A 71,437-nucleotide genomic window follows, 5' to 3' on the forward strand; every position below is an offset into this window, starting at 1 on the left:
TGATTTTGTCGGTCGAATTTTCAGGGTGTTACACGCAGCGACCGGATACGGTGCCTCCGTAGGTGGATCCGTTGCCCTGCCGCCGGATCTGGCCAGACGCGGGCGGCGTGGGTGCGCGCGGCCACGAGGGCACGGGCAGTGCGAACGGGCGTGGGAGCAGGCGGCGCTGCCGGGCACAGGTGCGGAGGCCAAGCGGCGCGCATGCTGGCACTCGGCGCGGAGGAGGACAACAACGACAGCTGCACGACGCGGGCTGCCCGCTGCAGAGAGGCCGGCGCGCCGGCATCGCAGACGGCGGCGACCGGCGGCGCGGCTGGTGTTGGATGACGGCGGTGCGGCTAGTGGCAGCCGCTGCGGGGGCCTGAGGGAGCAGCGGCAACACCCGTGGTGGTAGCGACGGTGGCTGAGGCAGAGGCCTCGGAGCTCGTCGCAGCGGTGGCATCAGCGGCTGGACGACGGCAGTAGCGGCTGCTGTGGCACGGTGGGAGGAGGCACGGTGGTGCGTTCAGCAGCAGCGGCTGCAGTGGCGGTGACCGCGGTCACCGAAGGCATGGCGGCCTCAGACGGCTAGATGAGGGCGTGGCAGACAGCTGCATCTGGCAACGCGACATCGTTTGGAGGAGGGGTCGGAGACCGGCTTGGCGCAGAGTGGCGCAGCCGATGGCAATAGAGGCCGGCTCGGCGCGAGTGGCGCGGGCAGCGGAGATGGAGGCCGGCTTGGCGCGAGAGGCACGGCCGATGGAGAGAGGCCGGATTGGCGTGAGAGGCGCGTCCGATGGAGGAGGCTGGCTTGGCGCGAGAGGCGCGGCCAGCGGTAGAGGAGGCGACCTCGGTGTGAGGAGGAGCTATCGATGGGTGTGGTGCGGTCTGCGGCGCACGAAGTCTGGCCGGCGGGGGACGCCGGTGCTGGGGTCCCACATGTCGGCAGATCTGGAGGGGTGGTGGAGCATCGGTGCGTCAGCTATGGATTCGCAAGTGGTGAGCGGCGAGTGAAAATCCAGCCCGGTCTTGGCGGGGCAATAACGATGGTTCATTCCCCCCTCCTGAGGGCGTTGTCGTGCTATCTCACCCCTCAAGGGCGGTTGCCGGGCGAAAGCCTAGTCTCAGCTCCTTTGAGCCCCGACGGACGGCGGCGGCAGTTTTTTCCGTCGCTTATCTTCTTGAAGACGTCGTTTTGGCATCCCTTAGGGGGGCGATCTCGTCTGAGTTCCTTTGTTGGTCTAGCGGCGGTTGGTCACGCTTAGCAGCGGTCGGTCCGATGCTAGCCTTCTCCCGGGTTGTGTGTTGGCGCTGTCGGTGCGTGGGTGGTGGTTTTTTTTTCCTTTTTCCTGGTTACGATCCTCCAGGGTTGTAATCTTGTAATTTTTTCCTGCTCTATCAATAGAACTTCGTACCGTCTCATGCGAATCGTTCAAAAAAAAAACTACCCTAATGAGTATAACGAGTAGCTGAGCTTGCTTGTTATCCACCGTAGCCTAATGAAAGCAAATTGTGATAAATAATTTAATTTTCGTAGTCCAAAAAAGAAAAACATAACTAACACGACTAGCTGTAGTAATAATCAGGAAACATAAAATAACAATTATTTAAGAAATTCCAGTTTACTCATATTGATAATAACTCCCGAAATAATATACATTATTATTGAGATTCCAAGAATATATCGTGATAGAATTAAAAAATAAATCAAAAGCCAGAAGCCGAGAAAACATCCTTCCCCAAACTCTCGCCAGTCACCAGTTGACTACTCACCATTTGCTTCACATACTCTTGAGCCAAACCCTAAACAAGCCGCTGGTGTGAACCTAAAAATATTGGGGTTTTTCTGTATTTACATGTTCATAGAATTAGGCTATTTGTAGAGCTGAAGATTTAAAAGAAGCTACAGATGACATGATGCAAATTTAGAATTATTCAACTTGAAAGTTTAAACATGGTGAACCACACGGATATTTTTTTTAATTAAAAAGCGAAAGTATTACTGCATAGAAATTGTACTGTTTCAGCACTGTTTGGAGTGTGGATTTGTTTTCCCTCCACGTGTATAGTGAATATTAAGTTCAAAATCTATCTGGTGGTACGTACATTATTCGTGGTGTTGTGCAAACTACATAAACTTTGTAAATTATTTTCTCCGTATTCAAGTGCATCTTTCTCAGTTTGCGACTGTTTGGTACTCCCTCCGTCCTATAAAGAGTGCATTTTTCAGTTTTTATACAACGTTTGACTCTTCGTTTTATTTTTAAAAAATATGTATAGTATTTTTATTGTTATAGAAAAAATACCCGTGCGTTTCAACGGGTGAAGATTATTTTAATCTTATTATTGTTATACGGTTTAGTTTACATAAAATTCACTCTAAGAACTCGCTTGGATATATATTTTTCCAAAAAATCACGAGCTGCAATTAGGAGTCCGATCATCTCAAATTAGCATGCGAGTTTTTTAAGAGATCTCTTATACAACTCCATCCGTATTTCCAAAAGTGAACAAACATAAAACCCGACTCAAGGATCTATATTTTCAAAAGCGAACGAACTTAAAAACCGAGTCATACACGGATGACTTATCAAAATACCGGCAAAAACATCTTCAATTTTTATAATAGTAGAGTAGATGAGAAAACTTGAATAGTACTTTATGCGTAACTATTTTTTTTTATAAATTTTTAAAACGGACAGTGAAACATTAGACACAGAAAAAAAATATTCTTTATAGGATGGAAGAATTAGTAGTTAGCACTTGACACTTCCTCGTTAGTACAAGAGTAGCCATTACTTGTGTTACTTCTCGCTGGTCTGTCGATTGTGGTGAGGTGGGAAGCGGCAAGGAATGGCAACAAGAGTGCCAAGGTAGACTTGAGCATGGTTTACAAAATTGTCCGATTACGCTCTGAATTTTGAAAACACAAATAATTGGGTTTTTCAAATAAGTGTAAACAAATTTTAAAGTAAACTTTTTAGTTGAGGGCAACATTTGTTTGGATTTCGTCGTTTTTTTATCAATGTTTTTCACGAAATCCGAAGATACATGTGAGCAGTTTTTATCTAGTATCGGGATTGTGAACCCTGGAGATTAGATTGATTTCAAAAGATTACCAAGATTTATTCAATCCAGATCCTCCTCACTTAGATTTATCAGCTAACTTGCTTCCAAAAGTTTTGCGTGGCATTTTTTAGCGACACTAATTCATTAGCTTTGCGCCGCCACCACCATAACTCCTAACATAATCGGCGGTAGGGTTTCCCTCTGTAAAAAAAAAACTTAATAGATTGTTTAGATTCATTTTCTTAGAATAAGTCCTATTCTATTTTAGATTGGACTTCTTGTAAGAAACGGAGCGAGCAGTGAACTATGCTTGCCCAAAGCAGAGAAACAACGAGGGATGATATAGCAAGCAGGAGAAACAGAAACCTGACAACAAGAGAGAGAGAGAGAGAGAGGGGGATGCAAAACCGCCCGTGTCCTCCGGTTGCCAAAGCCTCCCCAACAAAATCGACGTGCGCGCCTTAATTTCTACAGTCCACTACCACCAGCACCACGTACTGCACCACCGCGGCACCCAACTCAAGCAACACGTTAGCTGCGCTGCGCCAGTAGTAGAAGCAGCATCCACGCACGCACCGAACCTTCCGCTTCCATCCATCCATCCATCCATCGATCTCCCGTGGACTTGACCCCGCCCCCGCCCCCGCCCCGCGCGAACATTCTCCGTGCACTTTCCACGCGCGCGCTGCGAGGCCGAGGCCGAGGAGAGGTAAAACAGTAATAAATTGGCACCGAACCGCGGGGTAAAGACGTAAGAGTGGGAAAGCCGGTGGCCGGCCGGTAAGAAAAGTTCACGGCTCGCAACGCAAAAGCGAAGCCCAGGGAGAGAAAAAAAAAAGTGAAAGAGAGACATGGAAGTTGTCAGGGAAGGCAAGTAGCAGCAGCAGCAGCCAGCAGCAGGAGTGGTACAGATCAACCAAGCCCAGAGCCGCGTCGAGATCAGCGAGCGAGTTAGTGAGCTGTGAGCCGCCAGATCGGGCCATGAGGATCCGCAAGCGCACGCCGGTCAGGGCCGCCTCGCCGTCGCCGGGACCGTCGCCGCCGCCGCCGCCTCCGCCGGCGCAGCTGAAGGTGAGGAGGCTCTGTGCCCTCTGTCCCTTTGACACGTTCTGTTTCCGACCTCTTCTTGGCTTCTGCCTTCCTTCCCGTCGTCCCGGTGATCCTCCGCCGCTCACCTGCGACTCTCTGCAGGGGGGGAGACCACCGGTGGTCCATGCCGACGAGGAGGAGGAGGAGAAGAAGAAGAAGAAGAAGAAGCAGGGGAGCATGGTCGTCGGCGGGGACAGGGAGGAGGAGGAGGAAGAAGAAGACGACGACGACGACCTGGTCCTAGTCGCCTCCACGACCAGGTGCGCGCATCTCACGAAACCCACATCTCTGATCGGGTCAGTCCAGTCCAGCTCGCCCGGCTGAAAAATTTCCCACCCTTCCAGCGAGAGGGACGTCACCGGCGCCGCCGCCGCCGGCAGGTGCAGCCGGAACGACGGCAAGCGGTGGCGCTGCAAGAGCGCGGCGGTGCCGGGGTACGTGTTCTGCGACCGGCACATCGCGTGGTCCACACGCAAGCGCAAGCCCAGGAAGAGGAGCCACTCCAGCATCATGGACCCGCCGCCGCCAAAGGAAGATCCCGCCGCCGCGGCAAAGGCAGAGGACGACGGCGGCGGCGGCGGCGGCGTGGAGGAAGAGGAGTCCAAGAACCATGGCGCTAACCTCCGGTGCAACGACGACGACGACGACGAGGAGTTCCACTACTACGGCGGGTTACAGCACGGCGGCAGGAAGCGGGCGAAGAGCGGCGGCGGCGGCGGGCCGGCGTGAAAGCTCTGCTTCCCCGCCGGCGGCTACGTCATTGATTCTTCGCACCAGCGTTTGCATTGCGTTGCGTCGATCGATCGATCACACACTACGGTTTCAGAGTAGCAGAGCTCACTGTAGCTAACCCCAGACAAATTCAGAGGCAAAAAATGCCATGAAACATTTTGGTTGAAAAATCTTGGACCAGATGCACAAGTAGGAAAGATGGATTGAACCGAGGTAAAATGGCAAATAATTTTGGCCATATGCCCTGTTCCTTCCCGGGGTTCTTGCTTCCTGGCTGTGCTGCTTTTTTCTTTCCCCTTTTTTTTGGGCCATTTTTCTTGCACGACAGAACAACTTTTCTTCTCTAAACCCCAGATGTGTGTTGGTGTGTGTACTACTGAACTGTGTGCTAGAATGTGCATGGTAGTTGGGGGGGAGAATGTGAAGAGCTGCGTAGTGGTGGGATCTTTGCGACGTGAATGGTTGGGCGCCATCGTGGCGAAGAGTGGAGCCTGGAGGAGGTGCATCCATCATCCATCCACAATTCGACACCGGGGAAGTCCACGAGAAACATCATCTGCTTGCTACGATACAAATCCATGGCCTTAGACTGCTGGAAGTTCTGTTCCTGACAGACCCAAGAGGCCAAGAGAGAGCTAAAATCGTGGCGTTGTGTCGGTTTTGATGTCATTGCCAGTATACTGGTAGTGCTAAAATCTTGATAGTAAGTCTTAGGCACTACTTAATGGTTTTTCTAATTTCTTCTTCGGCAGATTCCATTTGATTTTACCAAAAGCAGAGTTTTACCGGGGCTTCAAAACCCGGCTACTATATACCATCGGTTCATCAACTTTCTTACCTTTCGGCATTGGACAGCCGTCAGCCCCCATACATCATCTTGTGATTTTGCAGAAACTTGTGTTTTTGGTAAAAGGAGTCACTCAGGGCCTAGTAACGTGGATTTGGCTCAGGTGCAGTCACAATAGTGACTGTACCTTAAGCAGTAGCACTAGCATCCTTGGATACAAGCTGGACGGCCTAGATCGCGTGGGGTACTGTTCACATTACTGTAGCACGAAATACTGTTCATAGCACTGTAGCACGAAATACTATTCACGTTACTGTAGCTATGAATCTAAACCGTTGATCACAAAAATGGACAGCCAAAATTACATGCAGTGTTAAGTTGCAGTCACAGATCCGAATCCTAGTAATGTACTATGTGTAACTGGCAACTTTTAGTCGCAACCAAAACCTTACCCTATCGCTATTTAAAATGGTAATAATTTGGTAAGGCAAAAATTTGGCATCGTCTCTTACGTGGATTTCTCTCTCTTTTGCTTTCAGTCCTCTCTTACCGTTGGTGAAGTTGTAAATAAACCCTACCAGCTTCAGTTTAAAAACGAAAACAACTTCATAATAAACAACCCTAAACTTTCCACAGATTGTATAGCAAACAGTTAGGGAGCGTATCCTGGTGGGTTTGAGGGAGGGCTTGAGCCCTCTATCCTGTTGAATCACCATTGAGAAAAGAAAAAAGGAGAGGGATATATAGAGGGAGGAAGGGTAGGTGGACTGTAGAAGAAAGGAGACCAGCACCCTCCATTTACTTTCTGGATCGCCCATGAAAACAGGGGAAACTATTTTAATCCCTCGAGGGGATATCCCCTCGTTGTTTACATATAACTTAAATGGATATAAAAAATTAAAAAAAATTGAGAAGATGTATTAATATGTGATATATTACTCCACAAAAATATAAGTTCAAATTTAATTTTTACATCTCGTAACAAATAAAACAAATTAAACTACAACTAGTTAACGTATATTTACAATCAAATTTGTTTTTTTCGTTGCAAGATATAGAAGTTGAATTTGAACTTATATGTTGTGAAGTGATATATCACAAGTTAATATATATTCTTAAATTTTTTCATAACCATTTGAGTTACATACAAATCCACTTCCATGAAAAGTTGAAAACAGTCAAACACCTGCGGTCTTAGTGGTTTGGAAGTTGCAGGCTTGCAGCGCATGGATCAGCTGGACTCACGCGGCCCAGCCAAAAGAAACCCTCACGACCGAGCCCCTCGTGGGCCGCGCCGCGCGCAACGGCACGGCACTAACACCGAGCGTGGTGGACGGCTTCGCGGGAGGCGGCGGCCGGGCCAATCTGAATCCACGTTGCGCGCGTTGTCGGCCGTCTCCCGTCTCCATCTCCGCGGCGCGCGGCTCGATCGATCGATCGATCGACACTACAGCCGCGTGCTCGTGGTCGTGACTCGCGAACGCGGCGGGAGACGAGCAAGCACGCACGCACCGGCACCGATCGAGGGAGTCGATCGCGATACGGTCGTGTCAACGCGCGGGCGATTTGATCGATCGCTGCGCCACGACACGCACCGCGGTTTTTTTGCCTGAATAAACCGCCGATTCGATTCGATTCGACCATGCAGGGACGGGCCGGCCCGGGCCATGTCGTGCACGCTCCTAGCTAGCTGCCGCGCTGCCTGCCTCCCCGATCCAGGTTTGACCTTGAGAGAAGCTCTCTAATTAAACTACTAGTAGTACTTCTTCATTCATCCAACCATGTAGATCAAATATTCCGTGTCCATGTGGGGCTCACGCTGGACTAAGTTGGTCACGTCTTAACGCTTACGCAGGGGGCGTAGTACTTTGCTTGAAATAGCGGTTTACATGCATATACCTGACCCGTTTTGGTTCGCCTCCAAAACGGGTGCCCGTACGACAGCATGGGCATCTAAACAATCGCCATGAAGAAACATGCCGTACTAATTAAGTACAGATGACTCAGCCTACGGACCCGTTTAAAGCACACAGATTTCGTAAGAATTTCACGAGAGGAGCGATTCAATTCTCGCAGAAAACGAGGGAAAATTCCTGCTGCATCTCAAGCGGAAACCTCAACGGGGTGACATAAGGCATTCGAACAACCAAAAAGGCTACAAAACACAGTGTGGATCGAACAGTTTGTATAACATGGCGAACTAAGCTAAGCTAAGCTAACCCTGAGCCTTAGCTAAGCATCATCATCATCATCTTCTTCTTCTAGCTTTCAATTCTTCTCCTCTAGCACTATGCTTTAATTTGCTCACATCAAGGATTTGAGCGACCGTGCCTTCACGGGCTTCCTCCACCTCTTCCGAGCCTGCTGGCTCTTATTCTTCCTAGCGTCACCGTTGATGCCGGCTCGGAGCCTGCCGATCCGCGCCGCGTCGTCGCTGCTCTCCTCGTCGCCGCCTGCTATCCCGGCGATGTCGTCGTCGTCGTCGTTGGAGCTGGAGAAATCATCCCGAGCTGCCACCGCAGTCGTCGTCGACGCCAGCGTCGTCTGACGATCAGTAGTAGTAGTAGCGTCATCACCATTACCGCTCCTGGATTTGTTACCTGCACTAGGATGAGGATCAGCAATCTCCGGCGACCGCGCTTCTTCTTCCTCGTGCTGTTCTTGTTCCACCGGCGGAGGCTGATCCTGCATGTTGTAGTTGTTGCTGCTGCTGCTGCTCCTGCAATGCCTCTTGGTGCGGAACGGGCCGAACCCTGCGTAGTAGTAGAACCCCTCGCCGGAATCCGCCACCTTCTTCTTCCGCGCCTTGGAGGAGCTGGTGGAGGTCTTGGAGGACGCGGTCGCCGGCGCCACCGATGATGGCGGTGACGCCGGTGGAGCATACGTCTCGTCGGTGGGGTCGTCGTACAGCGGGTTGTAGTAGCCGCGCTTCTGGTCGGAGTGGTAGTCGCAGAGGGAGTTGGGCTGACTCACCCGCCGCTGGCAGTGCCACCTCTTGCCGTCGTTCTTCTTGCATGTCCAGACTTGTGCTCCCCCGGCTGCGGAGATGGCGGAATTGGAGTCATCCTCTTCTTTCTTGAGCTTTGGTTTCTTGGTAGGTTCGTCCTCCTCCTTCACCGCCGCCGCCTCTTTCTTCTTCGCCGTCGCCGGTGACGGCTTCTTCGCCGTCTTCTTGGCGAACTTCTTATTAGGTATCTTGGTGCTGAACTCGCCGGCCGCAGCTAGCCCCTTCTGCTTGACGGCGGCGGGCATGCTGGTCGGGAAGAGCCAGCTAGCCCGGCTGGCGACATGGACGAAGTACTTCTCCACGACGTCCTCCTCCTAATCAATCGGAGCAGATTAATCAATCGAAGCAGCGAGGCACGTGCAGACGCTTCCCGAGCCAATCTAATGTGAGGAAATGGGGGGAGCGTGGATCTAGGGTTCGAGTCCCCCAAGCCGCCATACCCCACGATTCCAACCCTAGCCACACCTCGGCCCTCAAATTACCACGACCCGAGGGTAGCTAACGCGCCGTCGACCTCGATCAGGCCCGGTCCGGTCGCCGGAACCAACCCCTACCCCGAGCATTCGTCGCCGCCGACGAACCCTAGCTAGCCGCATGCACGGACCAGACGACACCCCCCCGCGAGCGGCGAGAACCCAAACGAAACCACCCCAAAAACCGACGAGCTTCGCAGCAGAGCAAGGCGGAGCGGGAGAATGTGAGCGGAGGAAGGAGACAAGAGGGAGGGGGTGGGTGAACTGACCTGGGGATCGGAGATGTTGAGCTCGCCGATAAGGTCCCATGGCGAGCGGCTGAGCTCGCAGGGCTCCCCGGAGGCAGCCGCGGCGGCGAAGCAGGTGGCCCCCGCGCCGGATTCGTGGCTCCCCGGGTACGGGAGCGGCGGCGGCGTCGCCAGCGCGAGCGGGAGGAGCTCGAATCCTGGCGCCGCCGCCCCCGCCCCCGTCACGGGCGGCGGGGGCGCCGCGGCGGAGGCGGAGTAGGAGGAGCCGAGGAGGCGGGACGCGCACTTGCGGATCCGCATGGCCGCCGCGCGATTGGGCCGCCGCGGCGCGAGGGATGGGATCTGCGGCGGCGCGCGCGGGCTTCCCCTCCCCCCGCTAGGGTTTGGGATTTGGGAGGCGAGCACGAATGCGAGGAGAGAGAGGTGGAGGTGGAGAGGAGAGATGGGTGTGTGTGTGTGTGTGCGTGGCGTGGGGTTTGGCTGGTTGTGTTGTGCAGCTTGTGCTAGTAGCAATTCGCCTTTGGCTGCGTTGCGTGCGTTTTGTTTTGTTTTTTTTTTTTCCTTCTTCTTCTCTATGGATTGTTTTTCTCGCGTCGCGCGGTCGCGTGGCGTGGCGAGATTTTCTCCGCAGTGGGCTGTAACGTTTTATAGGGGGTGTGGAACGTGGGGCCCATCGGTCAGTGAGGCGGAGGAAATGGGCCCACTCGCTGTTAACGGGCTAACGTGTGTGTTTGCTTCGGTGAGAGGCTTAACCTGTTAACCACCTGCTTAGATTAGACAAAACCGCATATAAGACCACGTGAGGCAGCTCTAGGGCAGTAGGGTACGATTATGTTCGAACACACCTGTTTGTTGTCTTTCCGAATAAGTTCATGTTACTCTCCTTCAATTTGTTTTACCAAAGATATTAACCTAAAATTGTTTTAGTTTTATATTCTTATCATGTGGTCTTCTTCGGTCTTCTTTATACTCCTTTTGTTCATAAATATATATCTGACGCTTTGTCATGCATTTATTGTTCCCTTTCTTCGTAAATATAAGTATTTTTATGATTTAAATTTTACAATGTAACCATTTCTATATAGGATATTCATTAAGAATAGAAACATTTTCAACCAATCACGTGCTTCGGATGAACTACAAATAATTGAAAGTACCTGAGAAAATCTTTCCCCTTATATTTTTAAGAGTAAATTTTAGAAAACTGCAACTATAGTGATAAAACTATCAATTTGCTGCAACATTAGTGACATATTTTAATTTGTTACAATGATAGTGTGAAAAATTATCACAAAATTGTAACTTTTACGTGATATGTTGCCACAGTTGTCACCTATATATCCTGTAGGAACATATAACGTAAAAGTTGTAGTTTTATGATAATTTCCACGCTAACGTTGTAGCAAACTGAAATATATTGCTACTATTATAGCAAACTGATATTTTTATCACTACAGTTACAGTTTTTTAAAATTTACTCTATTTTTAATCTTTACTTAAAAATAAAAATACATATGCTTATTCTAATATATAATTAATGATTAAATGTTTGACCGAATCTTGTCGGTGACTAGTTGCACAATTGAATCGTCCTCCATGGCAGACATGTCTCAAATTTTTATGTGCGCTCATTGCCATCTACTCCATTCGTTTTATATTATAAGTCGTTTAACTTTTTTCTTAGTCAAAAGTAATTTAGATTTGATCAAATTTATAGAAAAAATACCAATATTTATAGAACTAAATTAGTTCCATTAAATTTAACAATGAATATATTTTAATAATATGTTATTTTATATTAAAAATATTAGTATATTTTTTTTATAAATTTTGTTCAAACTTAAAAACCTCTGACAAAAAAATTAAACGATTTATAATATAAAATAGAGGGATATCTTATATATTAGCGTACATGGTGTGACGTCATAGCAAAAAGCACACGGACCAAAATGTCACGTTGACATATTCTTCTCAACCCAACAGCTACTTACTCTGTTTCACACTATAAAACATTTTGGATTTTGAAGAGATTTATACATGGATCTATGCATGTTTTTATATACTTTTTAAATATATTGGAATAGTGAATCTAGATAAGGGATAGAGAAGTTAAAATGTCTTATATAATGTGAAACGAAAGGAGTAGTCTATAACGATATTTATTAGTGTGAAATGCCTTGTGGAGGCAAGGTGAGTAATTGACAATTGACAGGATAATTTGCGCATGTCAAGAAAATTAGGGTTTTAGAATGGGACCATCATATCCCTTTGAGTGTTACTTGTGGGCTGATAGTCGCTGATTTGATTAGTCTAGTTCAGGGGATGTTTAGATTAGGGGTGTAAAGTTTTTGCGTATCACATCGGATATTATATAGGGTGTTTTATGGGGTGTTCGGGCACTAATAAAAAAACTAATTACAGAATCTGTCAGTAAACCGCGAGACGAATTTATTAAGCCTAATTAATCCATCATTAGCAAATGTTTATTGTAGCACAACATTATCAAATCATGGAGCAATTAGGCTTAAAAGATTTATTTCGCAAATTAGTCGCAATATGTGCAAATAGTTATTTTTTTAGCCTATATTTAATATTTCATGTAGGTGTTCAAACGTTCAGTGTTATAGGGTGTAAAATTTTAGGGTGGGATCTAAACAGTCCCCCCCCCCCCAACACATATGAGGGGGGGGGGGGGGGAGCCCAACGAAACCTGGAAAAAACAAGCGGTCGTTGGTTAAAAAAAACCTGGTTGGATCGCTTTATGCTCGATCATACTGATATTCTTTTTCTTTTTTGAGAACATCGTACTCTTATTCTTTTGAAGAAAGACATCGCACTCTTATTCTATCCTAGGTCTATATATGGTCCTCACAATTTATCCTCAATCGTATAGGTATGTTGCAATCCATGGTCAACTTACTAGTATGGTAAAAAAAAGTTTGGAGATATATTCTCCGGCGAAATAATTATTTAGAATATTATGGATATATTTTATTTTTGCTTTGGACCAGTAAAAACTGAAAACTAAAGAGAAAAGAACATGGGTTTCCAATATGATCACTTCTACAGTTCCTTGGAGCATCGAAAATGCTCAGTGACATGAGACTTAATTTTATCTCCGGCAAAGTATGTTACATTGGCATTATTTAATTAGATGATGGATGATTATGAGTTTGTGACAATTATTCAAAATACATACATATGAATTTAACGTTACAAAGTTGAAATTTTAACTAAAATATATTCCAAGATATGCTGATCAGAAAAACTAAAAAGCCACAATGCATATTGCTGGCTCAAAAACACTTAGGATCAAGAGGGACTGCCTCCTTTGTCATTGCTCTACCATTGTGCCAAACAGCAACAGTGATGTTGTACTGTTGTGTGTTCTGCGACTCCGAGGCTGCCAGCAGCGGAGGTTCTGTCGTCTGCGCACATCGAACTGCTATTCTGTTTCTTTTTACGTTATGATCGATGAGACGGCTGGGGCTTCTTGCCCATTGGTTCTTCAAAAACAAAAAAGAATAAATGCAAGCACAAATCCAAGCAACTCGATGCTCGTCGAACAACAAATTCAAGCAGCTCTTCTTCTGTTTTTTTTTTTCAAATTTTAGAAAAATCTTATGAAAATGCAAGGAGTTACGGGTATCTAGTATAGTACTAGTATCGAGTACCCGTGACATGGTGGATTGTACCGGTAATGGGCCGATGGGCTGGGATTTCTCCTCTTGGGCTGTTGGGCTGTTGGGCTCTTGTGCTCTGCCTCAACGCCTTTTTAAATCTTCGGAACAGACGAACAGTTATCCTTTGCGGGTAAACAGTTTGAAAAGATTGGCCACCTGTCCCGGTACATAGTAGATTAGTAGTGTCCTCCTCCTCCTCCCTTTCTTATCGCTTCTCTCTCTTTTCTATACTAAAGAACTCATGCAATTTATTTATGAAATACTACCTCTTTTCGCTTCTCTCTCTTTTCTACTCCCTCCATCTATTTTTGATAGTCATATTTCATCTTAACACACAGACCAAGAATAAGTAGTTCTACTTATCATTCATTTAAGCATGCTACTAGTCATTCCTCGTAAACAAGCGATTCATTAATATTTACATTTCTCAAAGCCCATGTAGCCAATCATGTGTGGAAGAATGGAGAGTCATGCATTAAATTCGAGAAAATCATTAAGATGATAGGTTGTTGGATTGAAATATGCCTATCAAAAATAAAATTTTTAGATTTGGAAAATATAACTATCAAAAATAGATGGAGGGAGTACTAAAGAACTCATGCAATTTATTTATGAAATACTACCCTCCGTAGTGTCGTTTGATTTTTTTCCTCACTCAAACTTCTTTAATTTTGATCAAAATTATATAAAACTATAGAAGTATTTTCAACACAAAACAAACATATTATCAAAATATATTCATGTTAGATTTAATTAATTATTTTGATATTTTAGATGTTGCTAAATTTTTCTATAAATTTGGTAAAATTTAATAAAGTTTGAGTAAAAAAATCAAACGACTTATAATATAAAATTGAGTGAGTAGGAGTTTATATATATAAAAAAAAGCATGAGCTATGCTTCATCTCCCTTAGGGTGAGAAAAGTCCTCTTTTGACAGGACAACCAGATTTTTGACAAATATGAGAAATATTAGAGCAGTCAAATACCATTTGATTTTGATTCGATAATTGTCTAGCTAATCTTGCCAAACTATCCGCCGGCTTGTTCACATCTCTCTCAAACACAATGACTAACAGGTCGCTATGTGAAACAAACAAAAGTTGGAACACAGCATGCATGCATTGCATCTAGAGATCGGGTAATTGCGTTATTACCCTTGTTTATAAACTCTAATTATAGTTTTATCCCTATTTATCTGGCTTTGTGTTTTTTCTCATTCTTTTAACTGAAGCGTGTGGTCATCCTCATTCCTTTTAATAAAGGTCTCAAACTCTTAAGGGTGTCAAATTCATAGCAAGCTTGTGCCGGCCTTTATTTATTTAACCAGTTATGTGAAAAATCATGTTAAAACATGAGAAAAAATCATGTCAAAATAGGGCACAAAAAGTTCTAAGAAAAACAAGGTAAAATTTCAAGGGCATACATGTTTGCACACTGTTAAGCCCTGTCTGCCCTCGGTAGTCTTTAACGAAATGAGGATAAGCATAAGCTTTTGTTAAAAAAAATAAGAGTAAAGTCCTAAAGTTAAAAAAAAGAGGATAAAATCACCATTAAAGTTGAAAACCTACAGTAGAAACATAATTATCCCTTCAGACAAATATAGTTTCTTCTTTTCTCCCTCCTTCCTCCCTCATCTAAAATAAAGATCCTTCCTCTCTGTTTATATCTACTTTAAGGGCCCCTTTGAATCGCAGGGTAGAAAAAACGGAGGAATAGAAAAAACACAGGATTCTGACAGGAATTGAAGTGTAAAATAGAGGATTGCAAAACATAGGAAAAACACAGGAATGATCGTTTGATTGGAGCGCAGGAAAAATGTAGGAATCGGATGAGAGAGATAGACTCAAAGGAAATTTTCCAAGAGGTTGGAGCTCTTGCTAAATTTTCTCCAAAATCCACATGCAATGTGTCATTCCATAGAAATTTCATAGGATTTGGAAAGCTTCAATCCTTTGAATCAAAGAGCCAAATAGGAAAATTTCCTTTAGGATTTGAATCCTATGAAATTCCTACATAAATCCTTTGACTCAAAGGGGCCCTAAGAGGTTTCTGTCTCTAACTAAAAAATATGTTTTTAGTTACGAACAACTTCCTCCGTCTTAGGTTATAAGATGTTTTGACTTTGGTCAAAGTCAAACTGCTTCAAATTTAAGTAAGTTTACAGAAAAATATAGTAATATTTGCATTATCAGATTAGTTTTATTAAATTAATAATTAAATATATTTTTATAATAAATTTATCTTGGATAAAAAATATTACTATTTTTTCTATAAACTTAGTCAAACTTAAAGTAGTTTGACTTTGATCAAAGTCAAAATATTTTATAACCTTAAACGAAGGCCAACGTTGTAATTGCCTGCCACCTCATAATCACCTTACGTGAGAGCAAGCGAAAGCACCTGTAGCCACCATCTCACCATCCATCCATATATCACCATTGAATAGAGGTGAAAACGGATCAGAGTCAAATAGATAGTGGTTATATCATATTCTAAATCATATATATTTTTTTAAAATGAATCCAAAGCGGGGTGTGGATAGTGTGTGGATACGGATGCGAAGCGGATTATTTGGGATGTTGGACATTGTGCGGAGTCAGTGCGCACCCATTCGAAAATGGATTAAGAATGTCGGATGTTACATATATTTGCAATCAATACAACATCAACTTAACAATACAACGGACAAGAATACAATAATCAATAAATGATCAATTGTAATAACTATATACTTAAGTGCTAAACAACGTCATGATGTCCGTAATATAAAACCTTAGCTATGCAACTGACAAGTGTGAGATGAGATAGTGGGAGCCTCGGTCTAAAGAATGTAGCGCGATTGATGAATTATACCATTTGATGAGCCAACACATGTTATATGCAACATATAGAGTGATTATGTGGGTTGACAACTTCGGATTATCCGTCAAATAGCCTACTAGATAATCCAATAGAAACGTCGAATAATTCGCATATGCACCACACTATCCGTATCCACCATATTCATATGGTATGCAATACATACCATATCCTCGTTTCGGATTAGATAGGGTATTATCTGACCTGTTTCAACCCTAACCATCATCACCTCAGCACTCTCTATCTCTGCCGTCCACCGTGGAGCCGACATAAACTACCTCGGTCTACCTCTAAGTTCAACGAACTCTCCTCTCCATCACTACACATTCCCAAACGCTAAGTTGGCTTTTAATTTGCCAGAGTTCACAGGAGCCAGAAAAGGAGCTACATGTTTGTAATATTTAGAGTCAAATTTCATGTAGATTTTTTTTGGCAAATCTCTAATACCGATTGCAAGGTGCTGATCTTAGCACCTTATTGGGCCACGTGGCAAGCTGGAAAAATAGCTAACCATCTCTAAAAAATTGTCACATGTCAACTCTTGGTATGTCCCGTGCACATAATGTAAAAAAAACTGCCCCTTTGAAAAACTGCCTCTTCACATCTCTAGAATAATCAAGAAACAACCTATTATCAAGCTATCATCTGTCATTATTATTGGAATTAAGGAAAAAAAAGGATGGTGTGTTATCAAGCTAGTAAGATATGCAGCAGTAAGATGCTATGGAATGGCACCATATTGAAGTTCAGGAGAGAGAAATGTCCATGTGCCCAATACGATTACAAGTATGTAAACTCACTGTTATGCTCTAAATTACTTGTCAATGTCATAGTTGGAATCTGGATCAAAACGTTCATTGCATTTCTTTTACAATCTTAGAATACAAAACTATTGCCTATTGATTGATTTGTTATTTAAATGGTGAATTCCTCAAATGATTTAATTTGAGCACTTTTCGAGCTGACATTGATCATCTACTCTATCAATTACTACCAACAAAACATCAGATTTGACAATGATTTATCCAAGCATAGTATCTACTCGGAAGTTATGAGTTCAAATTCATGATAATTGATAATATAAGATTCAATTAAAAACGTATTGATCTTTTTTTTTTTTTACTTTGGAGTATGTCCTTTGTGATATAACAATCTGTATAAGATCTTTTCTCGTGAGACTAATTTAATGGTAAATTGCTGATTATTTTCACATAATGGACTATTTGCTCCTGAACCGGGGGCTTATTGCTCACTGTTCAGTTTAGCACCAAGGGTGAACACAGTTAGCAGCACTATAATTGTCTTAGCTTGATGGTATTAATAGACCTAATAGCTAGCTACGCGCCGCGTCTCTTTTCTAGTCTACTTATCTAAAAGCTGGCCGTTTGACCAGAATTTTATTGGGCCACGTGGCTTCAATGAGTTTGCAAATAAATCCATGATTTTCTGAGGTAAAAAAAATTAAGAAAATCTTTAAGAGAAGAATCTGGAGTCATGAGGAAGAAAGAGAAAAAGAATGCCATTGCTTCCATTGTTTCTTGCCCCATGAACATGTAATAGGCACTACAAGGTTCCTGACATTGACGATCAGTGTCCGAGAGCACGAGAGAAAAAAAATTGATGTTATTCATCTGTGAACAAAAATATTGTGCTTGAATATCACTGCAAGTTTACAAGATATATAGTCGCTCTGATTTTTTTTTGGACTGCACAGTAAATTAGTGTTAGAAGGTAAGGTTTCACAAAATGAGTAAAGAAAAAATGAAATAAAGTAAATTTAAAAATAATAAGGAAGGTTCACCATTAAATTTAAATCAATTCAATTTTCTGGATAAGATTTGAAAAAACCCGTCAAAGGCTGGTTCTTTTAAATATAAATTCAAATAAAATTAAACAAACAATTTAAATAATTATATAAATTTATACGTTTCAAAAAATAAACTACACGTGCGCCAGTTGGCGCGCCTATTAATTTGCTAGTCCGTTCTAAATCTTTACGGTGAAAAATAGGCTTCACCAAGAATTTAACGCCAAAAGCAAAGATGGTTGCATATTAAGAACTCTTTGCATACCCACCATTTATAGAAAACCTATTATGGTTCAATATTTATTCTTGGTTGTGACTAGTAATAGCTATGACTACATAGCAAATTAAGTTATTAATTAAAAGGGTAGCGTAGTGGACTTGCTTTTGTAGAGTACGTGTCCATTATTTTAGCTAACAACAAACCAAAGTGGATCTATGTCAGGATTAAGGGGAAGACCCCAAAGCAGAGAAAGCACGTAGGGTCATCTTTGTTTAGCATACTGTTGCAACTATGTTTAGGGCCCATAAACCGGTGCAATGTACTGTGTCATGTGATCCTAAACCTCTCATTGTTGCCAAACAAATTTTATTTTCTTTAACACTAATATATTGTTGAATTTGGCAGCTCAATCAAAATGGATCCATACGTATGGCTACCTAATATAGGTTCATTTCGTGCTCAAACCAGCTTACAAGATACAGAGCCAACCACGGAAAAATCAGGGAGCAGTTTGCAAAATAATCTTGTTAGATTTGATTTGCCAACAAATCACCTCCTAATCATCTTCTAATCCAAAACCAATTGCTAGATTTGATTTGTCAGCTAATCAACTCCTAACCATCCTCTACTCACGAAAAAACAAATGGACTAGCTCCTGCACACATCCCACTGACACCCGGCCCCACACCCTCCCTGTCCCCACCTGTCATCGTCTCCACCAACCCGGTCACGCCCTCACGAAAACAGCGTGACCCGACACGTGTCAAACGCGTTGAAAAACATTCGTCTCTAGAACACATTTTTTTTAAAAGATAGTAAAATTTAAAAACAAAATCCGTATGTATACGAAGACGACGATACTACCGGCAGCAGTCAACCGTATTCTCCGTACGGGTACACGTCACTCTCGCCCTCGCCATCCCACGCGTCGCTTTCCTTTTTCCTTTTCTTTTTTTCTCTCGCGATAATAAAAGCGGAAAAAGATTGGAAAAAGAGAAGAAGAAGAAAAAAAAAACCCAAAGCGGAAGAGATTAGTAGTAGTGGCGCCGCGTGGGAGGAAAGCAAAGCCTCCTCTTCTTCCTCTCCCCCCCTCGCCGTCGTCGTCGATCTCCGGAGCAGCCGCGGCGGGAGGGTTTTAGGTTTTAGAGCGGTGGTGGTGGTGGTGGTGGAGTCCATGGCGGCGGCGAGACGGGCGAAGGTGGCGGCGGCGCTGGGAGTGGTGGTCTGGTGGTGGTGGTGGTGGGCGGTGGCGGTGGTGGGCTGCGGGGCGCAGCCGGTGGTGGTGGGGAGCTACGGGCAGCCGAGGCTGTGGCTGAAGCCCTACGACTGGAGCTACCTGCGCGGTTAGGAGCCCTGGAATCTCTGCTCGCGGTTGCGGTGGGGTTTGGGTTTGCTTCGGCTTGAGCTCCCTCGTGTGATTATCATGCCGCGTGCGCCTTTTCCGCCGTGATGATCGCCGCCGCGGGATTCCGTTTGTTTATTTTTTTTTTTGGTCACGCTTTTGTGTTGCGGTTTGGGAGATTTTGTGTTCGTATTTAGAGATTTCTTCCCAGGTGGTGGTGTTCGTCTCACTTCCCCCCTAAACTAGAAGTGCGATTTTGAGTGGAATTAGCTGCTGCGACTGCTCTAATTTTTGCTTAAGTTAAGTTTGCTTAAGTTAAGTTAATTAAGCTCGCTAGATGCTTTGCTTACCTAGGTAATTAAAGAAGATTGGTGCATCTAGGCTCGGTTGTGAGTTTTCACATGCAACATGTTCACCTTTAAGCGTGCAGCGAAACCACGGATTTTGTCGCATCTGTATTTGGATTTCTTTTGTTTTTTTGTTTTCATCTTGGATTTACCCTCATACTTTGCTTTCGTTGCTCGCAGTTGAATTGCCGCCGTCGTTTTCTTCCGTCACCATGGATTTCGCGACTGACAGAGACATTGTAAGTGAAGATTCTGGCCTTCTGAGAACTATATTTTCTGTCTAATAATAAATACAATATTCTTTTTATAGATTCGTTGGTTTATGGATATGCTAGTATTCTTATAATCAGTGAGCAGTGTGGGTTTTCTGAGTTGACCTGGTAGATTGGGCCGTGGTTAGTACAAGAAGTATCTAAACATTAAGATATTGTGACCTGAACATTTGGTGGCAGTAGTAGTTCATTTTGTCAGCTATCCTTGGTTGGTATGAATATGCTGATTGTTTTGAAGCTAACTTGGGGTATCATTTTGAGTGTGAATTTACTAAGGCATGATGTTTTTTTTTTCGAGTTTCGAGCACCTCCATGGATGCAAGGACATGGTGTTTTCTTCTGTTATGGATGAAAAAAAAAATTGGAAATCCCCATTTTTTACTTTAAAAATATTTTCTTTTCATGATCTTATCATCCCATATGAAAGTATGTGTGCTGTCATGTTCATATTGATTCCCCAGAATCTATACATAACACACCACACAGGGATTCATGTATTCCTTTTTGGAAATAGTATATCAAGATAGAGGAGCAAGGGTTGATGAATATGGTCTTCATTTAAAAGTGGGCAAGCAGCTTGTTTGTTTAACCTTTACTTTCCAAAGAAAATTTAGGTGGTACAGCAGTTTAGCTCGGTGCCTTCTATGTGTAGTGCAGTGAAAGGAATATGAAATGCTGATCGGTGAGTAGTTATGTGTAATAGAGTGAGCTGCATTATTCTGTTTTATGAACTCTTTAACTTGACGTAGAACAGCATTTTGGTATTGCATCATCTGTTTAGTTTATATCTGACTATATTGTACAGAAGATTGCACAGTTGACTTATGTATAGTTTGTGCAATATTTTTTTGGAAAATACAGCAGAGGGAGCACTTGAAGGATCTGCCAAGAAGAGATCTTGCTATCATTTGTTTGATGAATTCCAACCCTCCTATTCCTGATATATCTGATTCTTTTCTGGACACTTTATGTGAGTACCAAATACATTGTCTTATGTGATGATTAACACCTTTGAGGTCTTAAATAACTTTTTGTATAATTGTATTCAGATAATCCTGCATGCATGGTTAATTGCAAGATAAATTTGTTAAATGAGTAATAGATATACGATTTAAGAATATTGTCTTTCAAATTGGGAATGGAGTATACTATGTAGTTCTCAACCCAATAATAATTAGTGTTATATTTTATATGTGAAAATCCATTACAATTCCTTGCAAATAAAAGAGAACTGAGAAAATAAATAAACCACATGACAGATAGGCATGATTAGGAGTTCATTAGCTCCATAAAAAAAGTTCATTTTGAGGGCATTTTTCTAGTGAGTTGTTCTTTTGGTTCTTCTTATTGGATCCTTATTATCAATGTTTAGATAACTTTCTGATTAAACCAATTTTGACAGGAAGGTTCTTTGTTGCAGTATCAAACTTTCTCGTTGTTGGGTCTTTTGGCAGTACCAATAATCAGTCAGATCTGGCGCAATGCATACCATTTCAGAAAAACACGACGATTGTGTTAAGAAATGACCAGGTTAACAATCCTGATGCTGTAATTTGTAAATCGATATGCTGTTCTTACCTTTTTACAGTAATAACAGTCTTAGTAGCAGATTTGACACTGATGCAGAAGTGCACATCGGTGGTTATCTTGATTGAATTACAAATAGTTGTATGATTACACGTAAACTAATAATGACATTTGGATCCTTATAATTGAAAGTCAACTTCCACACCGCATAAACCTGTTAGGTCTATTTATTGAGTTCTTCTGTGCCCTTAGTGCTGGAATTTTCTCAAGTCAAATGATTGATTCTGCCCATACAGTTCTATTTACTTGTGTTATCCATTGGCCTTATCTGATCATTAAGTGCAAGAAATGTATTGTTGTCCCCTGATGTAACAGCTCCATCTTCCGTTGTAGCATCTTATGGTTTGTCAACCATTGTTCTGTGCAGATATCTCCAGGAATATGGTACATTGGTTACTTTAATGGCCTTGGACCTGCTCGCACGCAATCAAAGATGGTATGCCTCATTTCTAACTAGGGAATGTGTAGTTTACTGCACTATCATCTATTTTATTTTTCAGCATGAATGCATCAAGCAAATTTTGAATTGTTGATAATATACTTCTGCAGATTAGCCGAGGCAGGGCACGTTCTGTGAGCACTAGTATAACTGTAGAAGGATGTCCAACTTCAGCACTATGGGGACCATATTGTAACCAAACAATAGAAATGATTAGTTGTTCTCAGTCTTCAGGATATAACAACTCGAGAAATCTTATGGGTTTGAATATTGACAAGAGGAAAACTTTGAATACCAGAGAGCACACAAGGCGTATTAATTTTCTGTCGCAGTGGAACCATTTAGAAGAAAAGGGAGTTGGCTCCAACAGTACAACCTATTCGAGAATTGACAACTCGATCACTTGTGCCATTTCAAATGGCTCATTATGCTTAAGGCAGGGTGATATGAAGTTCTACTTCTTGGATGTGGTTGACCTAGCATTGCAATTTGAAATTACAGCTACAAATTTTGGGTTAGCTCAAAGGTCATCCTTAATTTGTTACCTGCGCTACAATGCCTTTCCTCGGAGAGATTTGCATGATTATTCAGGTGACATCAGCAGTGCTCCTTTGGTTTTAAAGTTGCCAAATATTGGACGGTGGTATATCGCTATTGAGACTGTAAATATAACACAGATGAATAGCACAGCATCAACACCTTTACTGGATACGACATGCTTCTCATTAGAGTGGCAAGTGACTGGATGCCTGAATGGAAAAGCTGGAACCAATTGCTCATGGGAGGCATATGTGCTCCAGGTAGGATGAGAAGTTATGGAATTTACTTTTGTTATCGAGTGTAGCCGCACATGTTTTGACCTTTCAATCTCCGGTTTCTATGATGTGATGATTTTAAAGTTGAAATAAACCAAACACTTTGCTACCCATGAATTGCCATCTGACTGATTTTGTAGTTTTTCCATCACAAGTTCTTTTTTGTGCTGGCATCTGCATGCTTTGTTAGGTAAAACCTAGTTTCTGCAAAGACATCTTTATTAATTAATCACTGTTCTTAAAATGCAGAGGGTTCCTAAACGAAGTCCTTCTGTCCCTTTCGAGTCATATTATGTTCCTAGTGATGGAAAGGCATCCCTGGAGTATAGTCACTTCTCCCTGGAACAATTTTTAAGCAACTCATCTTTTGAGCCATTTGCATGGACTTATTTCTTTCTGGATATTCCCGAAGGTTCAGCCGGTGCGCTTATCCATGTCCAGATAAAATCAGATAAAGAATTGAATTATGAGTTGTACTCGAGATATGGTGGTTTACCATCAAATGAGAGTTGGGATTATTATGCAAGCAGGACAAGCAGCAGTAATGGCTCAGTATATTTTTCATTACAAAATTCCACAAATTCAGATATGGATCTATCTATTTTCTATGCAAAGGAGGGAACTTGGTGCTTTGGTGTGAGACATCCAAGTGATAAATCAAATTCTCAGACGTACATGTCCATATCTCTTCAGGGATGCCATAAGAACTGCAATCAGAAAGGAGCGTGTCATTCCTCAATTGATGAAAGTGGGCTAACGTTCTACAGGTAATTCCACAAGATGTTTCCCTATAGCGTGAAAATATTTGTTTCTCTTTTTTTGCTCTTTGCGCTGTAACGATATTTTTTTCTTCATTTTCTAGCTTCTGCACGTGCGATCGTGATCATGGTGGGTTTGATTGCAATGATGAATTAGTTTCACCTAATGGTAAACTCCCTCGTATTTAGTTTCTAAATTTTCTCAGCTAATGCATACTACAGCAGTAGTAGCCCTATTTCTGGGTAGAAATCACAAATGTATCTAATATACTCCCTCCTTCCCAAATTGATCATCATATAAGTTTATGCACCAAGACCAAGGGCAATTTAAATCACATCAATCAAGACACCATGCACACATTCTCCCACAATGCATGCATCAATTAAAACCCTATGCCAATTACACCCTAGCATACACACATTCTCTCATACTGCATTAATTGTATTTCGATGAAATCCGTGTCCATGCAGTTATATGATGATCAATTTGAGAAATTTTGGATTCTATTACATGATGTTCAATTTGGGAAGGAGGGAGTAATTCTTTAGCAGCAGCAGACTTTAATATTTTTCTACACTAGGGCATTTTGTGGTAACTGAGATTACCTTGGTTGCTAGTTAGACTTCATGTACGTGTAAGTGTAACTCCGTAGTAGTAAGCAATTCAAAGTATGTGCTTATTTGGAGTTTTCTGTTCCAAACACACTCTACTTAATACACATTTTGTTCATTACAAACTTGATATGGCTGGAACTTTTGGGTTAATCCCCTTTAGATATGTATTTTTGCTTGAGGACAGAATACAATACTAGGCTACCTTTATACTGAGGTGCCTCTAGATAAGGGAAAATGAAACAAACTAGTAATATAATACTAATAGGACTCTGTTGACAAAATAAAACTAGGAAACTCTAACAGAGGAATAAGAACTATGACATCTCTTAGCCTATTAGGATTCTCCAACTGCTGCAGAACTTGCTTATCCTGAATTAATGTTATGCCGACGCACCATAATGTCCATCCATAACAAACTACTGAAATGTTGTTCTGTGCAGACTTTTTAGCTGCAGAGAGGCAACTGAATATCCAAACTATTGTTGTTTGTAGGAAGTAATTTATTCCATAGATTTTTAGAATGACCCAGAGTTAACAAAGCTGAGACAAACTGTCCTATGTAAACTTCTTTGGCGGATGAAAAGTACAAAAAATTATGATCCAGTGTATACCAAGTTCTTGACATATGTAATTGGAATTCTTCAAAAAAAAAAGAGAGAGAGAGAGAGAAGTGGTTGGAACTTCCTTTCCAACCTTGCTTAATGTTAGTTGCAGCTTATTTTCCAGGGAGTGAATCTACTTTATGCAATAAATATTGTTGTATCTATGCACAGGGCACATCTGGCAGTCTGTCTTTCTAATTGCATCAAATGGTGCAGCAATTTTACCTGCCTTTTGGGCTCTCCGGCAAAAGGTATGTTCTTATCCAGAGTGATGATTTTATTAAATAATTTGTTTCGGTATTTTAGATACTAGCCAGCCTTTTTTTCTTGAGTAAATTGCACCAGTTTCCTAAAATTTCGTCAGTAAGGTGCAGGAGCTCATGTGGTGCTGGTGCCTCTCCTCCTCTATCTAGTGGCATGAGGAACTCATGTCAGCCAGGCTTCCCCAGGCGTACCTATGTTTACAACTTATTTGACCCACAGGAACAATTTTAGGAGTTGTCAGAAAGATTAATGAGCTACATGCAATTAGAGGGATTTCATAATTTCTTCTGACCATCGGCATCTCATATTTGAAACATGTTGTATGAACCAAGTGCATAATATGTATTTCTTCTTAACTCAAAAGGGAATGCCCATTCAATTTAGATGGCCTAACTGAATGGATTAAAAAAATTCTATCTAATCTTATATCTAACATAGCTAGCATCTAGATTGTCCTGACATATCTAGTAGACTAGTCTACACAACCAGGCCTGCCCAACAGCCTAAACTGATCTTATCTCAAACACTATTAAATAGATGGAATGTTCAGCGTACGCCTGTCTTGCTGGTTGGCAGTAAGTCCTCTGCAGCCATGATGCACATGGCAGTTGGTATCCCTGTCCAAAAGAAAATGCCATGCTTACAGCCGCTTTCTGTCTTGAATTATTGATATTCAATTATCAAATATGTCCCCATTTAAGAAGCTAAATTTATGTTTTCTTTTGCTCTTTGATATGAATGAATTAGATCTGTTCAATGTCATCTTAACCTTTTTTCCTTTTGCCACCCAGGCATTTGCAGAATGGATTCTTTACACTTCTAGTGGAATTTCTAGTGCTTTATACCATTCATGTGATGTGGGTACCTGGTGCATACTATCTTTCCGTGTATTACAGGTGAGCTACTCGCCACATAAGATTCTTTAATGGAATTTCTAGCCCATTATACCATTCATGAGATGTGGGTACCTGGTGCATACTATCTTGTTCAGAGGGGAGGAGAAAGTTGTATAGTGCTAGATGGGATGGTACCAGTTGGCTCTCTTAGTTGGATTTATCAGATTGTACCTTCTGTTGGTTGGATGCGCTAGATGATACGTGAATGGTTTTATTTGCTTTAAATATATGCGTTATGTCAACACATATTTTGTTTTATTATGTAAACACTATTTTTTATGCTTATAGTAATTAACAAGCACACATAGCTGCAGTAATTGTTAGTAATTATTATAGTTAAACCCAACTTAGTCATAGCTAATCATCGCTAACTACCTGCAATTATAAAGTTATATCTGGGCTCTCCGTCCCACAAACACTTGGTCTTTAGCAATTCTCAGACAGATTAGTGTGGAGTAATAGGCTTAGGTTCCCTATCATTATTCCTGTTAGCTTAACTCCCACGTGTGCTGATTGGGTGGCGTCATTTTTGTTAGCAGAGCCCGTTAATTGCACATGCATTAGCCAAAGGAAACAAGCTTCAAATAAATTCTGTGGGACAAATTTTGGATGCTAAAAATAAACTATTTATGGGTGGAGGGAGTAACATTTAATGGCAACTAATGTATGACAAACTCTTTAATCTCCATTATGTTGTGTGTGCAACCCATGCTTTACACACCCATTGATTATGTCAAATCATTGCTTATTTATTTTCTAACACAAGTCAAACATAGACACTCATGCCACACAAGTCCTTGCGCCTACTGCATATTTAGGAATTTCGCATAGGCTCCAGGGCCTCTCCGAGCATGGGCAGCTTTTCCACTGTATGTCACTGGTGTGTACTCTGATTAAATGGTTCACACCATCTCAATCCAATTGTCACCTGACCATTAGTGCATCCTTTCTTGCTCTATTATTTACACTCTAAAATGCTGTTGATAAATTATCAAGCCTTGACCACTGAGCTCTTATCTGCATACAGTTTTTGGATTTCTGGCTTTCCTTTATGGCTGTTGTTGGTACGTTCATATATATGGCTACAATTGATGAAACTTCAAAGCGAGCCATGCATACCGCTGTCTTTATTCTCACAGCTCTTTTAGCTGCAACAGGTGCTACCAGGTATGCAAATTGCTAGCTACCATTTTTCTTTTCATGTACCACATGAGCGCAGGACATACAAGTAATAAGGTTTGAGTTACCATCTCAGATCTGCAAATATTGGTATTGTCATTGCTATTGGTTCTCTTGGCCTGCTTATTGGATGGCTATTGGAGTTCTCTACAGCAAGAAGATTCGTATGCTGGCCGTGGCGAATTAATCTTAATGTACCTCAAAGGTAAAGTGATTGTACTCCTTTTCTTTTGGGGGCTAGGGAAGTGATTGTACTTACAGTACAACGACAATTAATAAACAACAATTAATAACGGGCTCTTAGGGTTCTTAACAAGGTAAGTTTGCTGACATGAAAGAGAGATGAGAAAGGAGAGAGAAACATCGTTGTTAAGCTTAACAACAGCTTAAAAAGAAAGAAATGTAATAGTAAAAAGAAACTTGATGCATGAAGATAGTAAAAAGAAAGAAATGTAATAGAAAATTATTTTTGTGCATTTATTGTTAGTCTCGGTCATCTCAACTATTGTAAGAAGATAATCTCTAAATAGACTAAGAGCCTATACCGGGCTCTAGCTTTAAATATGCCTCACGATTATATCGTTTCTATATAATCTTAGTCCAAAACAGTTTTTAGTGCGTATGCCCTCTGTGCCTAAGATTATGGCAAGCACCATCAAAATGTCTAGCATTTCCTTTGGTAAGCTGACACATTTTTCCCATATTGCCATTCTTCCCTACAGCTGGCCAAACCTCAGGAGTTTATTTTGGAACAGTCTGGATTTGCTGAACAAACGATTCCGTTGGTTCTATTTACTTCTGGGTTTCATCACATTAGCATTTGCGGGTACAAGCTGGAAGCTAGAATCAAATCGTAGCTATTGGGTTTGGCACAGGTGTGTGGCTTCCTCATCCATACTAACTTCCAAAATAACTTAGTTTTCATATCCACCGATGTTATATCTTCTTGCTATCACTCAAAACTCATCACATATTGTGTTTTTTTTTTCTTTTCCTTCTCGTGCAGCCTGTGGCATATTACTATTTACACGTCCTCATTCTTCTTCCTGTGCTCAATGCGCATCAATACGGTTAATCATAGTCCGGAGCCAAGCTACGAGTTGACGAGGCAAAATTCATTGCCAAGATCAGAGCCGAGAGAAACCTAACGAACCCAAGACACCACAAATGTACATCTGCCTGTTCACGTTATCGGCTTGGGTGTTTTATGGCCAAACAGCTTACTGGACCTACCCTGGAAGAAGAGTTGAATGCCATATTCTTTTTGACAGTGTGCATGCACCGGCCTCTTCAGGTAGGTATATATGGCTTCCATGATTTTTGGGGTGTAATTCCATGAACAATTAAAGGGGATAGATTTTGTAACTAGTACATGTACCATTAGAGGAGATCTGCTGCATCGCATCCGAATTGTAAATAGAGTGGGTGCAGAGAACGGAAAATATATACTCCTACTATTGGCACGATCTTTGTCTGGATGATACGGATCCCGGATAATTGATACCCATCGGAGTTGGGTATTCTGTAGCAATGCAACTTTTAAGATGTGATACCGCCCCTATATTTTTTTTCCCAATTACACGGTAGATGCGCTCGAACGCGCAAGATAAGAGACGCAGACGCATCTACACGCAATATCTCACTTATACCCCGTGAATGAGTTTTCTAACACATGGAAGTGTGTGGTGATGGAATCGTGGGTGCATGACTTCACCACCAGGGTTCAAATCCTAGTGCCCACAAATATTACGCGTATGTAGATAGACTTTCAATATGATTTTAGTGAGACCATATATGTGTCGTTGGTTTCATCTCTTTGAGCATGTGTGAGGAGGTGCATTTGTGGGTGTGCAGTAGTGTGTGTGCGTGTGCGTCTATTATGTAATTAAAAAAGAAGAAGAAAACATAGATCTATGATTGATGTCAATGTGAATGGGAGACCGAGAGAGGGAGAGAGAGAAGAGGGTCGACTCTCCGCTTAACATCTATCCCCAGTATGTTGGCAAAGGTCACGCTCGTGTCTTCATAGTCAACCTCCCTGACGATGCTGCATCACTCGCTGCCTTGAAGCTGCTCCGGCACGGGATGGGTGGTTGGAGACCTGTCCATAGATTACCTAGAGTCGGCGGGAGTTGAAAAGGTTATTCTCGGTGATGGAGATGGGCAACAGGGGTCAGCTTGACCTATTCCTTAGCATCGGAGTCTGAGCTCAAGCCGCACCTCATCGCCGAGCTGACATTAAGCGTCTTCTCCGCCACCACGCCACTCAGGGGTGCTGTCACGCCTTGTCGCTACTGACGACGAACGTGCCCCTGAGCCGCCATGGCTGAGCCTCACCCATATGGACAGCGTTTGCAAGCTCTCGAGCTAGCTAAGCGATGCCGAGGACAGGTCAGAGATCTTGGTGTTAGCAAGGCCCAACATGACTAGGTTGGACAGCTTCGAGAAGGACTCTGGAACCTGGCTGGACAAGTCACAATTGCCGCCGACGTGCAGCGACTTGAGCAGTCGTGGCTCGCCGAGGACTCTGAGAGCTCGCTGGAGAGGCGGTTGTCGAACAGCTGGAGGACAAACTCATGGCTGGATGACGAAAGTGGCACGGAAAGAAGGAATTCACACCCCCGATGGTAAAATCCGAATGTGTTGTGTATTGAGTGGCAAATCCTAAAATTGCTGCAAATTGGATGACAAACAGCAAATTGTTTCTTAGTTTTGAGCATCTCTAGGCTATGGAATATACAATTGTACAATGCAATAACTTGCCGACAAATATCATCATTGAGCTAAATGCCAGACTCTATGTTACTTTTCTTCCATGCTACATGAACCAGAAATACCCTTGTCGACGGATTGTCCAACTATGGTATTTGTATTTGTTTATATATTGTAAGACAGGTATAAGGATGCAGACGAAAATGTAGTGAGAGCAAATAAGACAAGGGTTTTATATAGGTTCAAGCCCCCTGGAGGGTAATAGCCCTATACAATATTTGGTGTTTCCACTATTTCAATTTCACGAGTACAATACAAAGTATGGATGAAAACCCTAATCTAACCTATGATTATGTTGACAAAAGCTTATTGAGGTGGTCGGCTGGTAGTTGTCTTGGAGGATCCACTAGTGTCGGCTCAATGAATTGGATGTGGTTTATGTTGTCACCCCTTGGGTTGCAATTTGATCCTTTCCCCTCCAAGCAAGCCTTGTATTCAGGGTTGTTAAAACTGCGACCCTAAATCATAATTTGAGGTCTTGAAGGTTGCAATCATAGAATTGTATACATAAAATTTGTAAAATCGTAGATCCTACCTACTAGAATTATAGAATCAAGCCCCTTAATTAAAATCATAAAAAGTTATAAAATCATATGATAAAATTGAGATTTTTACAACTTTGTTTGTATTTATACCTTCGGGTGCCCCCTTATCAAGTAGAATTCGCGAGGTAAGTTAGGATACGAATCTGATAGTCCTGGTCGGGCTCAAGTAGGAGTAGGTATCTTATCCTTATCGAGGATTGCTTGCTTATCTACTCATAATTCTATCCCTATTTTTTGTTTTGTTTCTGAATAGTAGTTGGTATGTGGTTGTTGGGGGGAGGGCTCCAGAATAAACGGAGTGTGCCTCCGTCAGTGGCTCCGATGTTCCGGAGCCCCCCCCCCCCCCCCCCCACCTTCCTGGGAGGTCGACCGAGCTCGGGAGTGGCCTCCGGTGCTAACCAATGGCTCCGGAAGGAGGCATAGCCTCTGGAACTCCCGGAGCACTACAAGGCCTTCGGAGGCAAGCCGTTGCCTCCGGAGCTGTCTCAGGTAGCAAAGGAGTCATGGAGACGGAGCCGAATGCGGAGCAGGGGCGTAGTAGGAACTCATAAATGCGCAATACGCCCTACCCAACCACCTCTAACAGCAAGGCTCAGCAGACAAGGCCGGGCAGGCATCACGGGCGAATTACGAATGGCCTGATGGCTGGCCCACGTGGCAGCCACCACGGCTCAATTAGGAGAGTAGGGCTAGAACAGTAATTTCCGATTGTCTAACCCTTGTATAAATATGTAAATATTGCTCATCTTAGGGACATTGAATACACAACATATCTGAAATACACTAGTTGGTTTTGTACCAACAGTGGTATTCTTCCAAGGTATGTCCACATCTGTGGGGTATTCCATATTTTATACACTGACAACTTGGAACAAGATAAACCCAAATGATTCTGTTACAAATGAACAGGCGTGGATATTTGATGAGTTGTGTGCACAGGTCTGTTTTAGCTTTTGGGTTAACTATTTAGTGAATCTTGTGTAATCTACATAAAAAGTTATAATCCACTCCTCTTCGACATTTTAGGCCAAAGGGAGCCAACATGTGAGAATGCACTTAATCTATCCAAAGGTAAAGTAACCTTTTCAGCTGATCTAGTGTGTCTGGTGATAGATGACCACGGTTTTCTTAGTGTCCATGAGCTAAATGAAGGATCAAGTGCGGCCTAGAGGGGATAGTGAATAGGCATTTTTTTTTAAAAAAAAAAAACCATGTTACGTTTTTGTAGGATGCTACGTTGCAAGACGTGTAAGTTCTAAGTTGCTAAAGCCAGTTCCTTTCAGTTCTTTTAAACCTTTGAGTATAAAAGTAGTCAACGCTCTCTGTTGAGAAATATATTACATATAATTTGAGAACTTTTTTGTGATATACAGCTTACATGATAATTTAACATTCCTTCCTGTCATAGCCGTATATATTTCTCTTCTTTACACACATTTTAGTTGCTACTACTCTTGTACAGAGTACGCTCATTGATCCTTTGAAAAAAAAATATTGAAAGGTCACTTAGGCCCTAAGCACAAAAAAGGATATGCACAAACAACGACTAAACTACTAGCGGCACCAAGGAGCAAAGCTAAAGGAGTGAGAGGGAGATATCACCGGGATTCCTGCAAGTCGATTTGTTCCTGAAGTTCAAATCATTAAAGGGATTCTACTCTTTGTTGAGGAGCTCACAAAGAGCCGGGTGTTTTCCAACCCTTTCCTCGAGGTTGCACAAATGCACTCCTCTTTCACTAGTGGTATCTCCTTTCTTACATAGCCGAGTTCTGGCCTTCGTAAACTCTCTTGGCCAACCACAAGTAGATTGGTGGCTTAAGAACGACACCTAAACATCTAGGAATCCTCAAACTTTAAGAGTAATAAATGAAGCAAATATCTCTTGGGAATGAATCAAGTGCTCAACAAGTCTTCACGAAGCCAACACCAAGCACTCAATCAAACTCAAATCAAACACACACACACACACACTCTCTCTCTCTCTCTCTCTCTCTCTCTCTCGCATAAAATCCAAGCTTGAAGAACGGTGGAGTGGAAGAAGTGAAAAAAAAAGGTTCAAAGTGAATCTCAAGTCAACGCAAGCAAAGGCTCAAAGTTTGCAATGGATGCAGCAACCTTAGCTTGGAGGTGGAGGAGGCTATTTATAACCACACCCTCAGATCTGCTCGTTGGAGGCAAATATTCTATTTTCGGATATTCCAAATGATTTATTAGAAAATACGAACAGTGAAAACTTCCATAAACCGGGCAAAACAAAATTTCATAAATTCTTAAAATATTTACGGAAAAATATTACTGGGCTGGGCTAAAGACCGCCGATGTTGGCCTGAGCACGCTCTTCCTTAGAAAATTCCTAAGGATAGGATTTACGGAAGTGCTCAATGTTCCATGGGTTGGGGAGCAGAGTCCCATCTTATGTAACCAGTCTTACTTAGCTCAGTTGGGGGACATCGGTCACCAGAAAAGGGGCCTTCCAACTAGGGATGCAAGCGAGGTGACCCGCGAATCTACTTATATGTCAAATAAATGGTAACCCATGGGTTATCGCGCCGTGATCCGGCTTACCGTATCTAGAGATGTAAGTGGGTCGACCCATAAACCCATTTATAGGTCAAATTGGTAGGTAACCCGCGGGTTACCCACTAATTTTACCTATAAGCGGGTTCGCTGGTTCGCTCGCTTGCACCCCTATACATTGGGGACAACTTGGTTTTTCCGGCACGTGTTAGGACATGACGAAGGACTAGGGCCTGGACCTTACGTTGCTGGTAGAGACCCAGAGCATGGCCTACCGCTTGCGCTCTTCTAGATAATCCATGTTGTCTCGCCGCATCTGTTCCTGCTTGGGGCCATTGTTGTAGAGTTGTACCCGAGATGAGCCGAAGGTTAGCTTGGATGGGAGGATTTCTTTAGCCCCGTATATGAGGAAGAATGATGTATCCCTCGCTACTATGCTCAGGGTGGTTCAATTGGCTCACATGACTTTTTTTAGGGGGTAGCCCATAGGACTGTTGGGAGCTCATCGATCTACCCCACGCTGTGTTTCCTGAGCATGTTGTACTATCTTATCTTGAGGACCTTCAAGATTTCGGCGTTTGTTCACTCTACCTGCCCATTGCTTTTTGGGTGGGTGGGAGAGGCAAAGCAAAGTTTGATCCCAACGCCCTCACAGTAATCTCTGAACAGGTTGCTTGTGATTTGTGTGTCGTTATCGGTGATGATGCGGCTTGGGATCCCAAGGTGGCTCGTGATACCCTGAATGAACTTGAGCACGGAATGTTTGTCGATTTTGGTGACCAGGAATTCCTCCGGCCACTTGGTGAACTTGTCAATGGTGACAAAGAAGTACTCGTAGCCTCCAACGGCCTAGGGAAACATGCCCAAGATATCAGCCCCCAGATCGCGAAAGGTCACGATAGGGGGATGGTTTGGAGGGTTTGCGTCGTCTGGTGGATTTGTGTTGCGTGGAACTAGTAGGCATGACACCGTTGTACTAGCTCGACGGCGTCTTGTGAACGCACACAGATGGAGCCTAGAGGGGGGGTGAATAGGCTTGCCTGAAAACTCAAAAACAAATCGCAGCGGTAAAATTCAACAGGCCCGGAACCTCTTGGTGTAGAACACCGAAACTTCCAGTCTGCTCAGACAGCTCGGAACTTCCGGTGTTCTTGCACAGGAACTTCTGGGTACACAGATGAAATTCAAATTTCACTTCTAGAAACTTAGCCAATTCTCACGAGATGAATCACAAGTAAACACAGAAGTGACAGGATCACAGATACAAGCACAGAAACATCACAGAGTGGACAAGGAGGAGTTTTCTGAAGTTCGGATCTCGCGATCCTACTCTCCGTTGAGGAGCTCCAAAGAGCTGGGTCTCGATTAACCCATCGCCTCACTTGTGCAAAAATCTCAGAGGAAATCCACAACCTTCAACTCCAACACTTCAAGGTCATTTTCTAGAATTGAGTGACCACCAAGATCAAACTCAAACTACTTTTAGAAAATGCCACAAGTGTGAGTTGCTCTACTAGAAAAACCTCTAGGATTTCAGCACAAGATTCTTTACTCACTTACCTCGTTCCCTTACAGAGGTGAGGAAAACCTTTACAAACTTTCCCGGGACATCCACAATTGCAAATGAAGCTCGCAGGCGACACCTAACCGTCTAGGAAATGATCTCCAAGAGTAATAAGCACCGAGATGTCAGCCCACAAGATACCCAAGTGCTCAAACCAATCCTAGCCTTCACACCATCTCCAAATTTTCTCCTTCACCCTCAAAATCGCATTCTCTCACAAAAATGGCTCAAGATTAGGTGGAGGAAGCAAAGAAACACTTGGGAGAGGCTAGCAACAACTATGGAATGGAAATGCAAAAGTGAAATGGCCAAAGCATGAGCTGGGGACGATCTGGATATATATAACGGCTAGGTGACATCATCTAGCCGTTACTCATATTTTTGAACTAGAAACAGGGCCGGAACTTCCTGTCCTTCGGAAGTTCCGGACCACACTTAGGAAAAGTTCTCCAATCATCGGTCTGGAACTTTTGGGTCCAAAGGACCGAAACTTCCGGCTAAGCCCTTCTGTCTTGGGCAGAGCCATTTTCAAAAATAGCTCTAAAAAATAATTTGACACTTGGATATCACTAAGAGCACTTGTTGTATCCCAGAACCACACCAGGAACCCCTCTTAATAGTACGGTTTTTCCTAAAACTCGATTGCAAAAGGTAAAGTAGCCTATGCACACTTCGAGTTTTAATCCCGCTTGAATTTATGTTTTGGGGGAGTCTCCAAGCATCTCTTGACCGTACCATGACATCTTGGGACTAAAGCACCTGAGTGTAGCTCAATAAAACTCATTAGTCCGTTAACCATATTGTTATTAACCACCAAAACCCACTAGGGGGATAAATGCACCTTCATCTTGGAGCGCCTTTGGCTAGTAAAAACCATGGCGAAAGGCTTTCCCAACTAGGGTGCGAACATGGTGTGGCCGCTACACTCCCCTTCATGGATATTAGAGATGATCTCAACACCGGTCTCGCGAGGTAGGCATTTGAGCAGCACACCATCTATCCTGCTCCTGCTCGATGGTAGGCTTGGTTTGCTGCACTCTCGTTGAAACTTCTTGACACGCTCGGCCAGGTTTAGCACAACCCAACACTGAGAGGTTGTGTCGGTCAGTGTTGTGCACCGAGCACCACTTGTGACCTACGGCAATGGATGGTGGAGGCGGGGTGGCCTTTTGCCTTTTACTGTCGTATTTTGTACAATGACACACGCCCTACCTGGCATGCTAGCTGTCGGAGCTCAAGCTCCTCAAGCGGGAAGGCTGGGTACCCTCCATTAGAGATTCGACCAAGGTACTGGTATTTGAGGTCGGGTGTGAATCACGTGGACAACGCTATAGACAAGTACGGGCTAGTCGAGAGCCTAATACCTTACTCCTACGGTTCTTGCTTAAGGGTGAGGGTTATAAGTGTTCTTAGAGTTCTTTGTGATTGTTGGGGAGCGACTTTGAGATCTCTATGTTTTGAACCGCTGTTTCAGCTGCATTGGTCCTACTTTTATAGGGCAAGGGGTTACCACAATGCCAACATACACACACAAGCTTATGTAAAGGTGGGGCCCTCGCACAGGAGCTAGTTTGCTTTGGTCTTGTCATCGTCCATCTGGTAGGGTCCTACCAGATACAAGTGCTTTCCTCTCCTCTCGATGCATAGGGAGGGGTAACTGGGCTATTGTCCTGATCACCATAGGGCTCACTCGTTAGCCACTAGGGCTGGAGGGGGGTCACCTTTTTACTGGAGCGGCATGGGCACGTGACGAGAAGTACGCCCTGTCACATCCCCATGTTTCCTCCATAACATCATTCTGCCATTAACGCAAAATGCCACGGTGAGGGAGCACACATGGCCAGGTCAAATCCCTGTAATTGTGACGGTGTGCCCAAGATAGGCCTCCGCCCTCGAAACCAACCTTACGGCCCTAGCCCACTAACAAGCAGCCATCAAGCCCCCGAGCTGGCATCGACATTGGGGCACCCTCCTTACCTTGGGGCCTTCCTTCGAAGGAGCATCTACAGGCGTCCTTTTGTTGGACCTCAGGATGGTTACATGCACCCCCCATATGGGCCCTTATCGTAACGGTGGTGGGTCCTGTAGTGCCCCGTGCAACTTAGGTGGGGGTGGGGGTAACCCTGGTTGGCAGCTCACTTCTCCAACACTATGTTTTCTTGAGAGATATTAATCTATTTTCTTCAATATTGCCATTGTTTTGAGAAAATCCGCTGCAACACATAAGCATTTAGCTAGTTACTAAAACAACTCTACGACTAAATATGTTCTTACATGGTTAATGCACAAGTCATTTACATGGATTTACTTGTGGGTTTAGGGTTGTAGGGGAAAGTCATCTTTTTTTTCTTTTCTTATTTAGATTAGGAGGGGCTGTTATATAAAGAAACACAAAATTCAACTAGGAAATCCAACTTTAGCATCATCCTATTGACAGTGTGAATACACCATATACGCGCTGCCAAAAGATAATATATTTAATCATGCATTAAATTACATTGTATATTACTAGGTACTACTAAATCCCTTCTAAATAAATGAGAACACCGTGGATATCATTTTGATTTGATACTAAAAGTATAGAACAAATACAAAAACTCATGAAACATGTGACATATAATTCATTACATCTTATATTACTATCACAGAATAAAATCTACATGTGTAAACACTTTTTACATATTCTGTGCTGTTTTAAGATAGTTGTTTCTTTTACGAGAAAAAATAGCCACTTTAGATAGAATGAGACGAAATACGACTCACCAACCATGGCTCATACCATCTCATTACAAACAAATAGGATGACACATTTTAGGAAATAAAATATAGCGTGCTCCACCTACCACCATGCCATCTCATTCCAAACAAATATTCCATATAGGATAACACGTTTTAAGGAATAAAATAAAGCGTGCTCCACCTACCACCACTATCGATAGGTGACCCAAGCGTGGCCTACCTACCACCTTCCACGAACCTGCCATCTTTTCCAAATAAACTTAGGTGGTCCACAGCTAATCACTAAATAAGACGTGGCCCACCGCTTTCGTCCTTATCCCACTCCTCCCCACCCACCCCTCCCCACCCCTCCCCTTCCCTACCCCTTCCCTAGATCTAGGGTTTTGTGCTCCCTCCATGATTTAAGAGCTAGAGAAACCATTTGCCATCCTTTTCTCCCAAAATTTTTTCCCTCCCTTCTCCCAACAACACACCATCGAGCAAAGCAAAGGCGAGAGGAGGAGAAGACGAGGAGTTTTCTCCCAATCCTGAGGGCTTGCAAGCAAAAATGGCCCCCCTCCCAACCCCACCACCACCATCCGCCCCTTCCTCCGCGCCCCCTTTCAAATCCAACGCCTCGAGCTCTCGCCCCAACCGCGCGCCGCCCGAGGGCGCGCCCACCTCGCCGGCGGCGGCCACCAGGCCGCCGCCGTTCGCTATGGTCCCGGCGGTGTCCGAGGCCGTCCTCGCGGTGTTCGACGTCTCCACCACGCTCCGCTCGCAGGGGTACCTCGCCGGGCAGGAGCTGCCCAGCATCACCCTCCCCGAGGACCGCGCCCCGGAGGTGTTCGAGCGGCTGCTCGGGTCCTTCCTCGCGCAGTCGCATGGGCCCGGCGTGCTCCCGCCGCGCCCCATGCCTCCCCTGCTCGGGGACGGCACCCCCGTGGGGCTGCTCCGCCTGTACCTCGCCGTCAGGGCGTGCGGCGGGTTCGAGGCCGTGCGTTCGTGGGCGGCCGCCGCCGAGATGGCCGGCCTCAACCCCGCCATGGACGTCCCCATCATGCTGGTGTACCACAAGTACCTCTGCCCCCTGGAGGCGAGCTTCCTCAGGGCCCAGAAGCTGAGGGAGGAGGCCGGGAGCAGCGGCGGGAGCGCCAAGAAGGGCAAGTTCCTCGCGCCGGCGGCCAGGGACGCCGAGGGCGTCGAGGAGGTGCTGGACCTGAAGCGCAAGAGGGAGAGCCTCGTGGGGATGCTCAACTGGGTGCGCCAGGTGGCGAAGAAGCCAGATCGGCGTCGCTCCGGCAGGAACACCGCCGACAACCACCTCTCCATGGCGTTGATGTTCCGCCGCCAGATGTTCGTCGACGACGGCTTCAGCGACAAGCCCCATGGCTGCGCATCGCCTGAGCCCGAGGCAACAGAGCCTGAGGTAAACAGCTCACTGCCTCCTACATCTATTTTTCTTGAAATGCTGCTTGATTGATAATTTTATATGATTGATTGTGTTATTGTTTTGTTAATTACATTGGAGATCTAGATTAGAATGATGTCGTTGCTCCTACTCTGTTCGATTATAAATGTTGGTGCTTAGATTTACCTTTCGGGAAGTTAAATCTTCCATCACAGAGCATTGCTCGAGGTGTTGGACTGAGGGATACCATGGCTAATGTGTAATGCTTGATCATGTTTGAGCATTCGTATGTTTCCTTTTTCTTTTCCATATGCCATGATGTTTGCTCTATGTAGTTCGAGGCATAAGGAATTGTGTTGCAAAAAACTTGATCAGGGTAGAACCTGGATTTTCGGTTGACTGTTGGTTGGAACAATCGTTCTGTTTTGCCTAATTCTTGCCAACTTTTATCTGTTAAAACTTTTCCTTAGTCAAATTATTTTTGCGGTCATCTGGCCTTTAATTTTTGAACTTGAAGCTAGTTCTGTTCTTGTAGTTACGAGCCTACGAGCATCTGCTTGTGAGAAAAAGGAAAACACAACCTTTTCCATTTGTAGTATGGCAAGTTTTGATACTACTTTTTCTTTAAAAAACTTAAATTTAGCATATGGAGTTAGGTATGCCAAAGTACTATACCACACTTCTATTTCTAAGACTAGCCGTTTTGGGGATCATTGGTGACTAGTAAATGAAGTTAAGAAAGTTTGATGCTAATACACTGTTTCATGAGAAATTTGAAAGTTCTCTATTCTCTAGAAAGTGCCCGTGGGTGATGCCTAACGCCTTGGCCTTTTTAACATTATCTGATTTGCTATTCACATGAATATGGGTGATCTTCTTTCCATATTTCAGTAAGCCTACTATGAGTAACTTGCTGCCTAATGCCTATGGATATCCTGCACATCACAACATAGCATAGTATGTATTGTTAGTTAAAACAATATATGTTTTGCTAGTAATACATTTAGGGGCAAAGATAACACTCTTTTCGAAAGAAACCTAGGCTTTTAGGGCCAAAGGTTATAGGAAAAAAACATGGACACACTGCTATGCCACCCTTTTTACTAGTATAATCTCACATTGGTGGGCTCCACTATCTCATTTTATCCTCTCCTCTGCACTCTCCTTCTCCCTCTCCCTCTCACTCTCTTGATAGTGACAAAAAAGGTGAAGGCACAAGGCTTCATGATTGATGACATTCAAGGATTGGATAGTGCATTGCCTTAATTGGGTCTACTAGAATACTAATGAAATGTGTCCCTTATCTAAAAGAGCTCTGTTGTCTTCACCAATTTGTCTTCTCTCTTGATCGGATCTAGCCATGTTGTGTTCCTTGCAATGAAACATCCTTCTCAATTGTTGACCCTGTCGTCACAATTCCTTGAGAAATTGCAAAAGCTAGAGTTTTGCTTTAGGATGTGTTTGGTTGCAAGGATAGGATGGGATGGGTCGGGGCAAACCCACTTTTAGGAGTGTTTGGTTTAGGGGTGAGTGGGTTGGGTTTGTCCCTGGAGAGGAATATTCCTCTTAGATCCGGGACCAAGCTATCCGGCAACATCGGCTAGACGAGCTCGTCTCACCTGGACAGAGCATACAACGTCGTTCAGATTGAGCCGAGTTTAATTGCAATCCCACCTCTGCATCCGCCGGCGCTCGTTCGCTCCCACCACCCGTCCACGACCGCTGGCACTCCGACACGACCACCCGCCACCACCTCCGCAATCGCTGGTGCTCCTCCGCGACTCGTCGCCGCCACCGCTCCTCCGTGAGCGGCCGACACTCCTCTGCGACCCGCCGCCGCCTCTCCTAGAGCGGCCGGCGCTCCTTCGTGACTCTCCACTGCCTCCTCCACGAGTGGTTGGCACTCGTCCGCGACCCGCCACTGCCTCTTCTCTGCAAGCAGTTGACGCTCCTCCGTGGCCCACCAACGCCTCTCCTCCATGAGTGGCCACCGTCGCCTCGCCTCTCCTCCGCAACCGGTCATCCGCTCGTCCACCCGCCTACCCTGTTGGTCGCCGCAGCTCCTTTCGCTTGCTCGCTCGTCCGCTTGTCGAGTCACCAGCCGCTCCGTTCCTCCTTCGCCCACTCATGAATCTCCTCCTTTTGCCTTCTTGCTCGTTCACTCGTCGAATCGTCGGCCGCACCGTCCCTCCTCGCCTGCTTGCTCGTCGAGTTGCTGGCTGCGCCCGCCCACGCCGATCCTACCTCTGGCTGTTGGCTCGTATGCGCTCTTCCCACCAACGTGGTGTTGGGATCAGACGTGGGTTGACGGTAGCCACAAATGGCGTCCATCCCATCCCTCCCTCATCCTTTCTACGAAACAAAGAACTGGTTGGTCCCATCCTATGAACCAAACATGTGAGTGGAATCATCACATCCTAAAAATCAGGGATGGTCCCATGCCATCCCAACTAGTCTTAGAACCAAACACATTCTTACATTACATCGTAAAACCTTGGGTTTTGTGAAATTTCTTCCTACAAATTAGTTTCTCTGATAGAAAGCCTTGAAACGAATGAGATGGAAGCAAGGAATGACCAAATGAAGCATAATTCTGCCCTAGATATCTCTTCCCTACCTGCACAACTCCCATTCAAAGCAGTAGTTATGATATGGTATCCATCCTATGGTATATATCATATTAGAAACTTGTTTAGAGAAACTTTTTATCGGAGTCACTCAACATTACTTTTCCTGCCAAATCATTATTACTTGAGTTGAAGGCCAACTACATCGACTACGTCTTACAACTTTTTGACACATTGGATGGCGTGATGGCAATCAAGCAATGTTGGACATCAAAGAGATAGAATATAACATGTGATGCTTGGATGGCCAATGTCACTACAATTGGTCAAACTTCGAACTTATTGGCACACTCTTCATTGAATATATTGCCTTTGGCATCAATGTTGGTGAATTTGTGGAAGTAAACGAAAAGGATCATGAATTCGTGACTCACACCTTATGTGTTTTGGTTGCCCATGGAGATGACCTTATTGATGTTAGACCACGGTTAGGGGCTCCTCTCATTTGCTCCATCCATCAAAGCTTTTGTTAATCTTGTTCCACATGACATGGCGTTTATATTATACACTTATATGAATGTGTGTTCACCACCCATATCCATCACCCTTTTAGCTAGAATGGCAAGTAGTGCAAGTGTGCAACCAATATCCATGATTGAAGGATTCTTTGTGTAATGTTCTGAAAGGTGCCTACTTAGCTTGACTAAGTGGCATCTAGGTACTAGTTGGCATCCTCTTGCCTGAGTTACCTAGCCGACGACAGCCGCATAGCCCCCCCACAATTATGTGTAAGTATTGGTCTACTGCCTGACTAGTGCTCAATGTCGTGGCAAACACTGGGTCCCTATTATCTACTTCCATGTTTACTAGATTGTTACCATTCTGATCTATCTATATAACTTTTATGGAAATACTAGACGGCATTTTCCATTTAAGGGATGATCCTACACTTGTAGTTTCTTCACTTGATTTGTACCCTTCTTTGTTAAGCCGTTGCCAATCGGCTTCCATATTCTTGTACTTACCAGTTATGAAATTTCATGACATGATTTTCATGCCATTATAGGTGATGTGACAATCAAGCAGAAAAAGGTAAACAAGAAACTACATTACAAAACTTGGAATCGCAATTGTGATCTTGACATGAGAACAAGGATGCGATTTTATTTCTGATGCAAGAACTTTAGTCAATGTCTATTTTATGAGACTCGGTCTATTGCACTTGATTCCATGGATGTTTTACTGAATCTTGTTGTTTGAAATTTTGGAATGAACTGTTTATGGCCGTAAATTATGCTAAAAGTAGTTGTAGGTGGGGAATAGTTGTTGTGCCTTCTATTCTATGGTGTAACTATTACCGAGAATAGAAAATGATGCATGGAATGGTTATTGTTTCAAGCAATGCACTACAAAGGCGATATAATTAACTAGTGCTATATGCTAGCGTTTGGTTCGGGACGGGGAGAATGGGACATGATCGTCCCGCAACGAGCCCTTGTCCCTTCTTTTGGTTTGGAGAACCAAGTAGAACAAGCTAGGACAGACTCATTCCACCGTGTGGAATGTTCTGCCTAGATTCGGAACTATATTGTCGAAAAAAATTGGCCGAACGAGATCATCCCAACTTGTCTCGCTCAGTCACATGGCTGCATCTGATCAGGAACCATTGGATCACTAAGGCTGACTTTCGTCTCTTTTCGACGGTTGAGTCTTGCAGTCAAGCTCCTTTTTGCCTTTGCACTCAAGGACTTTCATGGCATTGCTTTCCCTTAGCTTTGTAATTGAGGGGATACGACCATTGCCATGGATATCGGGCCGATGTCCTTAGTGTTAGCTAACACGAGATGGGGGACAAGATGCATGGTAGTGGCATGGCAAAAGTAAGGAGCAAAAACGGTAGATACACTAGAAGGTTACTAGAACTAATCTAATCTTATTCCATTTCTTCAATCAAACACCGAATAAAGCTCCGGACTATCTCATCCTTTGAACCAAACAAATCTAGAACCATTTCATTTCGTCAATTCGTCATGTCCCATCCTATAAAAAAAAGGACCATCTATCTATTCCACCTTATTCCCCCAACCAAAACACTATCTAAGATTTTAAGTAGCTCTTGTTGTAGTTGATGCGAATTGAATCTCAAGGAGAGATTGATCGAAGTAGGATGGCATGATCTTTCATGAACATACAGACTGTGATAAGTAGTTGCCGAGTTGCAAGATGCAAACCAAGAACCAAGGATAACTCGACGACAACAGTCGCACTGAGCAGAAGTAGTCGACAAATGATGCGGTAGAAGCAATGACACCATGCTATGCTACCCATGGTCATGATTCACACTATTGAAGGATACCGATGCACATTGTTTTCACATTATCAAAATCATAAAGTCTAGCCTAGTTGACCGATAGTTGAAAAAGTTGGTCCAGTTGTGCTATGGGATTATTCATGCATTTAGACCACTTTGAAGGTAAATATAGTGAACCGCAATTGAATCGACTGACTGAATAATTGGAATGTTGAATGGATGAGCCAAGAGCTCGGGTGGGTCACTCGTCTGGATTATACTGATAATACTTTTCATGTTTTGATATAAGTGATCCCATGAACATGAACCATGACCAAATTGACGCAATCCCTTAATCTTGGATTGGACTAGTGTCTGATACAAGTAAATGTTGCGTGTTGCAACTTGGTGGGTTTATTCATCTTAGTTAATTGATCTACCGTGAAAATGACTGCTCATTGGTATGTCTATCAGCATGGACGCACCTAGAAATGGGCCAAAGCCATGGTCCCAAGCCTAGTTTCTTGATACATCTGTGCTACGATGGTGAAAATTTGCACACCTCGATGGACCTTTAGTCCCTACTCCCATGCCCTGGTCCATGGCCTATGTGGTCTGGGGTTTGGGTTTGCCCTTGCCTGTGAGGGCTTCTTGATTGCTTGCCCTTATTGATCAAACTTGATCGAGTAATTGACCTGAACTAGCTCTCTTGCCACCGATCAACCAGTGATTCATGGTTTTATGTACTAGAATATAGTAGATAAATAGTTGCCAAAAAGTCCTATGCTCCTACATCCACTACCTTATAGTTTTCTACTTTCTGCCAAACAACCCGTGCATACATGCTTAGTTGGACCCATGCCTATTTGTGAGTTGCACGTCCATGGTTTGAATCCAACACCCTAAGTTTTGGCCACTTAATTTGTGTCATGAATAGATTGAGGTAGATCGAATCATCGTTTTGCTTAAACATCGCTTTGTCTAATCTTATTTTCTTTGATTCATGTTGACCTAACTATAGAGACGGTAAAATGTTGCAAAGTGCATAACCTAGGATTTAGGTTTGGTTTTTTCAAGTCGAATCGTCATTCCAAGATATGATTGATAGCATTGCTCTATCTTTCTTGCACTTCTATGATTTGGGACTTGGTTGATTCATGCACTTCATACTCCTCTGCATACCATAAAGTTGATATCTTGTTATGTTTCGCATTTGTTAAGAGGAATGTTTGGCATTTCATACTACTGATGTGATTAGTCTTGGTCAATTAGATTAATTTGGGCTGCCAATCGTACTGTCAATATCCTTTAAGTGGTACATCCAAAACTCCCTATGATATGTTGTACCATCATTTTTAGGTGGTATAAATTCCTCGTGAAGTCCATCCTTTTGTGATATATTAGGTATGTAGCCTACAATATATGAAATCGCTTTGCTCACATGTCTTTGTGTTAATATGCTTCTTATCTTGGTTGGAGTATGTTGTTTCTTATTTGGTTGTCTATGAAAACATTTTTGATACTTTGATCAATTAGTCACACGTTTGAGTGCCTATTGGTTGCTCAATCGGCATATGGTTGGAGATGGTAGTGTTGAAAAGTTATACTGGATTGGCAGTTTAACTAGGAAAAAGTGGAATGGTTGGTTGCATCCAAAAACCGTTCATACTTTGTAAATTTGGATGTTTTTAGCTATTCGAATTGGGTGGTTTTTAGGTGAACTAGGCATTAAAACCGTGATGAGTTGGACCGGGTGGAGGGCTGATGATTTTTTGTAGTGGGCCAAACCGAGGTCCAATTCCTTCCATCAAGGCTTGCGTCATCATTTCTTCTTTTTGCAAAGCTCCTAAAAAGGGGCGCTAGGTGGGGACTCGACCTCGGGTTTCCATGGTGTAGGCAACCTAGAAAGGAACATGCATCCTAGATGATTATTTTGATATTGTAGTTCGATCGCTCGGTTGAACAGTCAAACCACTTGAACATCGCTTAGCTAGTTCACTTTCTAGTTCAATTGATTATACTGTGGGTGCCTATGAATGAACACTCTAAGGAGCACCGAACACCTATAAATGTGTTTTGTGTTGATTGACGTGATGTTTTAGAAATGAGTTGCTAGGAGTTACTTATAGGATTGTAGCTAATGTACAAAAGGCTACAATACTTTTATGTGCACTAGATAAGCAAGGAAAATCATCCATAGGGTGGATGACAAGCAAGTCTTGCCTTTGCCCTGGGTTGTTGAGGTCATCAACCAATATGTTTTGCTATAGGCCAATTAGACCAATGCCCATGTGTCGGGTTAAGGACTTGCACCTCTTGAGGGTAGCCTTGTTCGTCCCTTGCCTCAGCCATAGAGCACATGGAGTCTAACCCATGCCAATACTAAGGGAGTGAGGGTGTACCACCTAGAAACCATGAGCTGCTTATAGGGGAACCTTAGAATAAAGGGTTCCATCAACATGCTACAACCTTTGAGAAAGAACCAAAACACTGGTCACATACTTGAGTGTAGCAAATAGTGGCAATGAAACTTGAACCAGACAGATAACTGATGCATACCATCTAGAAGATCCATTCCATGTTTGATTCTTTTCCCTAACTATAGTGGGTATGTAAATAAAGAGTCCTCGACTTATTTAAACATAACTACAATTGCTAGAGACAAGGTGATGCTTGTAATATTCAATAGACCAGTAACAATGCAAAACTGCAGCCTGTCCAGTTATTTTTTTTCTTTAAATGGTAATATCATCTACTTAAAACACTACGATATTTCTTGTCACTGTTGTAATACCATTAATGCAAGACTTTCCATGCATATGGTGTAGTGTAATTAATTGCTTACTAGCTATGACGTGTAAACCTGATTATCGTAAGGATGAGGTAAAATTGCATATTCCTCATCTCAGAATGCACGTATAGTGTAGTCCATGCCTATCCGTAAGACCGTAAGATGGGAAAACCTAGTTGGCTTGCTACTGTTTTACTTGGCAAGATGCAAGTAGAGTATGTTCTGGAATGATCCTAAGTTTAGGCTATATTTGTACTTACCATAAGATTGAGCCAGCACAAACCACACCTGGCAATACCTTTCTTCAGATTTTGTATTCTGTGTGGAATTGTGGATTGGGCATTTATATTTCTTCAGGGATACGCCATGCTTATCCACTTTGTAATCACGAACTGGTTGCTACATATTAGCTTATTATTGGTTTACAGACCATACATATACAATCATTGTAGAACTCAAAACTGCTTGACATGCATGCTGAACTATGGCCTATTATTAATTGACAATTCCTTCCTAAGATATAAAATAAAATTGAGAAGGATCACTTTTTGTTCCTGCAGAGTGGTCTTACAACTGAGGATGGACAGTATGATGGATGGGATGATCAACAATCTGCAGGTGGGAGCAGTAACTGGAATTCTCGTGCAAATCGCTCTTTTGGTCTGGCAGATATTCCAGAATGGACTGGGAAGCCTTCATTACTTTATGAAGATCCAGATATGCTGAGATTTCTTGGAGAGCCTATTTTAACTCCAAAAAACAATGAGGTCTTTGATGATACTATTGGTAAGGGCAGGCCAGACAAGTGCAACTGTGAAGTCCCAGGTTCCACTTCTTGTGTCAGATTTCATGTGGCAGAGAAAAAGACCGAGCTGAAGCGTGAAATGGGCTCATCATACTATGCAATGAAGTTTGATGAAATTGGAGAGGATGCAGCATTAACATGGACAAAGGATGAAGAAAAGAAGTTTGAGACCATTGTCCAGCAGAATCTGCCTTCATCCAAGTACAATTTCTGGGACAAGCTGCGTGCCGCCTTCCGTTACAAAGGTGAACGTGCCCTTGTGAGTTACTACAACAATGTTTTCCTGCCGCGCAGAAGAGCCTTCCAGAATCGAGTAGCTCAACATGCTAATGGTGTAGATAGTGATGATGACTCAATTGAACCTGCCTTCCTACGCCTTCGTCAAGACGGTGGTAAGAGTAGATCCAGGTCTTCTGCTTCCTCTAGGAACCAAAATCAGTCTTAGGGTGATAGTCTTCTATAAGTAACTGGTGGCTCCAGTTCAGCTTCACCTGGAGCTCAAGACTCAAAAGGTTCATTTATTTTTATCTTCACCAATTGGTTACTAGACTGGAGACGGTAAGTGAGCTTCAATTGGGAATCTCACTGAGACTCGGTGGTGGTTTTTGTGAATACCTCTGTGTGGCGCGTTGCCCGTTTACCTTAAAATCTCAATGCAACTGTGTTGATATTTAGACTATCTTAAAAGGTTGTTTTACCATTACCTCGGTGTCCTGGGTGGAATGAGCGGTTGTTTCATGTTGATATTGTCGCAGCGATCCGGTAAGCTGTTGGCTTGCTAATGGTAAGCTTGGTTGACCCTGTTTTGAAGCATGATATTGTAGGGCAAATGTTCCTGAGGATCTACTCATGCAAAGTAACAACTGAAACATGAATGAAGGCCATCATTCAGTGTCTGCTCCACCGTTGCCATCAATCCAAGGTAAGTCAGAGAAAAGAGGGCCATTTGGTTTGTTGCCCAAATCAGCCAGCCAAAACATTGGTAGTGTATTCATTTGATTTGTTGCAAAAAAATATCGATATTTCAAAATTTTGGCAACAGATCAAGCCACCGTACTTGACCAAATTTTTTATAAGGTCTACATTGGCAAAATGATTCAGACATGCCCTTGCCCTCACCCTAACAACAATGGGAGTTCGTATTCTTTGATACTCTGATGTAATACATGATTTATGTAGCAACACTGTTGTAGAAAAAGACAATTGCTGGTCTCCTTTCGTATGTGATGGATGTGATTAGTAATTTTGAAATTTATTATTTTCACATCTCACAAATAAAGTTAAGTTTGGACAAGATATTTTACATGATTGTAATTATCTCATCTACATATGGGATTTTCTTTTAATTTAGATGACATTTTAGTCGTGGTTTACACAGGAATTATCCAGTGAAAACTATAAAATAAGTAAAATTTCATTTGAACAGTGTTATTTGCTTGAAATTTGTCAATTCTTTTTCTTTCCAAATGAAGTTGAGTTTGGTAACGTAGTTCATGCCTATACCTGTACCTGGTATTTTTATGAATTTAAAAAAGAGATCCGATTTTTCATGGATTTTTACTTAGCTGATCATTTTCAGCGGATATTTCTCCTTATAAACGAGGCCTAGACGCATATGTTACGGGGCTATCTTGATTGTACAGCAATTGGATGGCCTAGAAAGGGTGAAAGGCAAGTCACTGTAGGTTGTTGTTTTCTATTCAATTTAGAAGTCAATTGCTCCAATAGCCTATCATTGACCAGTATTAAAGAACGTCATCTGGGTACCCTATTCTAAACAGGAAGATGAAAACTTACAAGCTACAAAAGAGACTGAATTGACAGCACCACAGAATACAATTTAGAAGGTACCGCTTAATCCACTAATGTAATGTTCTATTATCCTCAACCTTGTGGAGAACTTCAACTGTTTGATTTTATGGGATATGTAATATATGGACTAAAAGTAAAGTAACTTTAATGCTCTACTTCTTAATTCTAATGTGTTAACAAAATCACTCAACCAGTTAACTCACGTTTCAACTACGAAAAGATCAACATAAACGCATGTTTTAAAATATAACTAGATGCTGGGGCGCGCCATTGCGCGCCGCCTGCATACACTAAAACACGTCCATGTACTAAAGCAATCAATTGATAAATATATTAGTAACATCATATATTCTATATTAACTCTCCTGTGTATATCAATGACACCAGAGTTGAGTCAGTAATCCATCCTATGTAACAAATATCCCATGTAACTACAAAATAATGGGTACTTTATTATCAATGCAAAGCATCCCCTACTAAAACCTCAGTTTGTTAGACTTTTAGTTCAAACATGAACACAATGCTTTCATTATATAAAAAATATAAGTAATTCCTCGTACAAATTGCTTTGGTGCATACACCAAGAGAATGCATTGGTGACATAAATAATTGATGACAAATTGAAAGGTCATAATCTTTGCAAATAGGACAATTGAAGAACAAAGGGCTTGACTTTCCAATATTAGATTCAGCATCGCATCACATCCTGAAAAATGTAAACAGGTTGAAATGAAAGCAAACATTAGCTAATTAAATCACATTCAAAAGAACCTGCAGACCTGCAGGTACATACTAATACCCTAATAGTAACATCTTATCATAGTGCGCGCACACACTAAGGGAAAAAAGGACAACCTTGTTTCAAGGCCTATCAGTGCTAGAGGAACATTGATCCATGAATGTATTTTTATGAGGTAGCAGCAATATATAGGAGTATTATGCAAAATCACATTCATCAAGTTATAAACCAAAAAAAATAGGATTTTACCCTTGAAGTAATGACATTCTATCTTCTCACAGCTGCAGTTTTGTAGTCATATACAGGATAGTGTAAGTGGAGCCAAAGTTGTAGCATATCTATTGTGTCATTTGTGGAATTACTAATATTAGTATCCTTCAAGCTGAAAGTAAGAAAAGCATAAGTAACTTAATAACTAATAAATCTCCAAAGGCTCATCCATCTTTTACTGATATAAAAAAAATAGTGGTGGTGATGGTAGCATTCTATGATGAATAATATTGTACTATCTTTTTGGTAAATGAGTGAATCATTCCATTAGATACTCCTGTATATGCATGAGGCCATTTCATTTAACTTGAACTATGCAGGAAATATTTTAGATTTGGGGATACCATTTTTTTTCTAGTTTAGAACTTTTGATATATTTATGATAACCATCGACAAAATACTAATTTCAACCAAGTATAACTTCCCAATTTTTTGCTGAAAACTAATCAACGTCTAGCATAAGATGCAGGGATACGCGAACATGATTTACATATTTATAAAAATAGTCATGTGCAGAGCACCCACACAATACCAAGTGACCGCTGGCCCTTTTGAAAGCATGAAAGAGCAGGGAAAATAGATGGCTAAATCCACAATATATACATGCATTTTTTTGCGAGGATTATATACATGTAATCCATACACCTTTCTTAAGTGAAATACATAAACAACTGGCAAACCAAAAATAAAAGCACAAAGGGACGCTTAAATACATAAAAAGAAGATATATTGACATTTAAAAGAAATCTTAATCATATGAGTAAAAGCTAGAGAAATACTACCTCCGTTTTTTAATAGATGAGGCTGTTGACTTTTTCTCACATGTTTGACCATTCGTCTTATTCAAAAAATTTACGTAATTATAATTTATTTTGTTATGAGTTGTTTTATCACTCATAGTACTTTAAGTGAGATTTATATCTTATACATTTGCATAAAATTTTTGAATAAGACGAATGATCAAACATGTGAGAAAAAGTCAACGGCGTCATCTATTAAAAAACTGAGGGAGTATGTATATAATTCAGCATCAATCCATGTATCAGTATTATATCTCAGTGCTGACATGAGTAAAAAAAAATTGAGGTAGCAAATTCTTATATTAAAGGAGAAAAACAACACTCACCTTCCTGGTTAATGGGACTTTTTAGCCCACAGTGCAAAACCTTTTCTGTAAGCTTGCAATTCATATCTACAGCAAAGCATTTGTAGCTTGCAATTCATCTGTAGGACAGGCATATAATAAAATCTGTCAGCCATCGGCAATGGCAGTGTGAGCTTTTCTATTTTCTTTACTTACCAAACACTGTGAGGCTCTCAACAGAACTGGATAGGGCTCTCTCAATCATTTCAAGGCCAAGGTACAACAATCCTCATCTAACTTAGATGCTTCACTTTCCTGATTACAAGTTTACAACATCTCCTTAAAAGTTTTGAACCATAAGCAAAATTTATGTATATGGAACCAAAACCTTCAAGATCAAATTAAAAGGTAGCCTAAGGAACAAAATCTATGCCAAAACGGTAACGATAACTACTATATTTGAAAAAAATACTTGATAATTCCAAAAAAAATATGCACGAGATTCATTTGAGTAAATAATGAGATGGAAATAAAATGTAGCCTTGAAAGCTATTGTACCAATCAACAGCATTCTGCTTACTCAAGTTCAAATGAAAAGGAGCACATACCATGCCCAGAGATTTGGAAGTATAAAACAACTGAAGCATCACTCACCATGGCTTCCACAATGTCCTTGACTGTTTCAAGGCTGAAATATTTTTCTATAGCCTCCAGCCTATAGTAACACAGAGAACAAATGAGATATACATGAACAAATAATACATTTTTCCTAATCAGTGACATGAACAATGTGGATGCTATGCATACATTCACATGAAAATTCATCATTATTTAAGAATATAAAAGCATGCAAGGTGACCCCATTCTCAGCACATTCAAAGTGCAACCAATGTATATTACTACCAGTCAATTATATTACCAAGCGAACCTAGCTCCCAAAGAAATATATAAACCACAGCTTTACAGGTAACGCAAAGATTCATGAACCACACAAAATAGCACTCGGCTTGATTAAAAGAATTAAGAACTATATGCCTTATAAATATAGAACTATCTATTCCACATTTCCATGATAGTTTTGTGTGTCTTTCTGCAGAATAATGTAATTACACTGAAATAGATGATGGTATGAGTTCTGAAATGCAGTTCAAAACATTTTTACCAAGCAAAGGAAAGCATCTTGATTCTACTATAATTCTCATGCTATGTTTAAAAGAGGACAAGATTATCTAGCATTCCAGCAACTTCTGCATATGACATGTTAAAGCACTTAATAATACAATCTCAGTTTATAAATTAGAAATACATTTACTTCTTATATGTCTTACCTACAAATAATGCTATTCTTATCTGGATACACAATATCCCCATGTATAGAAATAATGCTGTCATCATGCTGAGAGAGAGAGAGAGGTCATTTGTCAAGAAGAGCAATACTGATTCAGAACTAATCATCAGCTGAGAAAAATAAATCATATTATAGTTTCAGGTTTGTCACTCTGTTTAGTAAATAATGTTGTTCCACTTTTTTTTGTTAATGCGTAAGTTCCAATCTTAGCATACCTTTGTCAAGTTAAAATGATAACTACACAAGTTTCTTCTGTCTTTGACACCTTGGTCTCCACAGTTTCATTTCACTTTTCAAGGATGAATACAAATTACCGAAGGGGTCCGTGATTGAGCCCTCAAGAGAATCAAGACATGTGCTTAAAATAAGTAGTAAGCTCTATCTTCACCTTTTCTTCCCTTTCTTTGTCGTTTTTTTTATTGACAGCTTTGTAGTTGATTTGAGACAGTGCAGATAGTATTTACTTTGATGGCATGAAGAATTTTGAGAATCAAACTGAAATGTTGTTAGAATGAATGGGCATGTGTCTGATACAGTTTCCCAATACCTAGGACTATTTTCTCATTCTATTCATGCATTTGGTCCTAGCATTGAGTGCATGAAGAGTAGCAAATAAGTCATCACAGATAATGCTGTAGTAAATCCATGGCCTTTTCATAATTAAACCAACTTTTATCCTGTTTTCATTTTATCATGCCAAAAGGAAAAGAAAGAAGAAAGAAACATCATAATCATGTAACACTGTGAGGTAGCATTTCAATGCCATGATAAATCCCTGTCACGTTTTATTGCTGCTTATTTCATTTCATATTAGTTCCAGGTAAAATTTAAACAGGCACACTCCGCTCTTCTTTAATAAGCTTATCTTCTGTGTTTTTGTGTAGTTGAAGGAGAAGAATTGGGGAGCATACACAGCATGCTTTTGTGCAAGTCTATTTTAGATCTCTAGAAAGGAGACGATCCATTTGACGGAAAATCAAAAGACAGCATCCAAGAAGACATGGCTTCTACCCTTAAAACTGAAAGGGGCACTTAAGGTTTAAATGGCATATATCATGTTTCGAAGAGCTTGACGTTTTATTTCTGGGAGTTCAGACTTATGACTTATGAGAGCATTCTTAGCTCTGATCAAGTATATTCTTTGCATCATTTTTATTTGCTTACTAACTTTACTCTTCTAGCCTTGAACTCTCTCAAAACAGAATGAGCGGAGTAACCTTGAATTTTGATCTTGCAAGACATTTCAATGTCTGGAAATTGACCTAAGTAAACATGTTCAGAGGGGAAAAAAGAAGAGAGAAACAGCTGGCTGCTGGGTTATGCAAATGATCTATAGAATAGTTAGCAGAAACTCGTCTAGGGAAGTAAATTATGTGCATATTTCACGCAGGATCATTTGCACAAGGCCCAGCTTGCGAAGCCAATAATCTAATGCGGTAACCCAGTAATAAATTCGAGGTTCAGAGAGCATTGACATTCCAACTCGATGTAATCGAAGTAACCAAATCACCAAATACCCCCCATGAAAGCAAGGACAACGGTATTGATTTCAGTATTTTACACCCCAAAATCAAAACACGAATTTGGCCACAGTAATCCAGATCTTCAGATGCATGAGGCCCGTCAAATACAGCAGAATAAAAATTATCATCAGAATTAATTTAGAGCCTCAACTGACCTGAATATATTGATCAATACAGCAGGGCCTAATCTGGAAGCTCAGGACGACATTAGCATGATGCATGTTTGCATGGCTCCAACTCCTGGACTCCTGAGACACCAAACATGGCCTTAGATATTTTCTCCTTTAACCACATCAAATCATTGAAGCAAATTACGTTCAAATAAAAAGAAATAACAGAACCAGCCATAGAATTTATGCATCACATCATTAGTAATTAGAAGTCATCAGAACACTGCAACTTAAAATGCCAGAGAAAACACATCTTTACTGCTATCAACCAATAGCACTTGGTTTCACTGGATATATTGGCATGATTTAATTTCCATATAGATACCAATTAATAGTGATGTTATCGTGTAATAAAAATATACTGCATATATGGAAGCGAGTGATTCCTTTAAAGGAGCAGCTTGGAATATGCTGCTCATACAATGGAAGATGATTCTAAGGAACAAAACCTCTGGACCGATACAATGTAAACAAGACCAAAAATAATCTGGCTTTACATCACTTGAAACAAAATAAAGTAAATACATAGTCTGAAATATACACTTCCTGATAATCTTGAAAAATCTAAGGCTTGATGACATATTTTATATCCACGGATAGTTTAACCTGCCATATTTATCTTCGCCCTAGCTTATTTGTATTCCACAAATTTAAGAAGTAGAAGAAGTATATCTGCATATCTGACCTCATAGTACTGAATACACATAGGTAAAAGAGAAATGCATTCTTCAGTCTTGGTGAGACAGAATGAACAGTTAAGAAGACACTACAGATGGTCGACATATAAAACCACTCAGACATTGTTGTGGCTTGGATTAAGAATGTACGTACCCTGAAATTAGTGTCAGGTTCAAGAAAATTACCAGCATAACTGGTGCCCGTCGCAATCTGTCAAATTCGTCACTTACAAATTTTCCTCACTTCCCTTTCTCCTCTACACAAGCCATAGAACAAATAAATTTACATACTTTTAGTAAAAGAACTATAGCAGCCACATCGAACAGTACACTGGGGGAGGTTCGGTTTGGAATTGTGGCGCTTATGACATAGATTTCTCTAGACTACTCTAGATCTTGCAACACATCACGAGCTTGCAAATAAGCATTGTGGTAGCTAAAGTGACAACCCATAAGAAAGATCAATGTTGCAGTGCTGATTAATTTATTTTCACCCCTTGATGCAAATCATCTAAAAACCTATACTACCATCATATTACCTGAAGATGAATTATTGAGAGCTGAAGAACATGGAAAATTCTGGTATGCAATCCAAAGGTGTCAAACCTGACATGAAAAAGGAAAATGATCAGATCAACAGAGGCTAATCATACCACACCATCCTCAATTTTAAGTCAACCAATCTCATATTATTTGCAATTGACTGAAACCTCTGCATGAGTTCATTATTTTTGTCTCTCTTTTCCTTATGGCTATCAAGCAACCATCAGTGACCAACTGCAGTCCCATTTTAAGTATTTACTCCCTCCATCTACTTTTGATAGTCATATTTCCAAATCTGAAAATTTTATTTTTGATAGGCATATTTCAATCCAACAACCTATCATCTTAATGATTTTCTCGAATTTAATGCGTGACTCTCCATTCTTCCACACATGATTGGCTACATGGGCTTCGAGAAATGTAAATATTAATGAATCGCTTGTTTACGAGGGATGACTAGTAGCATGCTTAAATGAATGATAAGTAAAATTACTTATCCTTGGTCTGTGTGTCAAGATGAAATATGACTATCAAAAGTAGATGGAGGGAGTAACATTTAAGAAAACATTAAGTACAGTAAAATGGGAGATTGAGATTAACATCTTCTGAATAATAGTGCCAAATATAAGCTCATCCTCCTACCAGTTGTACTAAAAAAATTTGACTGCCAATAACCAATACGCTAACTACTAAAAAAATTCATCCAGTATGTGAAGCTTCTAAATTTTTCCACAAACACACTCCAAAACCCTATTCTATAACTAAGTCCCAAGAAAACCTAAAATACCAAGAAAAATACTAAGAAAGAGAATAGATTAATGCATCTAGAAATGAATCATAACAGCTTGCTAGAAGTGATTTGCTATTGATTGTTCAGAGAGCAACGAGTATGAAATATAGCTAACCAACCTGGTCCTCTGTGTTTTCGGATGTCATGGCATGGTCACAGCAAGCAGAACAACCAGTTATGGTGGAGGATTGATCAGAGTCGTTTATATGATCCTCAGGCACAACACTGGAATGAAAAGGTGCCACATGTATAGAAATACAAATCTGAAATAGTAACCATGGGGAAAAAATGGCTCACCCATTGGGGAAGCATGATATATTGCAGATTCCTTCAACCAAAAAAGCCGAAACCACCAAATACAAAACAAATTTTGAGACATTACCCAAATGCATTGGCTCTGAAGTGAAATGATAGGCATGTTACTGCAGATTTATTCGCGGCAAAAGAGTTTCAACTTTCCAATCACCCCTCCACAAACCCACTCCAAAACCCTATTCTATAACTAAGCCCCAAGAAAACCTAAAATACCAAGAAAAGTACTAAGAAAGAGAATAGATTAATGCATCTGGAAATGAATCATAACAGATTGCTAAAAGTGATTCTCTATTGATTGTTCAGAGGGCAACGAGTATGAAATATGGCTAACCAACCTGGTCCTCTGTGTTTTCGGATGTCGTGGCATGGTCACAGCAAGCAGAGCAACCAGCTAAGGTGGACGATTGATCAGAGTCATTTATATGATCCTCAGGCACAACACTGGAATGAAAAGCCCAGTCAAAAAAAAACTGGAATGAAAAGGTGCCACATGTATAGAAATACAAATCTGAAATAGTAAGTAATCATGGGGAAAAAATGGCTCACTCATTGGGTAATTGCAGATTTTTGACAGGATGTCTCCATCTCTAAAGCAGCTTCTAGTATTAGTGCATGACTGCTTCACTATGGAAGACATATAATCCTTTGAATAAGCATTGTAGTCCCTTTCTTTACCTGGCACTGCTTGAGACACCTTGATGTGAGTTTATGGAAATTGTTCACAATTTTTTTATAAAAAAAAGAAATCTCTAAATGCTATACAAATGGGAGAACCTATGGCAATGAACATAGTGTTGATATTAGGTTCCGATGTTGTGATTGCAATGTCCCATTTTTCGAACTTTCTTCTCGAGTTCACCTAGAAAAAAAGATCTGATCAGTACTTCAATCCCAGCTGATGAGTTCTTTTAGATGGAATGGATGCAGGTTCTGTAGAACATCATAAACATGGCAAGATTAGGGTCTCTCAAAATTTCATCACCAACAGTGGCATTAGAGCACCTGGTAAATTGGTATAATCCTTAGGTTGCTCCATTGCATTAATAAAAAAATGAAAATCACTGTCAATGTTGATGTGCAACAATTCATGGTGTATAGGGAAAAAAACGAGATTAACTATTCCTCATGGCAACCTTAAAAGAATAACTCACACAAACCTGCACATCCTTTGTAATCTCCTGTGCCAAGAGTTTAGTAGTCACCGTCACCGCCGCCGTCTCTGGTGCCATGAGTTGCTCGCTGCTGGTCATTGGCCTTGTACATTGACGGCAACGCGGCTGCCGATGAAGCGACTACCTGTGACCCAGAGGACACAAATGGGAGGGAAGGGGAAGGCATTGGTGCGGCGTACGGTGGATGCCCCTGCTGCTGGTGGTGGTGGAGTGGCTTCTTAACGCAGTCTGTTGGCGACGGCGACAGTGAGGGCGACGCCGACGACCATGGCGACGCCGATGAGTGGTGGGCTGGGGTGTCCTTGTGGAGATGAGAAGCAGATCTGGCGCCGGGAGGACGAAGACCGCGCCCGCCTCAACCCCCACTCCCTCCGCCGTCTCCCCCTCGAGTTGATGCGTCCGGAACCTCGCGGCAGTCCCGCCGCCAGGATTGGGCCCTCAGCTTTTCGCGCCGCCTGTGATGCAGCCGTCGGCGCTCCGACCTCGTCGTTGATGGAGGCCGGAGGCGGAGACGGCTGCACTCGGTGACGGCGGTCGGAGACGGTGACGCGATGGCGCCAGCGGCGCAGGGCGACGGGGACGACGATGGCGACGACGCGAGGGGGAGGCGGAAGCAGAGGCGCTTGGAGACGGTGACGCGACGACAGCGGCTGCGTAGGCGGAGGCAATGGCGCGACGGGAAGGCGGAGGCGAGGGTGGGGGAGGAGACGGCGGAGGGAGAGGGAAAGGGAGAGGGAGAGAGTGGGGGACGAGAGGGCGGAGGGGAGACGGACGGCGGCAGCTCGGCCGGCGATGGGGACGGCGGGAGGCGGAGGTGGCAGCGCGATGGGGAGGCGGCGGCGGCGCGAGGCAACGGGGACGGCGTGAGGGGGAGGCGGAGGCGGCAGTGCTCGGTAGCGGCGCGAGAGAGGGAGAGCAAGCGGCTAGGGTTTGAGGGGTATGCGCTAGTGGGCGTATTTTTGTGAAAAAGCCCCTCGTCTTCCACATATCACAAGGAAGCCCCTGTCCGCGATTTTTTCTCTTCAAACACAGGACGCGAGGGGCCTATACCTGATTACGAAGAATTGGAGGGTTTTTTCGAAAAAATCCAACCTCGCACTGTAGATACTGTAGCAAAATCCGACGTGGACACGCCCAGCGTCCGCCCCTTCCGCCGCTCTTAATGGTTTCTAATTTTGCGAACTAAGCTTAGCTCAGACTCTTTTGGAATGAAACATGTGTATTTAGCGGTAGTGTATACCATGGTATGTGAGGCTTGATCTTCAATCCCTTATGCGTGCTAGGACGATCACACTGCTAGGAGTACCATTTTTCAGGCAGTTGACATTTTTTATCCAATTAGAGTTTGCTAGGTTAGACATCTCTTTCACGCCTCGGTCTTGTAATGATTATGCTCATAGCTTTTGCTCAATTACGATCAAGATGGGATCCGGATCAATATGTAGTTTAGACATATCTTATTCAGAGTTTGTAAACTTTAGTGCTTCGTGATATCTCTCAACCATTCGGATAGTAAAGAGGCATTATTTAAGATTTTTTCTATTTTGAAAAAACACACCTAGCTATTCTTTCGTAAAAAAACCTTGGTGAGACATAATCTAATACGATAAATATGTATATCTCATTCTCAACTAGGTTGGGTTTGTTTTATTGAGTGAGTACATATCTATGTATATGTGTTTTATATGCATGATTATGTTGTCATGTGTGTGAATGCAACTTGTACTAATAAAAATAATAATGATAATAATTTCAACCAAGACCGAAACATTTTTTTTTTTGCTGGATGACCCATGCTGCCTTCTTTTGTATCTTTGTTGGAGGGGCATGACGGGCAAACTAAATTGTCTACCATTTTATATTAGATTTATTTAATTTGTGACACAGGGAGTACTTTATAGTTCCTTTGTCCCATAAAAAAAATAAACCTGATACGTGATATGATAATTCTAATAGGAAAAAAGTACGAATTACCCCCTAAACTATTGAGGTCGATTGAACTACCCCCTAAACTTAAATACCAGACATTTTACACCCTCATTATCATACCGGACGAATTACCCCCCCTAACACTGTTTTGAGCTGTTTTGACAAGGAGTTTGCACACGTGACGTCAACGTGTCAATCCAGTCAGCAAAAATAATAATAAATTCATGGGGGTCCACCTGTCATCTATTTCTTCTCTCCCACAATCTCTCCTCTCCCCTATCTCTTTCCCAATCTCTTCTGCTCGGGGTAGGCGTCAGCTGGATGGAGGAAGCGGGAGCTGGGGGCGGTGGCCAGTGGCAGACTAGTGGAGGCGGGAGAGTCCGCGCTTGGGATAGGATGGCGGCTGGTGGCAGAGGCGGGGCCCGGAATGGGGGCGATGTTAGAATAATTTCCTATTATGTGGATGCACATACACATATTATGGCTATTATAACAGTTGCCTCAAAAATAAAGTGATCAACTAAAGTTGTATTGGGGCCAAAGCATCTAATTATAGAAACATGGATTTGTATACGTGTAGAGACCGGATGTTGTTTCCTATTCTGTGATGGGTTAGAATAGGAATCCAATAACTCAAGTTCTCCTATAAATACAGGGTCAGGTCCCCAAAGCAGGGCACGAACCAATCCACTATATCCCGTCAATAGTTGGAGAAATTAGGTTTGCCTATTGTTTTGGAAGATCAAAACCCTCGCCGCCGATTCAACTCACAACCATGCTACAGTTCTGGTATGCTTCCGCATTTTAAGTTATAATATGGATTTATGATGGTGTTCTAGTTCTTATATGTGAGATTCGTAGATTATTAATTCTAACAAGTGGTATCAGAGCAACACATGTACCATTAGAATCTAGCGGTTTTTTTTTTATTTAATTGCCGTTTAATTAGTCTCTGGTCTTTTGCGTTTGCTCGATTCGGCCGAGCATGTCGCATATCTGGGTTAAAGTTTTATTGATCTGTTTAGCCAAGTCGTCGAGTTATTGAATTAGCAAGTTCGATTCGATTCCGAGTCGGCAAAGCTGGTTTTGTCTTATTAATTTTCTGGTGTCCGTATCTTATACATCTGTTTGTTCCCTAGTATGTGCTAATCAAATTTCAGTACCGTAATTACATTGTTATGCTTGCATGCAATTTTGGATATTTTATTTATTGGCACAATACACGAAGGGGTACAGTATTAGTATTTTTTTATATATATCTGTATACGTATGCTTATAGTTGGCATTAGATAGCTAATTATATGGTACATGAGGACTAAAGCTAGCATAATAGGGTGTAATTTAGTTTACAGCCCTATAGTAAAATTAATTCAGCATCGATACATTTTTTTTCTAGTGTTTTAGAAGGGATTAGTTGAAGCAATAAGCTGCCAAAGTAGCCTCTGTTGTGTAGATTAATTTTATTTTGGAACATCTAGACAGTTTACTATCTATATAATTCATGCACTTGTTGATTAGCCCAAAGGAAAATCAATGCTTGGCCGGATTATTTATATAGACTGTAGTAATAGATACGTAACAGTCTTACGGTTTCCATGTGAACAATATGTCGGTCCAAAGAAAGCTTTGTTGTTTGACAGGAATTTACTGTTAGTGTTTGATTATTACGTCAAGAAGCCACTTGCAAGTTAATATTTCTGTCCAAAGACTAAATTTTGATGTTGCATGGTATCTTGTGATGGGAAGTATCATTATTTTGAATTAATTTAAAATATACTTATGAGCATATTTTTTTAATCCTTTTCCAGCTGCAAATTCTGCTTCTAATATTTCTGCTAGCATCAATTCAATTCCTATGCTTACTGGTGCAAACTTTAAAGAATGGAAAGAGAATGTTTTAATCGTTCTTGGGGTTATGGATATGGACCTTGCACTTCGGAAGGAACAACCTATTCTCTCAGACAAAAGTACTAAAGATGAAAATATGGAACATGAGAGATGGGATCGTTCAAATCGCATGAGTCTTATGATCATGAAGCGTTCTATACCGGAAGCTTTCCGAGATAGTACATCTGAGGAGGTCACTACAGCTAAGGTTTTCCTTGAAACACTTCAGAAGAGATTTGCTAGAAATGAGAAGGCTGAAACTAGTACTCTTTTAGCAAAGCTCATCTCAATGAGGTATAAGGGAAAAGGAAACATGAGGGAGTACATCATGGAGATGTCTCATCTTGCTTCAAAATTAAAGGCACTTAAGTTAGACTTATCCGAGGATTTGCTCGTGCACTTAATTTTGATATCACTTCCTACACAATTTAACCAGTTTAAGGTGAGCTATAATTGTCAGAAGGACAAATGGACACTTAATGAGCTCATCTCTCACTGTGTGCAAGAGGAAGAAAGGTTAAAGCAAGATAGAACAGAAAGTGCTCATTTATCTATGACCTCAAATAACAAGAAAAGAAAGAGCAAAGAAGCTGTGGATGTCCAACCTCCTTTGAAGAAAAGGGAAAATAATCATGGCGAGGAGCCCTGTTATTTTTGCAAGAAGGACATATGAAGAAAAACTGCACCAAATATTACGCTTGGCGTGCTAAGAAAGGTACAATTTTTGCTACAGTTTGCTCTGAGGTTAACTTAATTTCTGTTCCCAAACACACTTGGTGGTTAGACACTGGTGCAACTGTTAACGTCAGTGTAACAATGCAGGGTTGCCTGAACTGTCGAAAGCCAAGTGATGCTGAAAGATTCATCTTTGTGGGCGATGGCAAACCAGTGGAAGTGGAGGCTTTAGGCACATTTAGGTTATTATTAAAGACTGGTTATTATTTAGATTTAGAAGAGACTTACATTGTACCGTCATTCAGACGGAATTTGGTTTCTATTTGCCAATTGGACAAATCAGGTTATCATTGTACAATTGGAGATGGATTGTTTGGTCTTTTCCAGAATTCTAATAAAGTTGGTACTGGTTCTTTAATATGGAATGATAGCCTATATTTACTTGATATTGTTGCCTCATTTATGAAGTCATGCATACTTGTTCTCGTGGTGTAAAGAGAAAATTAACCAATGAGAATTCTAGTTCCTTATGGCATAAGCGTTTAGGTCATATTTCTAAACAAAGAATTCAGAGGCTTGTGTCTGATGGGGTTCTAGATCAACTTGATTTCACAGACTTTGATGTTTGTGTTAATTGCATAAAGGGGAAACAGACGAATACAAGGAAATTAAGTGCCCAAAGAGCTACAGATGTCTTAGAACTGATTCATACAGATATTTGTGGGCCATTCCTTACGGCTTCTCCTAGGATGAATGGTGTTGCTGAGCGGCGAAATAGAACGCATAAGGACATGCTAAGAAGCATGATTAGTCATTCTACATTACCTGAGTCACTATGGGGAGAAGCGTTAAAGACTGCAGCTTATTTGCTCAACAGAGTTCCAACTAAAGCGACTAACAAAACCCCGTACGAGCACTGGACAAATAAAAAGCCTAACTTAAATCATGTCCGCACGTGGGGTTGTCCATCTGAGGCTAGGCCTTATAGGCCTAATGAAAAGAAATTGGACTCCAGGACTGTTAGCAGCTATTTTGTTGGATATGTTGAAAGATCCAGGGGTTATAAATTTTTTTGATCCTACTACTAAGGCAATTTTTGAAACAGGAAATGCTAAGTTTTTTGAAGATGTTGAGTTTGCAAGGGGTGATAAGGTTAGGGACATTATTTTTGAAGAAATTCATGAAGAGGAATTTATTTCTTTTCCTTTGGTCATTAACAATAATCAGGATCAAGTTACTTTACCTGATTAGTTTAAGTCCATGAAAGACAACGACGTCTAGGATCTTGTTCCATTGCCGGAAGGTGTTAAACCCATTGGTTGTAAATGGATATTTAAAACCAAGAGGGATTCAAAGGGCAAAGTGGAAAGATATAAGGCTCGTCTTGTCGCAAAAGGCTATACTCAAAAAAAGAAGGTATTGATTATAAAGAAACTTTCTCTCCGGTTTCTTCGAAAGACTCTTTTAGAATTATTATGGCACTTGTGGCACATTTCGATCTTGAGTTACATCAGATGGATGTGAAAACTGTGTTTCTAAATGGTGACATTGATGAAACAATTTATATGGTGCAACCGGAAAATTTTGTATCTGGCGATGCAAATAAAATGGTTTGTAAATTAAATAAATCCATCTATGGTCTCAAGCAAGCATCTCGTCAGTGGTATCACAAATTTCATGAAATTGTCATCTCATTTGGTTTCGAGATAAATGCAGTGGAAGATTGTGTGTACCATAAATTTAGTGGGAGTAAGGTTGTTTTTTCTGGTTTTATATGTTGATGACATATTGCTTGCTAGTAATGATATAGGCTCATTGCACGAAAGTAAGAGATTTCTATCAAAGAATTTTGAAATGAAAGATCTTGGTGATGCTTCTTTTGTATTAGGAATTCGGATATACCGAGATCGTGGTTGAGGTATACTTGGATTGTCACAAAAGAGCTATATCGATAAAGTTTTGGAAAGATTTGGCATGCAAAATTGTAAACGAGGAGACACCCCTGTAGCTAAAGGAGAAAAATTCAATCTCTGTCAATGCCCCAAGAATGAGTTTGAAACTAAGCAAATGCAAAAGGTTCCTTATGCAGCACTAATAGGGAGCCTGATATACGCTCAGGTTTGCACACGTCCAGATATAGCATACATAGTTGGAATACTAAGCAGATTTTTAAGCAATCCTGGATTGGATCATTGGGTAGCAGCCAAGCGAGTGTTGCGGTATTTGCAAAGAACAAAGGATTATATGCTCACTTACAGGAAATCGGATCAATTGGAGATCATTGGGTATTCTGATTCTGATTTTGCCGGATGCCAAGATAGTCGCAAGTCAACTTCAGGATACATTTATCTGCTTGCTGGAGGAACCATTTCATGGAAAAGTGCTAAGCAATCGCTAGTTGCTTCATCCACTATGGCTGCAGAGTTCATTGCTTGCTACGAGGCATCAAATCATGGTTTGTGGCTGCGGAATTTTATCACTGGGCTGCGCATAGTGGATTATGTTGATAGACCACTAAAATTATATTGTGACAACAAATCTGCGGTTTTATATTCTAACAACAATAGGAGCTTGACAAAGTCTAAATTTATCGACATCAAGTTCCTTGTTGTGAAGGAAAGGGTTCATAGTGGGCAGTTGTCAATAGAGAATATTGGTACAAACTCCATGGTTTCGGATCCGTTTACTAAAGGTTTAGCACCCAAAGTTTTTCATGAGCATGTTGCTCGTATGGGTGTAGGCTTAATTGAAGAAATTCAATTTTAGTGGGAGTTTGTAATATTTTTTAATGCATATGTGACATTTTTTCTTTAGTTAAAGGCATAAAGCTATTTGTTCTGCAGAAACACTAATTTTTCTCACTCTGATTCATACATTTATCATGTGTGGTTAATGAAATAAATTGATCTCACTAAAGAATTAAGTTGGACCCATTGGAAATAGATATGTTATGATCACATTCATATAATTTCCATGCTACACGTCCATGTTTGATCCATGTCATTCAGTATGTTAATATATGTGACCATTGTTTGGCTAAGTTACTCTTACTGTGACAAAAGCCGCTATGATCCTTTATTGATATAATTGATGGACTGGATTGTTGTAGGTGCTTAATATAATAATAGCATTTTTGAGCTCATACAGATTATTTTGTAATATGTGTTTAACCATGTGATCCAAGTGGGAGATTGTTAGAATAATTTCCTATTATGTGGATGTGCATACACATATTATGGCTATTATGACAGTTGCCTCAAAAATAAAGTGATCAACTAAAGTTGTATTGGGGCCAAAGCATCTAATTATAGAAACATGGATTTGTATACGTGTAGAGACCGGATGTTGTTTCCTATTCTGTGATGGGTTAGAATCTAGGTTACCTTGATACGGCGCACAGCTCCCGTATCCGTATCGGATACGTCCTCAGATACGGATACGTATCGGATACGCTCCGATACGTATCCCTCATTAACCAGGTTTCCAAATAAAAATAAAAATTACGGATACGCTGCTGATACGTTTCGATGCATCGCTACTAGCCACCGCCCCGGCCCGATGCGGCGACGCCCCATCTCACGAAGCGTGGCGACAAGACAACGAGTGCAGGCGGCAGGCTGCCGCCTCCGCCTCCGCCGTCCGCTGCGGTGCCTCCGCGCGCGGCTCCGCCGTCCGCCGGGCGTCATGGCACTGCCGTACGCCGAAGGGCCACCATCGTCCGCCGCCTGTCGTGGTGCCGCCGTCTGACGTAGCCCCTTCACCAGCAGCCGGGCACCACAGCTCCACAACCAAGTAGGCAAGCGCAGCCGCAAATCCCTCGTTGCCTAGTACTTTTCGTTCTTCCGCTCGGCTCCACTCTCTTTCCAATCCAGGCTTATCTAAAATTTGTTCTCCTTTGTTATTTTCTTGGTACAAGACTACTAGTGCCATATCTTATTAGATGCGATGTATTTTGATGGATGCTTGAGTGGCAATGCATCTAGATATCCAGCAACTAGCAGTCCTACTGGTTGTATGGCTGCTAATGCAACTGGGCATTGGAGGAGATAGCAGGTGAGTTGTTTCATGGTTATGCTGGATGGCTGATTTTCTTAAGCAAACTGACCTTGAGTTCAGAATATGTTGGTGCATTGGACCCACTATTTTTACACTTGTTTAATTTTCTATATTAAACACGTATATATATATATATATATACACGTATCCCGTATACATGTTTCTTAGAAAATGCCGTATCACGTATCCGTATCCATATCCCCGTATCAAGGTAACATAGGTTAGAATAGGAATCCAACAACTCAAGTTCTCCTATAAATGCCGTATCACGTATCCGTATCCATATCCCCGTATCAAGGTAACATAGGTTAGAATAGGAATCCAACAACTCAAGTTCTCCTATAAATACAGGGTCAGGTCTCCAAAGCAGGGCACGAACCAATCCATTATATCCCGTCAATAGTTGGAGAAATTAGGTTTGCCTATTGTTTTGAAAGATCAAAACCCTCGCCGCTGATTCAACTCACAACCATGGCTACAGTTTCTGGTACGCTTCCGCATCTTAAGTTATAATATGGATTTATGATGGTGTTCTAGTTCTTACATGTGAGATTCATAGATTATTAATTCTAACAGGCGATGGCTGGTGGAAGAGGCAACTGGAGACGGGACTCAGGATGGGAGCTCGCCGGTTGACGATGGAGATGTTTGGAGGCTCGACTCGACCCCGTCTCTTCAGCGGTTGGGAATGGCGGCGACCACGGCCGGTGGCGGAGGCGGGGCTTGGGATGAGAGTGGCGGCTTGGGCGAGGCTAGTAGCGGGGGCAGCGGCCGGTGGCGGAGGCCAGGGAGGACAGGTGGTAATTCGTACTTTTTCTATTCTAATAATACGAGAGTAGTTATTTAGATAGTAGTAATATGTTATCTATATTGCTAGTATTTACAAATAAATTGTTTTCTGAATTCACCTGTTTACGTTCTCGTTTACGTGTATCAAAACCATCAATATATCTGCCGTGCGCAGATCGTGTAGCCCTCCAAACCAACCATTGATTCTTTATCCACCAGCGCCCTTCCCTGTTGTCCGGAAGCACAGGCGCTACAGCAGCCTCGTCGGCCGGCGTGCGAGATCGCGAATCCTACACTCCTACTCCTGTACTCCCTCAGTTCCTTAACATAGCAATTAATAACTAAATAGAATATCACCGATGTATGTTTTTAGTTGCTACTCCCTCCGTCCCAAAATAAGTGTAGTTTTACACTATTCACGTTTAACGTTTGACAGTTCGTCTTATTTAAAATTTTTTTATGATTAGTATTTTTATTACTATTAGATGATAAAACATGAATAGTACTTTATGTGTGTCTAAATATTTTTAAATTTTTCACAAATTTTTCAAATAAGATGAACGGTTAAACGTTAGACACGGATATCCATGACTATACTTATTTTGAGACTTATATTCAAGCACGGAGGGGAGTACAAGAATAGTAGTACTATATTTTCTGCCGTACGCGGGCTAGCTTTCAGCAAATCCAATGCGAGTCCACATCCAGGCTCCTGACGACGGGCACAGTGACACAGCCCCGTACGCACACGGCTCCAATTGAATACACCGGCAAGACGGCCGCCGGCCACTGCTGGCCTGCCACGCACGCTCACCCTCGTCGGGAGCCGTGGCATCGCACGGACGGACGGACGACCCCGCGTATGGTGGATTGGTGCTGCAGCAGCGGCGGGGGCGGTGTCGCGGCGGTGGTGGATGGACTCGTGGTTTTTGTTGGCCGCCCAGAGAGGCAGAGACCACCACAATCACGACTTACAAATAATAAATATAACAAATGGTTTCAGATCCGTAAATTCTATCCTAGATAGCAATATTTTAGAATGGAGAAAGTATGTGTCTTTTTGACAAACCGGCTATAGCCACGTGTATGTGGTACCGTTAGTTTCGGTTGCGTCATAGTCACAAACCAGCAGTCGAATGTACTCTATGTCAGTAGTATTATTTCTAAGACTTCAATATGCTCCTTCACAACGTAGTGAGACTAAATTTTTTTCTATAAATATATAGATTTAAAGTATGAATAAAAGTATGGAATAGATGATTATAAAACGCAAAGAAAAAGGGTGAATAGCCAGTTCAATGCTTCAACTTTTGCTCGGGGATCGAATCAATCCTTGATATTTTATAATGTCCAAACAAGTCCCAAGAGATTATCATGCGGCTTAATATAGTCCTTGACCCACTTAAAACGCCACGTGGATATACCACATCATTCATGCATGCAAAGTTAATATTTAAATGTCCATTTTAACCTTATATTTTTTATATAAAAAAACAAAGGGAAAAGCAAGAAGAAGCAATCATAAAACTAAGAAAAATGCCAATTTTTTTAGTTACCAATGCTACATATTTTAGCCAATGGCCAAAACTTTTTTTTTGTTTTTTCTCAATAGTTTTTATTTATTTCCTATGAAAACGTAAGAGTATAATGGACATTTAAATATTGCCTGCATATATGATGTGGAATGTACACGTGACATTTTTAGAGGGTCTAAGGACTATATTAAAAAGCACAATGAACTTTAGGGATTTGTTTGGACAATGCAAAATGTTATGGACTAAATTGATCCTTAAGCGAAAATTCAATATCGTGTTGGTTATTCACCCAAAGAAAAATATGGTAAGCAAATATTTACTATATTTTTTCAATGTTTCAAAAGATATTTACTATATTTTTCCTGTGTTTTATAATCTATATATTTGTTCCTGCTAAGGGTCAATTTGACAAGACTCTACTCCTAAATCCAACTCCAAGAGTTAGATTTGGAGTGGAGTTGTGGAGCAGCCTAAATATAGCTCCACTCATTTTGTAAGAGCACTTTAGCCCGCTCTGCCCTTCTTTTACGTGGAGCTGAAACTGTTTGGCTGAACTATAGTTTTAGGAGAGATGTAGTTAAAGCTGGAGCTTTGCTAAATAAAGGAAATGGTAGAATTCATTCCTTTATTTTCAAAGGTCTTCCTCAAAAAATTTTCTACGTCCATTTTTTCTATGTTTTTCATATGAATTGAAAAGGCCTAAAACACCTATCCTTTTAAGCATTTTTAGTCAATCAAGGTGTTTACGATGGAAATAAGTACTACAATTTAAAATTCAAAATATAATCCAATAAGGCAACTAAAGTGTTTATCCTACAATTTAGCAACGGAGAGAGAAGAACTAGAGAGGAAGCCCTGGCTGACGGTTTCCGATTGGCTGTTTGGAACTTTGGATGCAACCCTCATTTGGCCGAACCATTGTGTGCCAATCGGTGTCATGTCACGGTCACGGCTTAATCCAAACTAGGCAAGATGCTGTGTCCAATTGTCCATGATTATGACCAGTCAGGTGCTCCGCTAGATTCTTATGACAAGTCAAAAACATGGCTGCAAATTGGGCACTAGGTCGAACAACATTGATATGTGATAGAATGTGGTAGACTAGCCAAACATTCCCCTACTTCCTCTCCCGTTGATAAGAAGCATGTCACAATTGGTTTGTGTGGATGAAACAATTTACATCATGTATTCTGCACGTTGATTGAAGCATTTGAAGTAGCGCTCACTTCATTGCGCATTTTCCTATTCCTCGTGCACGAAAGAACACACATGGTAGAAAAAAGTTTGTCGAAAAGTATATTTGTAGAGATATACAACAAATACAACTGTAAGGGCGCATGTTTGGCACAGTACCACCCCAGCTGGAGCCTAGCCAAACAGTTTCAGCTCTACTTAAAATAAGAGTGAAGCTGAAGAAAACTCTGTCACAAAATAAACTACAGAGATGAAGCTGGGTTTAGATAGCTCCACTACTCCACTCGAGACTCAACTCCTTGAGTTAAATTTAAGAGTTGGAGCTCTACTAAATAGGCCCTAAAAACATGACCCATTATCTACTCCATTGTTTTGTATCACCGTATTGTCAGAAAAAGTCCTATGAATTGATAATGAAGTTAAGGCCGAATATCCATTATGTAACAAAAAAAAACCCTATAAAACGACAATAGAAAGCATGTGGGACCAGCGAGTGACATTGCAGAAAAAAAATTAGGACCAAAAGCATAACAACCAAGCCTAAAAACCCTGAAATGCATGGGTAGAATTCTTTTTTTATATATAAAAAAACCTGAAATGGCCTCTAGAAGACAAAAATGATATAAAGAGAAGCACATTTTAACAGTAAAGTGATCCGTTCGTTGTACAATGTGTGAACTTTTAGGACCATGTATTAATATTATCAGGTGAGTACCTGTATTCTTACAAGCCCAGTAAACTATTTGATTGGGTTTTATAACTTGCCTAAGGTTGCCACGTCTCAAGTTAGATAAGTTTAATTGACTTAGATGGTTGTTTGGTTGATAAACTACTTAGAAAAATGGTTTTTTTAGGTGGCCAAAAATGATTTTTTCAGGCAGGGAAATGATCCGCCTGTATGCCAACGCCTGTAAAAATCGATGATTTTCGCAGGCGGCCCAGTCACCCGCTTGTGAAAATCATCTCGACGAACAAAAAAAATCGCCGCCACCACACCTGCGCCCCTACCAACCTCCGACCGATCTAGGGTTAGAGGAACTACGTAGGGGCGCCGCTGCCGCCGGGGGTAGGAGGCACCACCGCCCTCCCCCTCCCTCCGGCCAGATCTGGGAGGAAGGGGAACTGCCGCCGCCACCGCCACCGCCGCCCTCCCCCGGCCTCCCTCCGGTTGGATCTGGGTGGGAGGGGAACTGTCGCTGTCGCCACCGCCCTCCCCTGGCCTCCCTCTGGCTGGATCTGGGAGGGAGGGGAACCACCACCGCCGCCACCTCTCCTCCCCCCTCCCCCCTTCGGTCGGATATGGGAAGGAGGGGAGGGGAGCTGCGCCAACCCCGCCTCCTTGCCATTGCCGCCGCCGACCCCTCGCCTCGTCGTCGTTGACCCTGCCACCTCCACGCGTCGCCATCGCCGGTTTCCGCCACTCCCGTCGCCGATCGCTGAGGGAGCTGAGGGAGAAGAGGTGAGGGAGAGGAGAGGTGAGGTGAGACTTAGAATAAATCGCGGTGCCATATCGTGTCTATTTATATCCATGCCAATTTTCGCAGGTGGATCACATAAGAGGTCCGCCTACAAAAATAAAGGGTATTTTTGCAGGCCTGCGAAACAGCGAGTTTCACCTGGGTTTGCATTTATGTAGGCAGCCATTTTGCTCTGAGGGTCATGTCTGCTTGGGAAAAAAAAATACCCCATATCTGCAAAAATGGTTTTTCTAAGTAGAGATAACCATACTCATGACAAAGATTCTCCATCATTTAGGCCTCACATGCTACTAAGATAAAAAGTGTGATAAGAATGTCTCATGTTAGCTAAAGTGTGGCTCTAATTTTGCTAGTCACATCTTAAAAAAAGTTAAACAATTAGGCATTGTTTGACTAATTG

The 71,437-nt window shown here is 42.0% G+C and overlaps 4 protein-coding genes and 1 long non-coding RNA gene across 15 annotated transcripts; 3 read left to right on the plus strand and 2 right to left on the minus strand.

Annotated features, from left to right (window-relative positions):
- The first annotated feature begins 3,767 nt into the window (after nt 1-3,767).
- On the plus strand, nt 3,768-5,014 carry LOC127752920 (uncharacterized). Its single transcript, XM_052278366.1, has 3 exons — nt 3,768-4,119; nt 4,240-4,397; nt 4,482-5,014. Exons 1-3 carry the CDS (start codon nt 4,030-4,032, stop codon nt 4,864-4,866), a joined length of 633 nt encoding a protein of 210 aa, XP_052134326.1. The 5' UTR covers nt 3,768-4,029; the 3' UTR covers nt 4,867-5,014.
- Nucleotides 5,015-7,812: 2,798 nt separating this feature from the next.
- On the minus strand, nt 7,813-9,848 carry LOC127785983 (uncharacterized). The gene is made up of 2 exons (XM_052313304.1): nt 9,406-9,848; nt 7,813-8,977 (listed from the first exon to the last, which is right to left on the minus strand). The coding sequence occupies exons 1-2, from the start codon at nt 9,682-9,684 to the stop codon at nt 7,961-7,963; spliced, it is 1,296 nt and encodes a 431-aa protein (XP_052169264.1). The 5' UTR covers nt 9,685-9,848; the 3' UTR covers nt 7,813-7,960.
- Nucleotides 9,849-18,962: 9,114 nt separating this feature from the next.
- LOC127752480 (uncharacterized) lies at nt 18,963-28,616 on the plus strand. Its single transcript, XM_052277873.1, has 14 exons — nt 18,963-19,298; nt 19,825-19,883; nt 20,778-20,886; nt 21,337-21,446; nt 21,871-21,939; nt 22,053-22,742; nt 23,007-23,524; nt 23,620-23,684; nt 24,904-24,983; nt 25,788-25,892; nt 26,920-27,059; nt 27,148-27,276; nt 27,794-27,946; nt 28,078-28,616. The coding sequence occupies exons 1-14, from the start codon at nt 19,130-19,132 to the stop codon at nt 28,217-28,219; spliced, it is 2,538 nt and encodes an 845-aa protein (XP_052133833.1). The 5' UTR covers nt 18,963-19,129; the 3' UTR covers nt 28,220-28,616.
- Nucleotides 28,617-37,740: 9,124 nt separating this feature from the next.
- LOC127785603 (AT-rich interactive domain-containing protein 1-like) lies at nt 37,741-47,789 on the plus strand. The gene is made up of 2 exons (XM_052313001.1): nt 37,741-38,616; nt 46,807-47,789. Exons 1-2 carry the CDS (start codon nt 37,756-37,758, stop codon nt 47,494-47,496), a joined length of 1,551 nt encoding a protein of 516 aa, XP_052168961.1. The 5' UTR covers nt 37,741-37,755; the 3' UTR covers nt 47,497-47,789.
- A 302-nt stretch (nt 47,790-48,091) lies between these two features.
- On the minus strand, nt 48,092-57,536 carry LOC127785604 (uncharacterized). 11 transcript variants are annotated; one of them, XR_008019804.1, is made up of 12 exons: nt 56,869-57,177; nt 56,658-56,763; nt 56,127-56,232; nt 55,214-55,280; nt 54,829-54,931; nt 53,983-54,075; nt 52,285-52,352; nt 51,611-51,671; nt 51,173-51,271; nt 50,999-51,096; nt 49,852-49,940; nt 48,092-49,569 (listed from the first exon to the last, which is right to left on the minus strand). It is a non-coding gene; the product is annotated as an uncharacterized LOC127785604 (long non-coding RNA). The 11 variants fall into 11 exon arrangements; XR_008019803.1 differs by having other exon boundaries at nt 49,852-49,984; XR_008019801.1 differs by lacking the exon at nt 49,852-49,940 and adding an exon at nt 56,305-56,335 and having other exon boundaries at nt 48,093-49,569.
- Between the last annotated feature and the right edge of the window lie 13,901 nt (nt 57,537-71,437).

Source organism: Oryza glaberrima, chromosome 10, assembly GCF_000147395.1.
Source record: "Oryza glaberrima chromosome 10, OglaRS2, whole genome shotgun sequence".
Lineage (NCBI taxonomy): Eukaryota > Viridiplantae > Streptophyta > Magnoliopsida > Poales > Poaceae > Oryza > Oryza glaberrima.

Bases quoted from the DNA above. Each gene is read 5' to 3' on its own strand.
- LOC127752920 (XM_052278366.1), top strand. From the start codon at position 4,030: ATGAGGATCCGCAAGCGCACGCCGGTCAGGGCCGCCTCGCCGTCGCCG. The intron at 4,120-4,239 runs GTGAGGAGGCTC...GACTCTCTGCAG, and splicing joins CTCCGCCGGCGCAGCTGAAG to GGGGGGAGACCACCGGTGGT. The intron at 4,398-4,481 runs GTGCGCGCATCT...CCACCCTTCCAG, and splicing joins CTAGTCGCCTCCACGACCAG to CGAGAGGGACGTCACCGGCG.
- LOC127785983 (XM_052313304.1), bottom strand. From the start codon at position 9,684: ATGCGGATCCGCAAGTGCGCGTCCCGCCTCCTCGGCTCCTCCTACTCC. The intron at 8,978-9,405 runs GTCAGTTCACCC...CCGATTGATTAG, and splicing joins TCAACATCTCCGATCCCCAG to GAGGAGGACGTCGTGGAGAA.
- LOC127752480 (XM_052277873.1), top strand. From the start codon at position 19,130: ATGGCGGCGGCGAGACGGGCGAAGGTGGCGGCGGCGCTGGGAGTGGTG. The intron at 19,299-19,824 runs GTTAGGAGCCCT...CGTTGCTCGCAG, and splicing joins CGACTGGAGCTACCTGCGCG to TTGAATTGCCGCCGTCGTTT. The intron at 23,525-23,619 runs GTAATTCCACAA...TTCATTTTCTAG, and splicing joins AGTGGGCTAACGTTCTACAG to CTTCTGCACGTGCGATCGTG.
- LOC127785603 (XM_052313001.1), top strand. From the start codon at position 37,756: ATGGCCCCCCTCCCAACCCCACCACCACCATCCGCCCCTTCCTCCGCG. The intron at 38,617-46,806 runs GTAAACAGCTCA...TTGTTCCTGCAG, and splicing joins CCGAGGCAACAGAGCCTGAG to AGTGGTCTTACAACTGAGGA.